Raw genomic sequence first — 72,089 nt, 5'->3', positions numbered from 1 at the left:
CCCAGCAGCGCACCATAGACTTGCTCGAACTTCAGCTACCAGAGGAGACTTGAGGTATAACTGCATGGCATCCGTATTTCTGAAGTCCCCGTCTATTTTATTTTAGCTGTGTGTTTATTTTCAGACAGCTTTATTTTATTCAGACCTTTAATTGTATTTATTCTAGAAGCTCGTGCACTTGTGACACCAATTCTGGGATGGTATTTAGACACCGTTGTATTTATGGATTATTCACTATATTTCAAACTTTGCTTTAGCATTTGTTACTTTGATTATTAATAATTTAAAAATTATTTAAAAATTGGTTAATATTATTCTAACGTTGGCTTGCCTAGCAAGTGAAATGTTAGGCGCCATCACGGTCCGAAGGTGGGAATTTCGGGTCGTGACAGTTAGCATCAGAGCACTAGGTTACATAGGTCTCACGAGTTTCGAGCAAGCTTAGTAGAGTCTGAAGGATCGGTACGGAGCCATCTGTACTTATCTCTCAGAGGCTATGAAGTTTAGGAACAATATCACTTCTTTCTTATTCTGTCGTGCGATTTTATTCTATCATCGATGATTGAACCATTCTACTCTTATTCTCTCGCAGATGGTGAGAACACGTAATACCTCTACCGATGGACAGGGACCAGAACCCCCGGTGGCAACTATAGCCAGGGGTAGATGTCGAGGCCGAGGTAGAGCTCAGTCCAGAGCTCGAGCAGCTGCACCTGTTGTAGAACCTCAGGTAGACCTTCAGGAGGGGGTCCCAGTTCAGAATGTACCAGTTGGACCAGTTCAGGTCCCGGAAGGATTCATAGCCACTCGGGTACTTCAGGACACTCTAGTCAGATTGGTGAGTCTTATGGAGGGTGTGGCCCAGAATGGTACATTTTCAGTAGCACCAGCCGTCTCACAGGCTGGGGGGAGCATAAACTCCCACTACTCCCGCTCCGGAGCAGATGGCTCCCCAGAATCAGGCTCCAGCAGCCCCGCCAGTTGGGGTAGTTCAGCCAGTTGTTGCGGCACATACCGGTGATAGGCCCGCCATGTCTTTTGAGGCCTTATTGATACTGGATAAGTTCACCAAGCTCTTTCTAGTTCACTTCAGTGGTACACCTTCGGAGGACCCACAAGATTATCTTGAACGCTGCCACGAGGTGCTGCAGAACATGGGTATAGTTGAGACCAATGGGGTTGATTTTGCTGTATTTTAGATGACGGGTTCCGCGAAGAGGTGGTGGATAGATTACACATTGACCCGACCATTCTGATCACCTGCACTTACCTGGGACCAGTTCTCTCAGCTATTTCTGGAGAAGTTCCTCCCTATCACACTGAAAGAGGAATTTTGCGAGCAATTTGAGCGTCTACAGTAGGGCAGTATGACTGTTACTCAGTATGAGTCCCGTTTTGTGGATTTTGCCCGTCATGCTCTCCTTTTACTACCTACGAAGGGAGAGCGAGTGAGGAGGTTTATTGAGGGACTCACTCACCCTATCAGACTTCAGATGGCCAAGGAGACCGGAAGTGAGATTTCTTTTCAGGTGGTTGCTAATGTCGCAAGGAGGATCGAGATGGTTCTTGCACAGGATATAGGGCAGAGGTCCGATAAGAGGCCTCGTCAGTTCGGTGGTTTCAGTGGTGCCTCGTCTGGAGGCAGAGGTAATTTTGGTAGGGGTCATCCTCCCAGACCGTTCATTCAACACTTCATGTATCTCCTGGTGCTTCAGGGAGTCACGGTCCTATTATGCATTACTCTGGGCAGCCAGCATTTAGTGCACATTCAGCTCCTATCAGTGCACCACCACTCCAGAGTTACTACAGTGGTTATCCGGCCCATCTTGGTCAGCTTCAACTTCAGCAACCACGGCATCAGGATGGGTGTTTTGAGTGTGGGAATATTGGTCACATAAGGAGGTATTGCCCTAGATTGGCGAGTAACAGATCTCGGCAAGATTCTCGTGCCATCATACCGGCATCAGTTGCTTCACCGCCTGCTCAGCCAACTAGAGGTAGGGGTCAGGCAGCTAGAGGTGGAGGTCAGGCCATTAGAGGTGGAGGTCAGATCGTTAGAGGTGGAGGCCAGCCAGTTAGAGTCCTTCCGAAAGACGCAGTTCAGAGTGGTGGGGCCCAGCTCCAATTTTATGCTTTTCCAGCTAGGCCTGAGGCTGAGTCATCTGATGCTGTTATTACATGTATTATTCCAGTTTGCCATAGATATGCTTCGGTTCTATTTGATCCAGGATCTACTTATTCCTATGTGTCCTCCTATTTTGCTTTATATTTGGTTGTGCCTTGTGATTCTGTGAGTGCTTCTGTGTGTGTATCTACACCGGTGGGAGACTCTGTTGTAGTAGATCATGTCTATCATTCGTGTGTGGTTAATATTGGTAATCTTGAGACTAGTGTGGATCTTCTACTTCTTGATATGATAGATTTTGATGTCATCTTGGGTATGGATTGGCTATCCCCTTATCATGCTATATTGGATTGTCATGCCAAGACAGTGACCCTAGTTATGCCGGGGTTACCTCGGTTAGAGTGGAAAGGAACTCCTGGTCATTCTGCCAGCAGGATTATTTCTTATATGAAAGCTCAGCGTATGGTAGAGAAAGGGTGTCTAGCCTATTTGGCTTATATTCGTGATCCTAGTGCGGATGTTCCTTCTATGGACTCAGTACCAGTTGTTCATGAATTTCCAGAAGTATTTCCTGCAGATTTGTGGGGGATGCCACCCGACAGAGATATTGACTTCTGTATTGATTTGGCTCCGGGCATTCAACTCATTTCTATTCCACCATACCGTATGGCCCCGCCAGAGTTGAAAGAATTGAATGAGCAGTTACAAGACTTGCTTGATCAGGGATTCATTAGACCAGTGTCTCGCCCTGGGGTGCACCAGTATTATTTGTAAAGAAGAAAGATGGCTCTATGCGGATGTGTATAGACTATCGGAAGTTGAACAAAGCCACTATTAAAAACAAATATCTACTGCCAAGAATTGATGACTTATTTAAACAGCTTCAGGGTGCCAAAGTATTTTCGAAGATCGATTTGAGGTCTAGTTACCATCAGTTGAAGATTAGGGCATCTGATGTCCCTAGAACAGCTTTTCGAACTCGGTATGGGCATTACGAATTTCTAGTGATGTCATTTGGGTTGACAAATGCCCTATCAGCATTTATGGATTTGATGAATCGGGTGTTCAAGCCTTATTTGGACTCTTTTGTGGTTGTATTCATTGATGATATCTTAATTTACTCCAGCAGTCGAGAGGAGCATGAGCAGCATCTTCGAAGTGTGCTTCACACTTTGAAGAATAATCAGTTATATGCCAAGTTTTCAAAATGTGAGTTTTGGCTAGACTCAGTTGCCTTTTTGGGGCATGTTGTATTGGCAGAAGGCATAAAGGTGGATCCTAAGAAAATTGAGGTTGTTCAGAATTTGCCTAGACCTACTTCGATTATAGAGATCTGGAGTTTCTTGGGTTTAGCAGGTTATTATCATCGGTTCATGGAAGGGTTTTCATCTATAGCAAGCACATTGATCAAACTGACCCAGAAAGGTGTCCCATTCAGATGGTCAGACGAGTGTAAGTTGAGCTTTTAGAAGCTCAAGAATGCTTTGACTACGGTGCCAGTGTTAGTATTACCAAAAGGTTCATGATCGTATACGGTATATTATGACGCATCTTACCTTGGGCTTGGTGCACTATTAATGCAAGATGGCAGGGTGATTGCATATGCGTCGCGGCAGTTGAAAGTTCACGAGAAGAATTATCCTGTTCATGACTTAGAACTGGCAGCCATTGTTCATGCGCTAAAGATTTGGAAGCATTACCTCTACGGTGTCTTGTGTGAGGTATTTGTTGATCATCGTAGCCTTCAGTATCTGTTCAAACAAAAAGATATTAATTTGAGGCAGAGAAGATGGTTGGAGTTGTTGAAAGACTATGATATTACCATTTTGTATCACCCTGGAAAGGCCAATGTAGTGGCCGATGCTTTGAGTAGAAAGGCTGTGAGTATGGGCAGTCTTGCGTATATTCCGGTTGGTGAGAGGCTATTAGATGCAGATGTTCAGACATTGGCTAATCAGTTCGTGAGGTTAGATGTTTCAGAACACAGTCGGGTTCTAGCTTGCACAGTCGCTCGGTCTTCTTTATATGAGCGCATGAAAGAGAGGAAGTATGATGGTCCTCATTTACTTATCCTTAAGGACACGGTGTGGCATAGTGATGCCAAACAGGTTACTGTAGGGGAAGATGGAGTTCTGCGAATGCAAGGCCGTATTTGTGTGCCTAATGTGGATGGGCTTCGTGAATTAATTCTTGAAAAGGCACATAGTTCCAGGTATTCTATTCATCTAGGTACCGCTAAAATGTATCAAGATTTGCGGTAACATTATTGGTGGAGGAGAATGAAAAAGGATATAGTTGCATATGTAGCTCGGTGTCTGAATTGTCAGCAAGTTAAGTACGAGCATCAGAGACCTGGTGGTTTGCTTCAAAAGTTAGAAATTCCTGAGTGGGAGTAGGAGTGTATCACTATGGATTTTTTTGTTGGGCTCCCACAGACTCAGAGAAAATTTGACGCAGTTTGGGTCATTGTGGATAGGTTGACTAAGTCAGCACATTTCATTCCAGTGGCAGTTACCTATTCTTCAGAGAGGTTAGCTGAAATTTACATTCGTGAGATTGTCCGCCTTCACGGGGTGCCCGTGTCTATTATTTCTGATCGAGGTACGCAGTTTACCTCACATTTCTGAAGGGCTATACACCATGAGTTAGGCACGTGGGTGGAGTTGAGTATAACATTTCATCCATAGACAGGCCGACAGTCAGAGCGCACTATACAGATATTGGAAGATATGATTCGCGCTTGTGTTATAGACTTTGGAGGTTCTTGGGATCATTTCTTGCCACTTGCGGAGTTTGTTTATAATAATAGCTACCGGTCGAGCATTCAGATGGCTCCATATGAGGCATTATACGGAAGGCGATGCCGATCACCAGTTGGTTGGTTTGAACCGGGAGAGGCTCGGTTATTGGGTACCGATTTGGTACAAGATGCCTTGGATAAGGTCAAGATTATTCAGGATCGACTTCGCACAGCTCAGTCTAGGCAAAAGAGTTATGCCGACCGTAAAGTTCGTGATATTGCATTCTTGGTTGGAGAAAGAATATTGCTCCGGGTTTCACCTATGAAAGGTGTAATGAGGTTCGGAAAGAAGGGCACGTTGAGCCCTAGGTATATCGGACCCTTTGAAATTCTTGAAAGGGTGGGTGAAGTAGCCTACATGCTTGCATTACCACCTAGTTTATCAGTGGTTCATCCGGTGTTCCATGTGTCTATGCTCCGAAAATATCATGGTGATCCGTCCCATGTGTTAGATTTCAGCTCAGTCCAATTGGACAGAGATTTGACTTACGAGGAGGAGCCGGTGGCTATTCTAGCCCGACAGGTCCGACAGTTGAGGTCTAAGAGTTATCCTTCAGTTCGGGTACAATGGAGAGGTCAGCCGGTAGAGGAATCTACCTGGGAGTCCGAGTCGAACATGCGGAGTAAATATCCATACCTTTTCTCCAACTCGGGTACTTTTTCTAATTCCGTTCGAGGACGAACGTTTGTTTTAGAGGTGGAGAATGTGATGACCCAAAATGTCATCTTTAAATTTAATAAGTAATTCTATGTTCTAAGACCTCGAAAAGCACCATTTATCATTCCTCGACTTGCGTGCGCAGTCCGTATAATTTTCCGGAAAGTTTTCATGTGAAAAATGGATTAAAATGTGAAATAAAGCTTTAAAACTCAACTGAGTTGACTTTGGTCAACATTTTTAGAAAATGGACCCGAATCAGTGTTTTTACAGTTCCGGTAGCTCCGAATCGTGATTTGGGACTTGGGCGTATGACCAGAATTTAATTTGGAGGTTCCTAGCTCAAGTTATGACCATTTAACGAAACTAGCAATTTAAAGGCTAAAGTTTTCAAGTTTGACCTAGGGGTTGACTTTTTGATATCGAAGCCGGAATCCGATTCTGGAAATTTGAACAGCTCTGTTATGTCATTTATGACTTGTGTGCCAAATTTGAAGTCATTCCGGATTCATTTAATACGTTTTGGCACGAGGTTTGCAAATTGAAAAGTTTAAAACTCAAAGTTTGAATCGGGGTGTGAATTATAATTTCAGCATTGTTTGACATAATACGAGACCCCGAGTAAGTCTGTATTATGTTACGGGACTTGTTGGGATATTTGGATAAGGTACCGAGGGGCTCGGGTGAGTTTCGGACGAAATTCGGATTGTTTAGAGCATGTTGAAAGCAGTATGTTCTTGGCAGAACCTGGTGTACTTGCACCTGCGCAATGGTGATCGCAGGTGTGCAACCGCATCTGCGAGAAGCTGGTCGCTTTTGCGACCAGGGCATTGGCCAGTTGCGTCGCTTCAACGGAGAAATGGGGCGCGAATGCGCGACCGCTTCTGCGAAGGCTGGACCGCTTCTGCGACGTCAAAGGTGCGATATAAATGTCCGCAGATGCGGAACCTCGCTTGGCTGCCCCACTTCGCAAATGCGAGATTTTTCTCGCATATGCGTGACCGCAGGTGCGAAAATATAGCCCGCAGATGCGAAAATGCTCTTAGCCATTTTTACTCATTTTTGAGTTTCAAGTCTCGGATTTGGGCGATTTCAAGGGGATTTTCACGACTTTGAATTGGGTAAGTGTTCTTTAACCAAAAGTGATTATATTTCACAAATCCATGTCTATATTCATCATTTATTTCGGATTTAGATGGAAGAAATTTGGATTTTTATAAAATCTTTCAAAAACAAAAAGTTAAGATTTGAAGGTCCATTTGATATCGGAATTGGACAATTTTTGTATGGTTGAATTCGTATCGGAACAGGTGTTCGGATTTCGCGATTTTTTTTTTTAGGGATTTGAGACATGGGTCCCACTGTCGAATATTTAAATGAATTTCGGATTTTTATCCGGAAAATTTGTAAATTCATATGGAATTAATTTCTATGATTAGTATTGAATATATCGAATTGTTTGTGAATAGATTTGAAGCTTTCAGAGACAAATTTAAAAGGAAAGGTTGTGGTTGAATAATTTATTGGAATTTGCAAAGCGAGATAAGTGTCGTGGTCAACCTTGACTTGAGGGAATAGAACCCTTAAATTATTTGTTATGTGAAATGCATGTGAACGACGTATAGGCGAGGTGACGAGTGTCTATACGTCATCAAATTAATTGTTTGTCTGCTTACTTGAAAAATCATAAATTGTTTTACATCATAAATTAATTATTATAATAATTATTTCTCTCCTATTCTTTGTCAAATATTAATTCTTGAATTCCTGCATTAATTGTTACATGCTATTTGAATTATGTGTTTTAGTTATTATTTGACATTTAGTATATTAAATATTAAACTACCTAATTTCTCTATGATTTTCATAATAAATTGTTATTTGTCATTGTTTGGTTCATAAATAAATTATAATTATTGTGTGCCTTGATGCTTAATAATTTCTCATTGGACGTGGTATTTATTGGAGTAAGTTTTATTACATTTATGAGTTGTTTAAAATTATATTGGGGGAACAGATTGCACGCCGCAACGGAAATGAAAGTGTATATATATATTGGGGGATCGGATTGTACGCCGCAATAGACTTATTTAACAATCAATATTGGGGGATCAGATTGCACGCCGCAATAGACTTATTTAAAAGACAATATTGGGGGATCGGATTGCACGCCGCAACAGACTTATTTAAAAGTCTATATATACTTGATTGAAATAAATATATGACAGACTTGATTAAAGGGAATATGTTGGTAGAGCGGGTTGCATGCGGCAACAGAATTGAATGTGAATATAGTGTGAGAGCGGGTTGCACGCTGTAATAGAATTGTGTGAAATGATAATGGATTATGACTGCTGAGTTGGCTTCAATTATTATAAATGAGTTACTTGATTTATTTCTATTATTTGTTGTTGTTATTAATATTGCGTACAGGTTAATGTAAGTGAACCGCCTTAGCCTCGTCACTACTTCGTCGAGGTTAGGCTCAACACTTACCAGTACATGGGGTCGGTTGTACTGATACTACACTCTACACTTCTTGTGCAGATTTCGAAGTTGGTCCCAGCGGCGTACCATAGACTTGCTCGGATTTCAGCTACCAGAGGAGACTTGAGGTATAACTGCATGGCGTCCGCAGTTCTGAAGTCCCCGTCTATTTTACTTTAGTTGTGTGTTTATTTTCAGACAGCTTTATTTTATTCAAACCTTTATTTGTATTTATTCTAGAAGCTCGTGCACTTGTGACACCAATTCTGGGATGGTATTTAGACACCGTTGTATTTATGGATTATTCACTATATTTCAAACTTTGCTTCCGCATTTGTTTCTTTGATTATTAATAATTTAAAAATTGGTTAATATTATTCTAACGTTGGCTTGCCTATCAAGTGAAATGTTAGGCGCCATCACGGTCCGAAGGTGAGAATTTCGGGTCGTGACAAATAGTATATACATTACACATTTATTATATGTCAATGAGTAAAATATTATAATAAAATATATTAATTTGGTTTTTATTAAGTATTTATATATAATTAATAAGAAAAATGAAGCTACTTACTGCTGAATAAAATGAGACTAATTACTATAGATTGTTGCATTATGCAAGTACGAGTTGATCATTGTGTAACGACCCGATCAGTCGTTTTGAGCTCTAGCGCATCGTTCAGAGGTTTGAGGTCGTGAGTAGATTTACTTCATGTTTTATGACTTGTACGTATGGTTGGAATTAAATTTCAGGAAGTTCAGAGTTGATTTGGATAGAAATTCTAAATTCGGAAGCTTTAAGCTGGAAGAGTTGACTAAGATTTGAATTTTGAGTAAACAAACTCGAAATCGGGATTTGAAGGTTTCAATAGGTTCGTATGATGATTTCAGACTTGGGCGTATGTTCAGGTTAAGTATCGGGTGGTCCGGGATCATTTCAGCACTCATTATGAAAACTTGGCATTTTGAAAGTTTAACAATTCCTTAAGTTTGGTTTGAAGTGGACTTTGGTATTATCGATGTCCGTTTGGGGTTCTGAGCCTTGGAATAGGTTTGTATCGTGATTTGTGACTTGTGTGTAAAGTTTTGCGTCATTCCGGGATGTTTAAGTATAATTCGGACGCGTTCAACGAAGTTTAAAGTTTGAAAGTTCAAAGAAAGGTTTTGATCGTCGATTCATAATTTTGATATTGTTTGGCGTGATTTGAGGATTCGACTAAGTTCGTATCATGTTTTAGGATGCGTTGGTATGGTTGGATGGGGTCCCAGAGGTCTCGGGTGCGAATCAGATTGTAATTGGGTTGAGTTTTGGACTTAAGAAATTGCTGAAGCTTAAGGCTTCTGGTGTGATCGCATCTGCGAGGTTTATGGCCGCAGGTGCGAGACTACAAAAATGGCCAAGGGGTCGCAAAAGTGGTTCTGCGTGAGCTGGGTAGTGGTCGCAGATGCGAGGAGGATTTCCGCATCTGCGAGCCCGCAGATACGACGAGGCTCCGCAGATGCGGAGTGAGGGGAGGCGTAGCTGGCTTCGCAGAAGCGGATGGGATCACACAGGCGCGGAAGCATGATAAGTAGAGATTTTGACCGCTTATTTGCACTCTTTTACTTTCATTTTAGCTCAAAAATGCTTAAAAGTATTCCCGAGAACTAATGAATGTGCTTTCTTGCAGGAATATTGAGAAATGAGCCAAGGAGATGAAAATCAAATCAAGAAGGAGTAAAATTGGACAAGGACCAAAACAAAGCAGAAAATAGCAAAGTGCGGACCGCACAATACTGTGTGCGGCTTCAGACTATGAAAAATCACTGACAAATTCCCTTCGCAAAGTGCGGACCGTACAATTATTGTGCAGCCGCAGAAGACGAGGTTTAGAGAGATGGTGTTTTGGGACCCTGAAGAAGTGCAGACCGCACTATTATTGTGCGGTCCGCACTCATAAATGTGTGGTTCGCAGAAATCTCCCATATCCAGCTCAAGTCCAAGAGTGCGGCCGCACTCAGAAATGTGCGGTCCGCAAAATCTAAAGAAGTGTGGCCGCACCCCAGAATTGTGCGGCCGCAGAAATCCATCCTGTCAAGCCAGTTTCAAAATGCGGACCGCACACAGAATTATTCGGCCGCACAACCTCCGTAGGGGTAATTTTGTGCGATAATTTCAGCTGGGTATAAATAGATCTTTTTGTCAAATTTAGGTCAAGTTTGAGCACCTGAAAGTAGATAGCCATTTTTTCCTTACTGTTTTGGGTAACTTTGTAATAGTTTATCATTTTAATATTAGATTTTCTTCCCTTATTCATCTATTATGAGTTTAATCTTAGTTTTTTCTTTAGTTTCTTCAATTTTGCCGATGAGTAGCTAAATTCTTAGCTAGGGTTGTGACGCAACCCTAGTGTGGGTGCCTAATGGGTGTTTAATTTGGGGCTTGTTTGTGATTGGCTGTATGATATTTAGCCTAGTTCTTTCTTGAATTTAAGAATTAATGGTTGTAAGCATTGATTCAGGCCTAATTGGCCTAGTCTCTACTTGAGAAAGAGAGACTAAGTCTAGGAAAACTTGGCTAACAAGGAATTGGGGTGAACTCAAGAAATTAATAGCCCCAATTAAAGGGTCAAATCTAGAGATAGTAAGACTCGACTTGAGCATCTATCATTAGATTTGTGAATTACCCATTTTGACTTGAGAAAGCTAAATTGGGCAAAATCACTCAAACTACCGAGAGGTGTAATTACGTGTGATTGCTATATTACACCCCGATCAATCAAACCTGCCCTAAAGCCCACAATCCATTAGGTAACCACCAAGGTGGAAGTCACGACCCTAGATCTTTTATCAACTTGAAAAACAACAATACCAAAAATATCGTTCCTTAGCTTTTCATTTACAAATAATAGTATACTTTTTAGAAGTAGGAAGAAACAACCAATTATGTGGAAGTGCAATTTGGGCACGTCATATACCTAGTTTAGATATATACCTAATCCAATATAAGCTCTCTGTAGAATCTACCCCGACTCACGTTGGATAATTATAATTGCATCGACCGCTTCACAATCCCAATTAACGGTGTGAATTTGGGCGACATCAATTTTTGGCGCCATTGTCGGGGAGTTAAAAAATGGATTTAGCTTTATATTTGGTTTTGTGTGTGACTTGTCTTCTTTTCCTTCTGAGTTACTAAACTTTTTGTGAATCGATTGTAGATACAAAAATGACTCTCAACAATGATCCTCTCGAAAACTTGCCTTTGGGGAGGAAGTGGACGATGACTAAGGTGAAGAGGTTCCTCTTGAACCTCAAGCAAATAGGCGAGGCCGACCGCCTCATGATAATATTCCCGTCCCTCCCCCACCTCCACCAAGAGCGACTCCACACCGGGTGTTGCCGAACGAAAGTTATGCAAGTGCAATAGTCCTGCCCTGCATTAGGGCGAGCAACTTCCAAATCACCAATGTGATGCTTACATTACTAGAGCAACGTGGATTCTTCACCGGGGCTTCGAGTCAAAATGCATACAAGCACCTAAAAGAGTTTGTGGATACTTGTTGGGGGAGTAAACAGACCAACGTCTCCGAGGATGCTTTAAGGTAGAGGCTATTTCCCTTCTCTCTACGGGAAAATGCCTTAGATTGGTTAGAAAGATTGCCAAACCATTCCATTCATATATGGGATGAATTGGCAAAAAAATTCATTGCCAAGTTCTTTTCTCCCGGGCATATGGCTACTATTCGGGATGAGATTCTAGCATTAAAGAAAGAACCCAATGAGCCTTTGCACGAGATTTGGGAGAGGTACCGTACCATGGTAAAAGAGTGCCTGAATAATGATGTGACTGAGGCTATGATTCAACAAACCTTCTACCGGGGGATCAACACTACCAATCAATGCGTGGTCAACCAACTTGCCGGTGGGAATTTCATGATAATGCCATATGCCGAAACTTGTGAAATCTTGGATGAAATGGCGGATACTTCATCGGCATGGCAAAGTAGAGCTAATGTTCCTCAAGATGATCCAAATGCGACTCACCTACACAAGGAATTGCATGATCATGGGCAAGCAATTGCCGAGTTGATGACCACAATGAATCAATTAGCCAAAGCTCAACTTCAACAAGTTCAAGGTCCTAAGCAAGTGAATGCAATGGAAGGTGTGAGTATGATGGTTAACTAAAGAAGGCAAAAGGGTCAACAAATACAAACCGTGTGGAACACTTTGTGCAAGATGATAATGGGTTTGACCAAGACGAACCATACAATGTGCAAGAGGAAGAAGTGCAATATGTGAACAACTATCAAAGGCAAAGAAACAATTCTCAAGGCCCGAGTCAACAACAATGGCGTTCTCAAAGAAACCAAGGAAACTGAAACAATCAAAACCACCAAGGCAATTGGAGTGGTGGTAACAACAATCAAAGTAATTGGAACAATAACAATAATCAAGGCAATTGGAATAATCAAGGCAACCAAGACAATTGGGGTAGCAATAGTCAAGGATACTTTGGAGGCAACAACCAAGGGGGTTGGAATAATAACCAAGGGAATCGGGGGTCGGGCTTTCAAAGGCCCCCGATGTATCAACAACCAAGCAACCTTCCTCTTTATCCGACCCATGGTTATAGATCTTCCAATAATGAGATGGGATGGATTGAAAATATGTTCAAACAGATGATGGAGAAAAATGCCGACTCCGATGCTCAACTAGCCTCTTACAACACTTCAATACGAAATTCGGAGGTTCAATTAGGGAATATCTTGCAAGCTTTAAACACTCGTCCTAAGGGGCACTTCCTAGTGACACGATGGTGAACCCGAATGGTGGAAACATCACGGGACATGCCATGGCCGTAACCACACAGAGTGGAAAAGGTGGGGAGGCAAGAACCTCAAACCAAAGAAGAGTTGTGGATGATGATGTAGTGATTCAAGAAGATGAAATTTCAAGAAATGTGATTCAAGCTAATGAAGAAGTGAGAATTGAGATTGATGAAAATGTGGAGGAGACCCAAGAAGAAGTAAACCCGTCTAGGGAACACGTGATTGACATACCGGAACCGGTAGTGCCAAAGGGCAAGGTACCAATGCCAAGGCCTCCTCCTCCACACCCTCAAAGGCTCGCCAAGTAAAATAGAGAGAACCAATTCAAGAAGTTTATTGACATGATGAAGATCTTGTTCATTAATGTGCCATTGGTTGAGGCGTTGAAACAAATTCCCGGCTATGCAAAGTTCATGAAGGATTTGGTGACAAAGAAAAGATCAATGAATTGTGAGACTATCAAGATGATGCCTCAAGTGAGTGCTATTGTGCACTCTATGGCTCCGAAATCGGAAGATCCCGGCGCTTTCAAAATCCCTTGCGCCGACTTTACCAAAGCTCTATGTGATCTGGGGGCGAGTATCAACTTGATGCCCTACTCGGTGTTCAAAACTTTGGGAATTGGGAAACCAAGACCCATATCTATGAGGCTACAAATGGTAGATCGTACTATGAAGAGACCATTGGGTATTATTGATGATGTATTGGTTTGTGTTGATAAGTTCATCCTTCTGGTGGACTTTGTGATTCTTGATTGTGAAGTGGACTATAAGGTGCCTATTATCTTGGGTAAACCTTTCCTTGCTACGGGGAAGGCTCTTGTTGATGTGGAAGCCAGTGAGCTCACCTTCCGGGTGGGCGATGAAAAGGTGGTTTTCCATGTGTGCAAATCTATGAGGCAACCGAATAACAATGAAGTTTGTTCGTCCGTGGACTTAGTGACCGAAGTGATTATTGATGATGCTAGTGCCGTGATGAATGTTGATGATACTTTGGAAGCCGTATTGATTAATCATGATGATGATGAGAAGGAAGGCTATGTGGAATGTGTAAATGCATTGCAAGGAATGGGGTCGTACACTTATGAACCCCAAAAATTGTCCTTAGATCTTGAGAACCGGAAGACTCCTCCAACAAAGCCCTCAATCAAGGAGCCTCCCACTTTGGAGTTAAAGCCATTGCCTCCACCTCTCAGGTATGAGTTTCTTGGCCCATGTTCTACTTTACCGGTTATTCTTTCCTCTTGCTTGATGTCACGACCCAAACCGATGGGCCGCGATGGGTGCCCGAGTCCTACCTGTCGAACACCCCTAAGGATTCGTCTAAGATATAAACATGAAGGAAACCTGCCCAAAAGTCATATGTGCATATACGTGCGGAACACATGGGGCGAGCCGACAAGGCTGCTATAGACAACTACATATCCAAAACTGGAAGCCGGTAAGGCCACATACTATCCAACTGTACATACTGTCTACAAACCTCTAATAGAATATACAACTGTACAAGGACGGGATTGGGCCACGTCATACCCATACATGTATACAAGCATATCGTACCAAAATCAAAAGTAGCTCCGGATCAAGTGGAGCACACCAACTCTCGCTGATCAAGGATCCTAAGAAGGGGGACTGTCTGCTTGCCTACCTGTACTTGCGGGCATAAAACGCAGGCCCCGGGAAATAGGGCATCAGTACGAATAATGCACTGAGTATGTAAGGCATGAAAATCAGTACATAGAAGACATAGATGAAACATGGAATAAAGAATTCTGCCTGTAAGTCTAAATAACTTGTAAATCCTGAAACATTTATAATGCCATGCACGTGCGTACAAATGTCGTGTCATGCATAGGTATAGGTATACATAACATCATCAAGCCTCTGAGGGGATCCCATCATATCATCTCGGCCACTGTGGGCAAAATCATCAACATATGCCAACTGATCAGGTGGTGGTGCGTATATAACGTCGTAACCTTTTCCCATATCCCATATACATATGTATACATATAAATACGCGTATATAACGCCATCTGGTCATGGGTCAATGTACATGTATAAATGAATAAAATGCATGAAAATATGTTAATAATCTCAATATTCCTTTCGAATAAACTTTATCAACTGCGTATCATTCTGAGACCCATAAACAGAAGATATAATAATATGTCACATGGGGAATCAAGAACATAGAGACCCCTAGTATTTCTATGAATAGAGTCGTTTATGAAAATTGTGCGTTTGCTTGTTTCTTTTTGTATCATTTGGATCATGCCAAAAAGAAAGAAGGGATGACCTTAACATACCTAGTGTAGGGAAAATCCATATGATGTTCTTGGAAAAGGTTGCATCGTACTCCTTTAGAACCGCAAAATTTTATGTTGCTAAGGTGCTAATAATTCCCGTTGGAATTGTTTGGTTGCAAGATGTTTTGTTGAAAACTTGTAGGAATTGATAACGTCTGATTGTAGTCTTTGTATTCAAAATATTAGAAATGAAATTAGCATCTGATTGTAGTGTCTTTGTATTCAAAATGTTAGGTTGCCACCTAATCAACAATGACTAAGAGTCATGTCTTTTGAAAGTGGCTTGCTACCACGTGGGGGTGGGGTGGGGATTTTAATCTTTATCCACTAATTTATTAATTAATTTGGTAATATTCCGTTACCTGATAATTAACCAATCACCCACATAATGAAGAATTATCTCAAATTTCTTAAAATACTACTCATTTTTAATATACTTTATACATCATACTATCACGGTCATATGGTACCTTGTATGGTACGAGTCCATAAATACCGGGTATTATAGCTCGCACCGTATTTTATCCCAGATTGACAATCTTCAATCGAAACTCATTTCCTTTAATTCGTGTACCCTTTACCCTTCATGGCACTTACCTATCGCTTGTTATAAATAGCATAAATATGTTAACCTCAAGATAATCTCATCCCCGAGTCTACATCGATTAACTGAAGACGAAACTTTAACGTACGAAAATGCGAGATGTAACACTTGACTAACGTGCAAGTAGATTCTACTTTGGCGGTGCTCCAAAAGATGAAGAAAGTTATAGGATGGACATTGGCGGATATTCGGGGTATAAGCCCCGCCTTTTGCATGCACAAGATTATTTTGAAGGAGGATGCCAAATCCTCCTTTGAACATCAAAGAAGATTAAATGAAGCAATGCAGGAGGTGGTGAAGAAGGAGATCATAAAATGGTTGGATGCCGGGGTTGTTTACCCTATTTCCGATAGCTCATGGATCTCTCGGGTGCAATGTGTCCCAAAGAAAGAAGGTATGACTGTGGTAACAAATGACAAGAACGAATTGATCCCTACAAGATCGGTCACCTGGAGAGTGTGTATGGACTATCAGAAGCTCAAGAAAGTCACTCGGAAAGATCATTTCCCACTTCCGTTCCTTGATCAAATGCTTGATAGGTTGGCCGGTCGAGCTTTCTATTGTTTTCTTGATGGATATTTCGGCTACAATCAAATTCTTATTGCTCCAGAGGACCAAGAGAAGACTACTTTCACTTGTCCCTATAGTACTTTCGTATTCTTGCGGATGCCATTTGGGTTATGCAATGCACCGACAACTTTTCAATGGTGTATGATGGCCATCTTCACTGACATAGTGGAAGACTTTCTTGAGGTCTTCATGGATGACTTTTCCATGGTCGAGAACTCTTTTGATGATTGCTTGAACAACTTGGATAAGGTCTTGGCAAGATGTGAGGAAACAAAATTGGTTTTGAATTGGGAGAAATGTCACTTTATGGTCGAGGAAGGCATTGTCCTCGGCCACAAAATTTCAAAGCATGGTATTGAGGTCGACAAGGCCAAAATAGAGGTGATATCTAAACTCCCACCCTCTACATCCATGAAGGGAGTGGGGAGTTTCTTGGGTCATGCGGGGTTCTATCGCCGATTCATCAAGGACTTTTTTAAGGTGGTAAATCCCTTGTGTAAACTTTTGGAGAAGGATGCCAAGTTCTATTTCAATGAGGATTGTATGAAGGCATTCGAATTGCTCAAGTTCAAATTGAATACTACTCCTATTATCACTGCACCGGATTGGAGCTTGCCTTTTGAGCTCATGTGTGATGCAAGTGATATGGCGGTTGGAGCAGTGTTGGGGAAACGTATCAACAAAATCTTCCATCCGGTCCACTATGCTAGTAAGACCATGAATGATGCCCAAGTCAACTACACAGTGACCAAAAAAGAGCTCCTTGTTATTGTCTTTGCTATGGAGAAGTTCCGCCCGTACTTGATGGGTACAAAGGTGATTGTCCACACCGATCATGCGGCGCTTCGATATTTGATGAGCAAGAAAGATTCAAAGGCAAGGTTAATGCGGTGGGTGCTTCTATTGCAAGAGTTTGATCTAGAGATTCAAGACCACAAGGGTAGTGAAAACCAAGTGGCGGACAACTTGTCTCGTTTGGAGGAGGAGGGGAGCTAAAACGGCAACAAAAGTGTTGAGTTGTGGATTCTATTGGCCTACTCTTTACAAGGACACTAGCGATCTCTTCAAGCGTTGTGATGAATGTCAAAGGGCCGGTGGGATTACAAAGAAAAATGAGATGCCCCATATCACCATCTTGGAGATTGACATTTTTGATGTATAAGGCATTGATTTCATGGGTCCGTTCGTGAGCTCTTGTGGGAACACTTACATTTTGGTAGTGCTGGATTATGTCTCAAAATGGGTTGAAGCCGTGGCTTTACCCAACAATGAAGCTCGAAGTGTGGTGGCATTTTTGAAAAAAAACATCCTCACAAGATTCGGTACTCTAAGGTCCATTATTAGTGATGGGGGATCACACTTTTGCAACAAAGCTTTTGATACTTTACTCATAAAGTATGGTGTCACTCACAAAGTGTCAACCCCCTATCATCCTCAAGTAAGCGGGCAAGTGAAAGTCTCCAACCGGGAGATCAAGAGTATTTTGTCAAAGATAGTGAATGTCAACCGGACGGATTGGTCAAAGAAACTTGATGATGCACTTTGGGCTTATAGGACTGCTTACAAAACACCGATTGGTATGTCTTCGTACTGGTTAGTGTTTGGGAAAGCTTGTCACCTTCCATTAGAACTTGAGAACAAAGCTATGTGGGCATTGAAGAAGCTTAATCTTGAATGAGATGTCGCCGCCAACTTGAGGGTGGCACAATTGAATGAGCTTGATGAATTCCGGTACCATGTATATTCAAGTTCGTCCTTATATAAGGACAAGATGAAGTACCTACATGACAAGTACATCCGGAACAAGGAGTTCAAAGAAGGTGATCTTGTGTTATTTTTCAATTCTCGGTTACGAATGTTTCCAGGAAAGTTGAAGTATAAGTAGAGTAGTCCATTTGAGGTTGTGCATGTGACACCCTTCGGTGCATTGGACTTGAAAAATAAAAATGATGAAGTGTTTAGAGTCAATGGTCACCGGGTGAAGCGTTATCTTGGCAAAGTTAATGATGGCCACGTCGTGGCGTTAATTCATTTCAAGTGATTGATGGTAATTTGCGTCATGCCGCGACGTTAAATCAGGCGCTTCTTGGGAGGCAACCCATGTTTCCTTTCATTTTTCATTTTCTTCTTTGTTAGATAGGTTTTGTTTTGAGCTAACTGGTTTTGAAGTGAATTGCATGAATGAGTGTGCATTACAGGGACTGTATTCGAAAAATTTGGCCAAGTGTTGAATAAAGTGCAGACCGCACATTTATTATGCGGACCGCACAATAATGAATGCAACTGCAGAAAGGAGTCTGCGGCCGCACAATGCTTTGTGCGGCCGTACAACTGGAGACCCAAAAATGTGAACTCTCTAAAGTTTTGAGTTGCAGAGAATAGGCCATTATGCGGACGCACACAAAAATGTGCGGACCACACAAAATTCTGCGGCCGCACTCACTTTTGTGCGGATCGCAGAATCTCAGCAAAGGTCCAGGTAAAGAGTGCGGACCGCAGAATCTCAGCAAAGGTCCAGGTAAAGAGTGCGGACCGTACTCAAAATTGTGCGGGCGCACTCAACTCAACTTTTGACCGACTTGGTCAACCTATAATTAGGTCCTCTGAGAACTATTCACAACTTTACACACTCTGAGTTCTTGAGACCTAAGCAAACACAGTGCACCACAAAATAGCTCACACTCCATACTCATTTCATGAAGTTTAGATTCTCACCTGCATCTTTCATCACTGGTATGTTCAATCCATGTTAGATTTTTCCATTTTTCTTAATTTTTGTTCTTGATTAGTATAGTTATTTGTAGGCCTAAAATGTCAAATGTTATTCATGTGTGCTTAAAATCATGTGGGTTATATCATGTGTGTTCATTGGGAACTGGGTTGATCATTAATCATGCTTATTTGCAAATACCATGTCTAAATTGTGCAAAAATTGCAAAACCTAAAGTCAGTGCCTCTTAATTTAAAATTGTGCGGCCGTACACAAAATTGTGCGGTCCACAGATCTTAAATTAGGGCAAATGTGTTGCATGAAAAGTGCGGACCGCACTCAAAATTGTGCGGTCCGCAGAAAAATTATGCGGCCGCAGAAAAATGTGTGCGACCACACTTTGGAACTTCAGAGAACCAGTGTTCTAAACTTGGGAATGTGCGGCCGCACTCAAAATTATGCGGTCCGCACTTCAGGATGTGCGACCGCCCTTTGAAATTGTGCGGTTCGCACATGGCAGTCTGCGGCTGCACTCAAAATTGTGCGGTCCGCACTGTCTCTTCTGTAGACTATTTTCCTGCAACTGTAATGCAACTATTTACACTATTTTGAACTCTAACTGACTTTTGTGCCTTGTATTGCAGACAATGGTTCGGTCACGAGGCAGAGGTGATACATCTAAAGGGAGAGGTGAACCCTCCCGAGGCCGAGGAAAGGGCACTCACCCACTGGGAGTGCAATCAAAAGCCATCACCAAAAGGCCAACTACTGGGAGAGTTAGGGCCACAGAGCCCTCAGAATCTAGTTTATATGCCCCGTCTAGGGAAGCCTCCGAGGGTCATTCAGTGGAGGTACAGCCTGAAGCCCAGTCCCAACCACCACAAACCACTGGGAGATATCCATTGCGCAACGAACCCTCCACTGCAGCAAGTTTTTCTGAGGGTTCCGATGTCGGTAGCCAGGGTTCAGATCCCTCTTCTAAACCTACTCCTCCTCCACCAGTTGCAGTAGATGATGATGACGATGTCCCGGATGATGGTATAGGAGGTGATACTCGAGTGGGTGGCCTAGAGAGGTCGAATAAAAAGGAAGCGAGGGAGGATAGATTTGTGAGTTTGACGGCCTTCACACAGTTCAAAGAGTGGTGGCCCCATAGGTCGCTCACACTTGAGCGACAGTTCTTAATGAAGGATTGAATAAATACAATCCAAATGTCCTTAGATAGTTCCGGGAGCGAAAGGGGTGGAAGTGGTTCACCAAAAGTGTCATAGATGCAAATGAGCACTTGGTAATGGAGTTCTATGCCAATGTGGCTCACATAAAGAAGGGTACCAAAATAACCAAAGTGAGAAATTTGAAAGTCAGATTCGACCCCAACACTCTGAACACTTACCTGGGCTTTGAGGAAGTAGAGTCAATCCAGTACCTGGAAACTCTTGCTATGGGTGATGCAGCTCGCCCCTGGTTAGCAAAGATTTTGGCTGCTCCAGGACCACCACCATCGTGGATCACAGCAGGGACTCCTATCACACGGGCCACCCTAAATTTTGAAGTAAAAGGGTGGCAAACCTTTGTATGCAGCTGTATTGACCCAAGCTTGAATGAAAACAATCTTCCAATTCCCCAAGCAGTTCTGGTGGCATCTATTATGGCCGAGTACCCAATCAATGTGGGTGCCATCATGTCGGCCAACATGACAATGGTTGTCCGAAAAGGTGAAAGCTCCTACCCATATCCCAACACCCTCACAAAATATTTCAACAATTCAAAGGTGGAGCCAAGGACTTTTGATACAAAAGTGAGGGCCAAAATGCCCTTCTCATGGTACTCCCTGCAAGGTGCGGACAACCCAAAGTTCAAGGTTAAGGCTACTACCACCGTTGGTCAGTATGATGAGCCATCGGTGGTGGTTACAAAGTCTGCTGCTGAGCCATCTACAACTCACATACCTTCCACAGCAACCGGCCCTTCATATGGGACAACTGACATGCTACCACCTTCATCTTCTAGACCATCAGCATCAGTACCAGTGCCGGCCTCATCCACTTATCCACTCACTGCGTTGCGAGTCTCCCAGACATTGGCGAGTCTCAATAACTGGATGCAGGCAGCCACTTCTAAGTTGTCTGACATATCCAGTACTGTTGCAGCACAGTCTTCTACCCCATCAGTACCACAGGTTCCTCCGTCAGTGAAGGAAATATTGAAGAAGATTCTGGAGAACCAAAAGACCATTATGGATACAATGGTGGCTCATAGGGGAGCTATTGAGGAGTTGGGCAAGCAGGTAAAAAAGATGAGGAAATCCCATGCTTCAAAGAAATCAGTGGATAGATTGAGAAAGGAGGTGACAAAGATTGCAGCAGTGGGTGATTTGCCATTTGACCTACTGATGGAGATAGAGCCATCGGTACTAGTAGAACTAGTAGCACCATCAGCAGAGGCACCGGGTGGTCAGTCTGACAAGCCAGACCTTGTTGCCCACACTGCCGAGGAGATGCTTCAGATGTTCGCCCACCCCATTGTTCCCCAGCCAGATGATGATGAGATACAGTTGGAGGAGCCCGAGGGTGGTGATGCTGCCAGTCACCTTAAGACTACATAGGGAGTTTTCTTTACTCTCTACCCTCCCTTATTCTGATTTTGCTAAGCATTGAGGACAATGCTTATTTTTATTCGGGGGGGTGGTCTATTTTGGTTTGATTTGATGACATTTGATAACATTGGCCTGTAATAACTTTAATAATATTTTTCTTTTATCTTTATCTTCTCTTTCATTATGTATATATTCATCCCTCTCTTTTGATGTATATATTCTATTCCCCTCGGTTTGTATATTCATTTGCCTTACTTTCAGTAGTTTATTTCATAGCTTCTTCATTTTGTTTTCTTAATAATATAGCTTCTTATTTACTTTAATAGCTACTTTTTGATTTGTTAGCTTATTTTTATGTTTAAGTGAACAATAAGCCTTTGGTTTTCTTAATGCCACGGTTCTTTCCAAAGGTGGGTTTTGTGTGAACCGGGTGGCTCTTCCCAACGATGGATGGCGTGACAACTTTCTTACAGGATCGAGTCCGTTTTTGATGTTTAGGTAGAAACACTAGTATTAATGAATAAATAAGGGTCAAGCATGCTTCGCTTGGTACCAACACACTTAACTACACGCTTATAGTTAAAAATAAGTTTTTGGAAAGAAATGGCTCTATTTAGTGACCTTGTGACTCTTGTGTTGACTTAAGCAATCATCGGGTGGTTTAGTTGAACCATTAGCGATTTTTAATCTTGAATGTGGTTGTTGTGGGCCCTCGACTCTATTTTCTTTAACAAACCGGTTGTGTGAGAGGTGAGGTATTTCGTTAAAAGTCCAAGTACCCGTGCGAATGGTCTAGAACTTGCCCCGAATGTGTTTCTAGGGAAAATTCTAAGTTAGCTTGGCTTGAAAAGTGATTGTAGGCTCTCCTTGACCCGTTTTAAAACCTTTCATGGCCCACCAATGATATTATTCCTAGTCAACCCTTTTGAGCCTAAAGCCTTTTTCATTCGATAACCATGTTACAAGCCTTTACCCGTTTTATAGTGACCCTCTCTTGGCACCCGAGCTTTCTTTAGCACTCATGAGAAACAAATGGCGAAAACATAAGTTTGGGGGGAGAGACGAGGAGTTTGAAGATGGTATCAAGGCACAATAAGAGAAAAGAAATGAAGAAGAGGAAAGGCAACGAAAAAGAAAGAAAAAACAAAAGAAAAACACAACAAGAAAGTGAATAATGTGAAAGGGTTGAAAAGATTCAAAAGAAAGCAAAAGTGCAAAGCATGGAGAAAACACGAAGGAGAATATGAATAGCATGACCAAGAAAGAGTGATGTCAAGTCTCTCTAGTTCCCTTAAGGAAAAAGAAAATGACTCAAAGAGTCGGCAAAGTATGAGCCAAAAAGATAAAATGAAGTGCTAAAGGAAAAATGAACCAGTTCCATTCCAATATTTTCCTCCTTAGTCCAAAAGCCTTCATAACATGCCGAAAAAGCCCTACGTGATTTCAGGCCGAGTAAGCTTACATTAGTGGTGATCTACATGAGGGGCAAGCATATGGTACTTAGAGCCGGACTTGTGACATTCTTTTGAGAGTGATGAGCGAACCTTTCTCGAATCATTGCATTGAGTGCTTCATTCTTGAGTGAGATGAGTTTAAGTAGAGTATAGGAGAAGGAGTTTGGGATCCACAGTGACCTACATGAAAGTGCAAACTTCCTTGATGAATAAAGTCAACTCTTGATGCTCAAGCATCACATTAGAGCTATTTGTGCATTAACATTCAAAATATAGGCTTGTTGATGATTCATGAGTGTGTGGGTAATCGTTGGTCCTAGTTGATATGTGTTTGATTCAACCTAGGCCAGCTGAAATAGCTCTTTCCTTGTGGATGTGGGAATTACCTTAATTGCTTGAGGACAAGCAAAAGCTTAAGTTTAGGGGAGTTGATAAGTAGAGATTTTGACCACTTATTTGCACTCTTTTACTTTCGTTTTAGCTCAAAAATGCTTAAAGGTATTCCCGAGAACTAATAAAATATGCTTTCTTGCAGGAATATTGGAAAATGAGCCAAAGAGATGAAAATCAATTCAAGAAGGAGTAAAATTGGACAAGGACCAAAATAAAGCAGAAAAGAGCAAAGTGCGGACCGCACAATACTGTGTGCGGCCGCAGACTATGAAGAATCACTGACAAATTCCCTTCGCAAATTGCGGACCGCATAATTATTATGCGGCCGCAGAAGACGAGGTTCAGAGAGATGGTGTTTTGGGACCCTGAAGAAGTGCGGACCGCACTATTATTGTGCGGCCACAAATGCAAAAGTGCGGCCGCACTCAGAAATGTGCGATCCGCAAAATCTGAAGAAATGTGGCCGCACAATTCTAATCTATCCTGTCAAGCTAGCTTCAAAGTGCGGACCGCACATAGAATTGTGCGGTCGCACAACCTCCGCAGGGGCAATTTTGTTCGATAATTTCAGATGGGTATGAATAGATCTTTTTGTCAAATTTAGGTCAAGTTTGAACACCTGAAAGTAGATAGTCATTTTTTCCTTACTATTTTGGGTAACTTTGTAATAGTTTATCATTTTAACATTAGATTTTCTTCCCTTAATCATCTATTATGAGTTTAATCTTAGTTTCTTCTTTAGTTTCTTCAATTTTGCCTATGAGTAGCTAAATTCTTAGCTAGGGTTGTGACATAACCCTAGTATGGGTGCCTAATGGGTGTTTAATTTGGGGCTTGTTTGTGATTGGCTGTATGATATTTAGCCTAGTTCTTTCTTGAATTTAAGAATTAATGGTTGTAAATATTGATTCAGGCCTAATTGACCTAGTCTCTACTTGAGAAAGAGAGACTAAGTCAAGGAAAACTTGGCTAACAAGGAATTGGGGTGAACTCAAGAAATTGATAGCCCCAATTAAAGGGTCAAATCTAAAGATAGTAAGACCCGACTTAAGCATCTATCATTAGTTGTGTGAATTACCCATTTGGACTTGAGAAAGCCAAATTGGGCAAAACCACTCAAACTACCGAGAGGTATAGAGTGGGTAATTATGTGTGATTGCTATATTACACCCCGATTAATCAAACCTGCCCTAAAGCCCACAATCCGTTAGGTAACCACCTAGGTGGAAGTCACGACCCTAGATCTTTTATCAACTTGAAAAACAACAATACAAAAAATATCGTTCCTTAGCTTTTCATTTACAAATAATAGTATACTTTTTAGAGGTAGGAAGAAACAACCAATTATGTGGAAGTGCAATTTGGGCATGTCATACACCTAGTTTAGATATATACCTAATCCAATATAAGCTCTCTGTGAAATCGACCCCGACTCGCGTTGGGTAATTATAATTGCATCGACTGCTTCACAATCCCAATCAGTGGTGTGAATTTGGACGACATCAAAGTACTGAAGCGAGGGGAGGGCCGCGGAAGCGCCCTCACAGGTGCGAGCCTTGGGATGCAGGTGCGGCTGGTCGGGGCCTAAGTGACTTCCGCAGGAGCAGACATTTTTTCGCAGAAGCGTAGCCGCAGGTGCGGCTGGGGTGCCCGCAGGTGCAAAGACACCTGGGCAGAATATATGTTGCTCAATCGGGATTTTTGCTAATTTCACTCATTCATCTCTTGCTTGGGCGATATTTGGGGCGATTTGGAGGAGCTAACCTCATCATCTACCTTGAGCTAAGGAACTTCTACACATTGCGAGCTAAGTACACGAGTTATATATGGATTTAAACATGGATATGGGTAGAAATTATGAATTTTTTGGTAGAAAACCTAGAATTTGGTATTTTAAATTTTGACCACCAAATTGGACATGGAATTAGGAATAAATTATATATTTGAGTTCGTAGCGTTATGGGTAATGATTATCTTCAAGAATTTTGCCTGAGGGTTGACTTTGTTGATTTTTCGAGCGAAATTGAAATTATTATAAATTGTTAAATTATATGCATTGGAGTATATTTTGATTGATTTACACATTATTTGACTAGTTTCGGATCGTTTGGCTTTGAATTGAAGAGTTAGAGAGGCAGTGAAGCCAGTTATGGAACTTTAGAGCGAGGTAAGTCTATTGTCTAACCTTGTGAGGGGGAAACTACCCCCTAATTGATGTAATTGTTATGAGCTACTAGTTGTGGGTGCTACGTATGCACGAGGTGACGAGAGTCCGTACGTAACTAAAGCATATTTATGTACGGGTAGACTTAGGACCTTATCATGTAATATTTGAATTGTTTGGACTCATTTTGCTAGCTTAATTAATTGAAATTACAATTGAAATTAATTTAGAAACATATATATATTAGGCCACAAGCTTTATCACCTTGAGTTGTTGCCAAGATATTTGATAAACGTAAAGGGGTATATTCACTATTATACATGTGTATCTGTGTTGTAAGCACATGCCTCGTGATTTGATAAGTTTATTCCTTTCTTGTGGAGTGGGCCGAACGCCTCGGTAGTATAATAGATGCATCTATGGTTCGTGTCGCTCGACCCTCAGCAATGTACACATTATTCTGGATCGGGTCGTACGACCTCGGCATAATCGTGCGTTATATCGCTAGCAGTCCAAATATTTACGAGATTATCCTTCCACTGATGCCTGGCATTTCATATGGTATTCTTTATTAATTTGATATTGGCACTTGATATTTTTCGAGCTGTTAAGATAGAATACGAGATTGAGAAATTTATATCGTTAAAAACTTTTTTGAAAGATTATGTTGGTTACCGTTTTATCCCACTATTATTGTTGTGCTTCATATCTGTTTAGGATTTAGTATACTACTTTATTGGACCTCTAGTAAGTGTCGATGTCGGCCCCTCGTCACTACTTCTACGGGGTTAGGCTAGATACTTATTGGGTACGCGTTGATTTATATACTCATGCTACACTTTTGCATTAAATGTGCAGGATCTGATAGATTCATTTGGTGGACATCCGGGCACGTAGGAACAACTTCTTAGGAGACTTTATGGTGAGCTATATTTCAGGTTACGTATCGCAGCCCACGGAGTCTCTGTCATACTATTTACTTTATCATATCTTATTTACATTCCAGACAGATGTTGTATTATTGTTGTACTCCTCAGTAAATGTTCATGCACTTGTGGCACCGGATTTTGGGGATATTCTAGTCGATGCTTACGGATTTGCATATTATTACCACCTTTTATTTTATTCAATACGAATTATGTATGTAGCCGTGAATTTCAAAGGTGTAAATTTTCTTACTTAATAAAAGTTTATGATTTCGAAAGTAACAAAATGAACAATTTACGTGATAGTTCACCGTTGGCTTGCCTAACGGCAATGTTGGACGTCATCACGGCCTATAGTGGGTTTTGGGTCATCATATCATGAATATAATATACAGATCACTTAGATCCACTTTGTCTACATAGATATTTCTGTAGTAATCCCATTATTGAATTTTGAAGGATAAAGAAAGGAAATAGTAAAGTTTGGATGCTAGCAGTCTTTGTATATATTTTGGATGTTTATAAGAGAGGTAAAGAATGTTCAAAAGAGTAGAAACACCTAAATGAAAGATCAAGAACTCTATTTTTATTTTATTTTAATTAGAATCTGATTTAGACTCTAATAATATTGTGCATAGAACCAATCACTTGGAATACAATATTAGTCAAGAAACCCAAGAAAAAGAATTTAGATTGACTTACAAATTTAATAAATTTTATTACAAGATAATTTCAAATTTTTAAATACTAGGTAAAGTTCTAAATATTACAACTTTATTCAACTTGATGTTTTTGAAGAATTAATATAGTTTTGGAATGTATATTGATGAAGAACCGTTAGTTTTGTCTTTAAATCTTTTTTTTTTTAATGTCAATTTGAGAAGTGAAAGTAGCATGGCTTTGCCCTTTAGAATAAAGTTAATATATATATATATATATATATATATATATATATATATATCAAATAAGTATTAATTTATATAATAACTTTACACGATAAGAAAGGATTTATACAAGTAAAAATATATTTGATTTTAAATTCCTCAGTATTAGGAGTTATACATAGTTCACATAAGGAAAAATTTAATAACTGAAATTTTAGGTGATTTCTAAGTCATAAATATTAGAAAATAATGATTTTATTATGAAATTTATTTTTAAAGGGCAAAAAGGGTGAATGACATTTCGCTAAGGGCTTTTCGTGCTTTTAATTTAATATGGATATAGATAGATATATTAAAAGGAGGATAGTAAAGCATAATATTAAAGAAGTGGCATATTGAGAATAAACCACTTGACATTTTTAGGAGAAAATCTAATCATATTTAGACAATATATATATAAATTTTTATTTTTAATTTTTATATATGAGAGAGAGAGAGAGAGAGAGAGAGAGAGAGAGAGAGAGAGAGAGAGAGAGAGAGAGAGAGAGAGAGAGAGAGAGAGAGAGAGAGAGAGAGAGAGCTTGGATTATGAGGATTTGTGCATACATCCAGACGTCGATATGTCGGTAGGGTACAAGTCCCCAAAATTTGAGATAGAAAAAAATTCCTATTTTTTAAAATTAAAATAGGAAGATAAATATTTTGTTCAAGAAACATGCAACTAATGTACATGTTTTTTTAATTAAAAAAAGGTACATGAATTTTTATGATCTGAATTGATGCTCTATTCGTTTTAATGAATCGATGTGAGAAGTATTATAAGCTTAGGAGGTTATGTAATCAGTTGCCTACTCCTAAGATTGAGGCAATTAACCCTCTTTTTAATGATTGAAGGTACCGTATACTAAAAAAATACAGTAAAAATCTATATTTATATATGTATTATATTAAAATGAGAGTACTCAGACTTAATATTAAGCCAAGTGACGTAATGAGAAAAAGTCACTTGGCACTTTTAGGATAAAATCTAAGAAAAATTAAGAAAATAAGATTTGATCAAATTTAATTTATGGTGAAAATCAATTATGATTGACTCGTATTTTTATAGTAAATAGTTTTAATAAGCTTCAAAAAATAAGATTCTTATTTTAATAGTTATTCACTAACCGCGTGATTCGTTTTCTTCCATTTCACATTTTTATAGTAAATTATTTTTTTAAGCTTTCAAAAAATAAGATTCTTATTTTAATAGTTATTCACTAACCACGCGATTCGTTTTGTTCCATTTCACTTTTTAAAAAAAAATTGAAATGCCATATAGAGAAACGAAATAATAGAAGGAACATTGTTACAATATTGTATATAATGTGATCAAAAAAATAAAAAAATAGTTTTTTATGATTAATATCTTAATTGAGAGCGATTAATTTAAGTTCGAAAGCATAAAATGATTTTTAAAAAATGGGGCCCAATTTAAAAAATAAAAGGATAAGACTTATTTGAATTTGAGATGAGATTTTTATTTTTTAAAATATAATAAGAAAAATCATATTGGATATGAGAAATAGAGTAAAAGTTTCTATTAAAATAATTTTTAATCTTTATTTGTATTATATTAAAATGAGTATGGTGCAATAAATATTAAATTCAAACAAACTAATGTTTCTTGGTTTGAATTCATATTTAGCTTAAGGAGAAAAAAATAAAAGGTTTATTTTGCTGTTGATGTGATCGACTATTGATGTGTAGATCATATATTTTTTAATAAGTAAAGCATATAATTGCTTTTTAATTAAATAAACCGTATAATTTGCTTTACATATAAAATACACAAGGTATGTAGAGACTTTTCATCTTCATATGTATGAAAACATGTATCAATTTTAGTTGCTAAATGTATTTTGGGAATAGAGATAAATTACTGTATTTATTAGTGTGTTTTGGAGGGAAAATTATCTGGGAGAGACATTGCAAAACTGAATAAGGTTATGGTAAGTCTTTTTACGAGTGTGACTACATTTGGGGCAAATTAATGTGGCCGTTTAGCAGCTCTCTTACTAATATTTATAAGACAGGAATTTAAAATAAAGAAACTCCGTTTCCAACAAGGAAATTTTACGTGTTGGAAAAAGGAAAAAGAGTAGAAACCTTTCTTTCCTCGAGAACTGAGACGTTCTATTGGTTAAGTTAACAAGCAAAAAGCAGTTAATGTTATGAGCTTCCTCTATTAACCACAGAATTTGACAATATATTCATGCAATTAGGATTAGCTTCACGGAATCTTTACTAATACCAAAATGTCAACTTGGAAATCACATAGTAAGTCATGACGTCTAAACTAAATTAAGGGGCTCAACTAATATTGTCTTTAGTAGCACCTTTTAGCGATTGGTCAAACCCATGTAGTCATTAAGAGATTGGCATGGTGATTATATAATACCTAACAAGTCTGAGTTTTAAAGCGCACTCGACTTTTGCATCAAGTTAAACAATTTAAGCTTAGCAGTTAAAAGCTAATACATGTTATTCAGTTGATAATTGAACATATGAAAGATACGTGTCTTGCATTCATTTATTTGGCGTAAACACAAATAAGTTTTTACCAATAATTTCAGTTGAGAAATGTGTTTTTTCTTGCTACAAAGGTCCCTTTTCCCCTTCTTCCACGGAGTTATTACGCCCCAAAAGTTTAAAGATGATTTTAATTTAGTTTTTAAAAGATCAAATGGGACAAAAGTTAATATCAATTTGTATCTTTCTTTGGTCCACCCCTGCCCCTAGCGCAAAGTTGAAGTCAACTTCTTGATTGAGGAGAAGGTTTAGCACATAAAATTCAACACATGACGTTGCCTGGCCGAATTTATTTATTTCCCTATAGTGGATTGATATTTTTCATAATATTTTTAGATATTCTCTCCAATGTCAATGAATCATAAATACAATTGTCATTCTCTTCATGAAGAAAAGTCTGCCATTTTCAACAAAAAGAATAATTAAATTGTTATTATCTCCATAATATAGTGACTAGTTGCTATTAAAATAATCAATGGAATGCACCTTCTCTGTTGGATTTATATCCCTTAGCTTTATTTGTGACCCATGGTCTTAAGAAGTCAATGTCAATTATCCATTCATTCATTCTTAATTCTAGAGTTGGTGTGCTGTTATGGTTTCATTCTATTTGTTTTTCTTCAGGTGGAACCTTAGACAAAATGCTCAAATTGGGTAAAGACAAGTAACTAAAAGCATATTTCCCTAATGTCCAAAGGTGGTTGGATCACTCCCTTTATCGACTAATAAAATGCTACTTTTATTTTATGAGGGTAGGGAACTTAGGTTGTTGTAATGCTGTGAAGTGTACCGCAAACTTTGGATACAAGATTATATGATCATTATAACTGACGCCGTTGAGTCTACCGTCATATAACTCAACAGTTATACCTATTTGTTCGACACTATATTTCGATTCTGTCCTTCTAAAATGGACATTGACTCTAACAATTCCATTGCCGTCTAAAAAAATCCAAAACGATTGAAAATGTGTCAAATAAAGTAGGCATATGATGTATAAAAAGTTCACGACCTTTTTTATTTCTAAAGATAGGGTGTCCTAACGTTAACCATCCAACGGCTAAGTGGGATACAATATGGATGTGTCTTTTCTTGAAAATGTGCTTTTTTTTCCTGAATACTTGCATTGCCTGTGGAGGAAATGAAAGTTGATTATACACTTGGGTGACATAATCTACAAAGTGAATATTTTGTTTGTTTAGTAGTTTTAATGGGACAATGTACGGTAAATTTCTTGATGAAAGCTAGTAATGTTCTCTCTAGGGTTCCTCAAGAAATAAGCAAACCTGAAAACTTAGTAGATATTCATGTTATTGTCAAAGTAGATCCCTTGTTTAAAGTTAACGAATTTGTCTTCGTGTGTTTGGGTTGTTCTTTGGCAGGAATAAATCCTCATAAAATTATGTTTTCTTCACATTTAAGCCTTAAAATATGCACAGGTGGACAAAAAACTGAACATTTCTTGATCTTAATACAACCAAAAATAGTTCACATGGTCATTTTGGTTGTTCTGAATTTTAAAGCATTAAATTCTAACTGCTCCCTCTTTGAGATAATTCAAATGTTGTTGCTCTGCTCTTCTGTTTTCTAGTTATTTTAAATGTGGTATTAGGTGAGATTTGGTTAAAGGGATGAGAATAATTGCATGCAAATCTCCAATCACAAGTTGACACAGAATTATACCAAATTATGAAAATATTGATAGGCTCGAGTTTAATACAACAACTTGAGAGCGCTGCTACCTTAATTTTTGGCTAGGTACCATATGTCATGAATGGTTCAGAAACTTTAGAATTGTTAAATTTTAAAATTCTTTATCTAGAATTACCTCGTAAAATTGCAGTCAATTTTTTGGTAGGTAATTAAGATTCACCTTAGATTTAATCTCATGTGAGGTGGGCTCTCAACATCTCCAGGTTATATCAAATTAAACATGTCTTTGTTCTACACTTCAGAATTTATTGTCTTACTTTTGTTATATACACACACTACTAAAAATCTGCTAAAAACCGATCAAATATTTCCGACCAACGTTGGTCGGTCAAAAAAAGCGACCAAAAACCGTCCAGCTTGGACGGAAACTGGGGAAAAAAAATTTATATTTTTTTAAAACTAAATACCGACCAACGTTGGTCGGTAAATTGGTCAACGAATTGACCCAGCTGGTCAGACAAAAAAATTTTGGATTACCGACCAACGTTGGTTGGTAATCTGGATCCAATTTTTTAAATTTTAATAATTATTTTATTATTTAAAATATTTTATAATATTTAAGAATTTATATTTAAAATTACCGACTAACGTTGGTCGGTTAATGTAGGGGAAGCATTTACCGACCAACTTTGGTCGGTAATTGTTATTTTCTGCAAAATAACCGACCAAAGTTGGTCGGTTATTACTTCAACATTGGTCAAACTTTCGAATTACTTTTATATTTACTATCTAAATAATATAAATGTAATTCGTTAACACTTTTGTATTACAAATAATGAATACACTAACATATACTATATATAACATGCTATTTGTAAATTGATTCATCGACTTATAACTTACTTAGATGCATCGATGAATATTAAAAACAAAACGTTTGACTTATATCGACTAATAGTAAAAACAAAACGTCTCGACCTATATCGATTAATCTAGCTATGCCATGCATTATTAGTGATGAATGAATGAAAAAGAAAAGAATTAATACTAAATATCTTTGACATATATATATATATATATATATGGATCACAAATTAAATAAACGAAAGAAGCTATTAGTATTAAGTAAACGAGTTAAATTAATAGGTCAAACATGGTCAAACTTTAACAAGCTATATATATACACACTAACATATACTATAACAAGCTATATATATAGTTAAAGTATTACAGTGAAGTGTGTTTGTGTGTGTGTATATATATATATAATACATATATATATATATATATAAGAACACGAAGCGCTAGGACCACATGGTCGGGTTCTTTTAGGGATAGACTTGGGAAGATACTAATTAGTATATATACTTTATCATCAAATATATCTATTTGTAAATTGATTCATCGACTTATAACTTACTTAGATGTATCGATGAATATTAATCGATGATTCATCAAAACGTCTCGACCTATATATCGATTAATCTATGTCATGCATTATTAGTGATGAACGAATGAAAAAAGAAGTTATTAGTATCAATTACAATAGTGTATGTGTGTGTGTGAGAAATTACTCACATACTTAATTATAACTTAGAAAATTTACTTAGATAGATGCTATTATAATTTATTAAAATTAAATAGATTATATAATTATTTATAAAGATTATGCTTATAGTTTATAATTATTTATAATAATTGCATAGTTAAATAAAATAAATGCTTGTAGTTTATAATATTTTTTTTATAGTTTATAATATTTTAAGGAAAAAAACATAAAAAAAGGATTTTTTTTTTTTAAAATACCGACCAAAGTTGGTTGGTTTTTAGTCAAACGGTCAACACTTAATGTACCGACCGAAATTACCGACCAACTTTGGTCGGTAATTCTGAAATCAGAATTGAAAAACAGGGGAACCCCCATTTCTCTCTTATTTTTCCCTCTCCTTCTCTATTTCCCTCACTCAAAACCTTCTCCTCTCCTTCTCTATTTCCCTCACATAAATCCCATTCCCCACCCCGCGTCACCACCGCCCAGCCCTCGCCGTCACCGTTGCTGCTGCCGCCCCTCTCCTTCTCCATCTCCTAAAAATTCTAGGTTTGAATTACAACCCATTTATTTATTATTTCTAGGTTTTGTTAATTAGTTATGAATTAGTTTCAATTGATTAGTGTTTCAATTATTTGAACATTGCATTTTATTGAGGATTAGGGTTTAGGTCTTGTTTTAATTAGTTTTGTTAATTAGTCAATTAGTTATGAATTAGTTTTAATTGATGAGTGTTTCAATTTTGAGTTTGTATTGTCTTGAATAGTTTAGTTAGAATTGAATTATTAACTTTGTATTGTCTTGAATAGTTTAGTTAGAATCTATGGTTTACAATTTGTTCTTGTGAATCGAACTTTTAGGATATGAATTGAACTTTTAAGATATGATTTGGACCTTTTGGATATGAATTGAACTTTTAGGATATAAATTGGTGTAATTAGGAAAAAATAATTATCTTGAATTAACTAAAAAAGATATAATTAATTTATAATTGTAGAATAAATTAATTTATTCTTGTGAATCGAACTTTTAGGGTATGGGTTGAATTTCTTTAGTTTAGTTAGTTTATGTTTAAACTCGTAGGATATGAATTGAAATTTTAGTTTTTAGGATTTGTTCTTGTGAATTGAACTTTTAGGATATGAATTGAACTTTTAAGATATGAATTGGACCTTTTGGATATGAATTAAACTTTTAGGATATAAATTGGTGTAATTAGGAGCCAATTATTATCTTGAATTAACTAAAAAAGATATAATTAATTTATAATTGTAGAATAAATTAATTTGTTCTTATTTTATTTGTATAGATGGAACATCGTACTTGGATGTACAATAGGAATTATCCTAATCGGCGGGGATTGCGGGAAGATTTTGTAGAAGGGGTTGATGACTTTATTAGACATGCAATGTCACTTCCACCATACCAAAGTGAAGGAGTAATTAGGTGCCCTTGTGTCAGGTGCGATTGTATGAAGTTTAAAAAATTGGAGGAAGTTAAGCTTCATCTTTATAGGAAGGGGTTTATAGAGAATTACTTTGTGTGGACTAATCATGGAGAGATCGATGGTAGCCGTGGGATATTTCATAACATGGTTGTTGGTGAAAGTAGTAGGTCGGTGGAGAATACAAATCTTGCTTCTAGAATTCAGGATATGGTTGCGGATGCTTTTGGGATGCACTTCGGGGGTGAGCCCAATGAAAATGTTGAACAAACTACTAATGATGACGCAAAACGTTTTTATGAACAGTTAGAGGAAGCTAGTCGTCCACTACGTGAAGGAAGTTCGCACTCTGAGCTGTCTGTTGCAGTTAGATTACTAAGTATCAAATCTGATTGGAATATTTCTCAAGCAGCCATGGACTCTTTCATTGACCTTATGAGTAAACTAGTTGACCCTAATATCAACTTACCTGGTGATTTCTATAAGGCAAAAAGATTGGTTTCTAAGTTAGGTCTTTTGTCTATGAGAATTGATTGTTGTGTTATATTATAAAGATGATGCAACTTTAGACAATTGTAAATTTTACGAAAAGCCTCGTTTCAAGAGGCTTTCCAGCGGGAATATGGTCGCTGTCAAGGTGATGCATTATTTACCTCTTATAGTTTGATTGATGTATATTTGCAACCTTTGATTGATGAGCTAAAACAATTGTGGTATGATGGTGTTGAAACATATGACATATCAACCAAGCAGAATTTTAATATACGTGCTAATTTAATGTGGACTATTAATGATTTTCCTGCGTATGGAATGTTGTCTGGGTGGATGACTGCTGGGAAGCTAGCTTGTCCTTACTGCATGGAAAATAGTAAAGCGTTCACTTTGAAATATGGCCGAAAGCAATCATGGTTTGATTGTCACCGTCAATTCTTGCCTGATGATCATGAGTTTAGAAGGATGAAAAATGCATTCAAAAAGAATAAAGTGGAATATGATTCTCCACCTCCGATACTTTCAGGTGAGAAAATTTGGGAGAGGGTCCAGAACTTCAGTAAAGTTACTGAGGCTCCACCTTATAGATTCTCCGGATATAAGATTGGCGGATGCTTTCTCGGATGCTAGAAAGAAGAACAAGAGCCATGGCTGGTTACTTGAGAATTTGTGAAATGATTTGCAAAGGCAATGGCTTACCGCAGAGTTCTTAGAGAGGAGCGAAAAAGGAAAGAAAGCTCGCGCATCCGAGAAAGGAGGCTCTTTGCACACTGGAGGTGCGATCAGCCTAGGGACAATAAAAAGAAGATTGGTACGTAATTGCTTAAATTATTTTACTTTTCTAAGTATATCTATTCTGTTTATTAACTAAATTTATTTATTTTCAGGAAAAGAAGTATGGGCGTCCAATGAGTCATGATGAGATATTCAAGGAGACGCATATTGTGAAGAAAAAGAAAGAGGGGGATCAAGATAGGTGGGTCGAGGACTGGGCCTCGACTGCATATGTAAGCTTTCAATTTTCTTTAAATATTATAACTTACTTTTATAAAAATTTTGAAATACTGATTTAATTTAAAATAATATAGGGTCACTACCAAAGTAACGTGGAAGGAATTCATCCGTAGTCATCCAGCTAGTGAATCGGGTGAGCCAACCCAACCTTCGGACGAGGATGCTGAAAGAATATGGTTGGAGTCTGTTGGCGGTCCAAAATGGGGGAAGGTATACAGGCTTCCTACTAAAAACTTTCATCGCTATAAGTGTGGAATGCGAAGAATAGGGACTTCCTCGCAAGGCGAGCAACTTAATAGGGAGAGCCTCTCTGCTATGCGGGAGACAGTGATAAAGCTCACATCCGAGCTAGAAGCGGCCAAATAAAGAGAAAGGCTTAGAGATGTTCAATTCCTTGGCATGCAAGCTCAGATCAGAACTCTCCTATCTAGTGGAGTTTTTTCGTTGCCCCGATCTCGTAAGTCATCTTTAGAGGGTCGACCTCCACGTGATCGTTCCTCCCGTCCTGCTCGCGATCGTTCCTCCCGTCCTCCTCGTGATCGTGCTTCCCGTCCTCCACAAGACCGTTCTCTATATAGTCTTGTAAATGAAAGTTCATCAGACGGTGATGATGATGTTGTAGAAAATACCCCTTGACTTTTATATACTTTGAACTAGACAAATAGAACCAGTTTTGAACTAGTTGTAATTAGTTTTAACTTGGTTTTGGATTTTTATGTTTAATTGAACTTTAATTTGTTAGTTTTAAAGTATTTATTGAATGTTTTGGTTGTTGTTGTGTTGTTGTTGTTGTGTTGTTGTTGTTGTTGTTGTTGTGTTCTTGTTGTTATTAGGTGTATTGGTATGCTGGCAGGTGGTGTAGCTGCCAAAACAGGCATTTTATGCCAAAATTAAACCCAGAAAAACCGACCAAAGTTGGTCGATTTTTAATTAAAAAAATAAATTATTCCAAAATACCGACCAAAGTTGGTCGGTTAATGAACATTGAATTCCCAGAATTCAACATTACCGACCAACTTTGGTCGGTATTTTGCCTGCACTGTTGAGATTACCGACCATAGTTGGTCGGTAATGTTTAATTTTAATTTTTTTTTAAAAAATATATATTTTCAATTACTGACCAAAATTGGTCGGTTATTTTAAATTTTAATAATTAATAAAAAAAATATAATTTAGTTAAACCGACTAACTTTGGTCAGTAAAATTAAATTAATAAAATATGTTTCCGACCAAAGTTGGTCGGTAAGTACTTAAACTTGTTAGATGGTCGTTTTAAGCTACCGACCAAAGTTGGTCGGTAATTTCCGATCAACTTTGGTCGGTAAGCCATTCCGACCATCAAAACACCGTCCATACCCTAATGGTCGCATTTTGGTCGGTAATTGGCCATAACCAACCAACTTTGGTCGGTTTTTAGCGAATTTCTAGTAGTGACATGTCATTATTCCTAGAAATTCATGAATTTTATTATATTTTTTACTTTTAAATCTATACAATCAGACTTCTCTATAAAAATCATTCTTTATAACACTTCACTATAAAGACCAAGTTTTCTTCGGAACCAATCTTTATGCTATGTTAAAATATATGTTCTCTATAACAGCACTTCACTATAGCAGTCAATTTTTTTTAGAGCAAACAAGGTTGTTATAAAGAGGTTTGATCGTACAATAAATGAAATCTAAGACCGAGAAAACAATAGAACCAAAAAATTGTTGTTTTGATGGAGAAATTCCAAGATTCTTGTTAAATATTCTAGGGTGATAAAGAAGAGCAAGCTAGATGGTTTATCACAAATTATATACTAATGGAGTTGCACCAATTTAAGTTGACAAAAGGGTGAAGCTTATTTAAGCACATTTCTTCAAAAGTCAAAACTGATCTAAACTTTTGCAATAGATTCCAAAGGATTTTCATAACATTCTCTCTGTATCTTGATCAAGAAATACATCAACTTGATTTAGAGACCTCAAAGTTAGAGCTCTAGAGAAAGCCCCACTTTTCTAGAGAAAGGCCCACTTTTTCTTGATTGTTTTAAAGGGGCAAGTGGGACTCTTCCCATATCTTTTTTTGTTCTTTTTTGAAGTATTTTTCAACGTAGCCATCACACTATCTTATCTTCATACATTTCATCATCTAAAAGGCTACTAACATATGCCCCATAATTCTATGATTACCCTCAGACCAAAAAGAAAGAAAAGGTTACAATATCACACCTTTTACCTAGAACTTGGAAAGTGAAAAGAGGGAATAGTCTTATAATAATACTAAACAACTATTATTAAACTAAGAAAACTTTTCATGCTGATTGTCATCAACTTTATTGGAAAGATGATTAGGCAGGACTACTTCAATCAAACTATTTAAACTCCAAGTTCCTTTTGCCTTGCCAACTTAGAACACTTGCTAATTTTCCTCATATCCTCTTATCAAATATTATGAGTTTCATGCTGAAAACAACTCCACAAATTCTTTCATAAATCATGCATTTGTCAGTTTAAGTTCCAAGATTGTTTTCCATTCTCAAATATTGACATGGGAAACTTCCATCTTTCTCCTCTACTGCTTTTCTTGACAACACTTGGTGTTGCTTTAGCTATTTCTTCTCCAGATGGTCCATCTGATGCTTATTGGCTTTTGAGAATAAAGTCGAAATTTGTTGATCCATATGGAGTTCTTGAAAACTGGTCTGAAGGAACAAGCATATGTACCTGGAATGGAGTGGCATGTTCAAATGATCAATCTCATATTGTGAGCCTGAATCTTTCTTCTTCAGGACTAGAAGGTTCAATATCTCCAGAATTCGCGCATCTCACTTCTCTACGAGTGATTGATCTATCAGACAATTTTCTTAATGGAACAATCCCTCTTGAATTAGGAGAGCTTCAGAACTTGGAGGAGTTGCTTCTTTTCTCCAATTTTCTCACTGGTGATATTCCTGCAGAGATTGGTAATTTGAGAAAGCTGCAAGTTCTTAGAATTGGAGCCAATATGTTGACAGGCCAAGTGATACCAGAAATTGGTAAACTTTCTGAGCTGAGAATCTTGGCACTTGCTTATTGCCAGTTCAGTGGAATGATACCAAATGAGATTGGTAATCTAAAACATTTGAAAAATCTTGACTTGCAGCAAAACAGTCTTACTGGCCCCATTCCAGAATCAATTGGCGGCTGCAAAAATCTTCAAAATTTTGCAGCATCAAACAACAGGATAAGGGGACAGATTCCTGCCTCAATCGGCCAGCTTGAATCACTCGAAATCCTGAACCTGGCCAACAACAGCATTTCTGGTTCAGTTCCTGTTGAGCTGAGACATCTTTCCAATTTGAAGTACTTAAACTTGTTTGGCAATGATTTGGAGGGCGAAATCCCATTTGGGCTTAACCAGTTGGTTCAGCTTGAGACATTAGATTTATCAAACAACAATCTTTCAGGAATCATATCCCTTCTCAACACTCAGCTGAAGAATCTTCAGACTTTAGCTCTATCTGGAAACTTCTTAACAGGAAGCATCCCGAGTAACTTCTGTCTCCGCGGTTCAAGCTTAAGCCTACTTATTCTAGCTGAGAATAAGTTATCCGGAAACTTCCCCTTGGAGCTACTAAATTGCACGTCCCTTCGACAACTGGATCTCTCCAGTAACAACTTTGGAGGAATGCTGCCACGAGACATCGACAGGCTACAAAGTCTCACTGATCTCCTGCTCAACAATAACAGCTTTACTGGAACTATACCGCCTGAAATAGGAAACTTGACTAACCTGGAAGATTTGTACCTGTTTCATAACATGATCAAAGGAGGAATTCCAGTTGAAATAGGAAATCTTCAGAAGCTGAGTGAACTATACCTCTATGAAAACCAGTTGTCAGGAAGTATACCAATAGAGTTGACAAACTGCTCCAGCTTAACGAGCGTTGATTTCTTTGGTAATCAGTTTTCTGGCTCTATTCCTACTACCATTGGTAGGCTTAAGAATCTTGTTATTCTTCAGCTGAGGCAGAATGAATTGTCCGGTCCAATCCCACCAAGCTTAGGCTACTGCAGGAAGCTTCAAAAACTGGCTTTGGCTGATAACAAACTTTCAGGATCAATTCCACCAACTTTCAGATTTCTCTCAGAACTGGACCTGATTACTCTTTACAACAATTCCTTTGAAGGTCCATTACCTGAATCTTTTTCCCTTTTAAAAAATTTCAGCGTTATTAACTTTTCTCATAATAAGTTTAGTGGAAGCATTTCTCCCCTAGCTGGTTCACATTCTTTGACTGTTCTTGACTTAACAAACAACAGCTTCTCTGGTCCTATCCCATCTGAGCTAGCCTTGTCGAAAAATCTAACCCGTCTTCGCCTTGCTAATAATTTTTTCACTGGAGAACTCCCTTCTGAATTTGGACAACTTGAGGATCTCAGGTTCCTTGATTTGTCGTTCAACAATTTGACAGGAGATCTAGTACCTGCCTTTTCTGGCCTAAAAAACCTTGGTCATTTTCTCCTTGGCTCTAATCAATTTTCGGGGAAAATCCCCACATGGTTAGGAGGCATAGAAGGTCTAGGTGAGCTTGATCTTTCATTTAACAATTTCACTGGAACAGTTCCAGCAGAACTAGGCAACTGTCCGAGATTGCTCAAACTTTCTCTCAGTAGCAATAAATTATCAGGTACCATACCACCAGAATTGGGAAATCTCACAAGTTTAAATGTCCTGGATCTTCAAAGTAACAATCTTTCTGGTTCCATTCCTTCAACTCTTCAACAATGCAAGAAGCTCTATGAGCTAAGGCTTTCTGAGAATAATCTGAGTGGCTCAATACCTTTTGAAATCGGCACCCTATCTGAATTACAAGTGATATTAGACCTGAGCAAAAATCACCTCTCTGGTGAAATTCCTTCATCACTTGGAAATCTTGTGAAGTTAGAAAGACTAAATCTTTCATTCAATCAACTTCAAGGAAAAATCCCACTATCACTTGAAAAGTTATCAAGTTTGCATAGGCTCAATTTATCATATAATCATTTCCAGGGCCAAATTCCTTCCACATTTTCAGGATTTCCACTGAGTTCTTTCATTGGTAATAATAAGCTATGTGGCCCACCGTTATTATCCTGTTCTGAATTAAAGGGACAGGAGACAAAGCGGCTGTCAAATGCTGGTGTTGTAGGGATTACTGTTGCCATTGTGTTAACTGCCACAGTCATATGCATGGTTTTGCTTTATATGATGTTAAGAATCTGGTGCAACTGGAGAAAGGTTACAATTTCATGTTCAGAGACTGGTGGATTTGAGAAAAAAGAAAAGGAAAATTGGGTTTATGGAGAAGAGATTAAAAGTGGTAGTAAATATTGGAATGTGAACAACATGTCACCAGTTAAAACTCCATGTAAAGAGAAGCAAATATCAACAGGGACATGCATGTTTAACCTTAGCAAGAGTTCATCAGATAGATCAGAAAGACCATTAGTTTGAGAGTTTCTATTTGCTTTGCTCAGTCACGATTCATATCATATTTTCTTCTTTTTTCTTCTTCTTTACTTTGTAAATCTTTTTGATGTGTTCAGATAATTTGTTTTAGTGGGGTTTACATGTAAAGAGCAATTAACCTGTTATAACTCTACATCAGGGAGAGACTCAATTGTATGCAATGTCATGATTATGCATGAGAGCTGTATGTCTACCACATGGTGAAGAAAATGAGCAAATCAACCGAACCATTGCTGTCATTTTTTCCAAAAAAGTATTTTTGGGATATGGTGTGACCAATTACTTGTCCAAAATTTTACGGAAAAGATACTTTATAGATAACTTTTAGATAATTGATTAGATATGGAGGTCGACAGCATATGATGAAGTTGTAGAAGGTGGGAAGTGGGACATTGATGCAGTGTTTTTCTAATATAAATGAGTAGTATAGATTGATAACAATATTAGCATTTGGAAGAAGCAATAATATAAAGTAAGAGTGAAAATCGTAGCTTCATAAACATAAATTTGTTCGCCTATTTGATGTATTTTTTTTTTTGGACGATTTTTTTCAAATATTAACAACAACAACAACTTAGAAATTCCACTAGTGGGGTCTGGGGAGGGTAGTGTGTACGCAGACCTTATCCCTACCCGAAGAGGTAGAGAGACTGTTTCCGAAAAGACTTTTTTTCAAATATTAACATAACCAAATATTGAAAATCATTTATAATCACAAAACTATTTTAAAGTAAAAACAATTGACGCCATGCAAAAGTAAATGACTGCTTAGCTCCCTACATACTTTTCCATTACAAAAGGATCAACAAAATAAATAATAATCATACTGAATGAGTTATAACTCTAAAGAAAGTAAACTCTAAGAAATTAAGCAAGAAAGTCCAATTTAATTTTCATTAACACCTTCTAAAGACAAACATAAACAACTTCAAGGAAAAATAAACATTATTGATTCCAGAGGATCTGATATACTTTTGCCACAAGGATGGAAATGTGAGATTGTTACAGAAATAGCCGGCCAGATTCGGTATCTAGCCGGTATACGTAGATTATACATTGATTATACATAGTTATACATATATTATACATGAATTATATATATATTATATATATCAGGTATTTTTAGTTTAAGAGATTAGATGAGCGGCTAATTGGGTTAATTCTTCTGGAAAATGTTCGGTAGAAATGACACCAACTACCCACTCTAAAGGGTTGTTATTTAGGAATTCGTCAGTGCATCCTGAAATTTAGTTTTTCGGTTCAATTTTTCAGGACAAAAAGGTCCTGAATTGTCCTGAAGTTAAGATTTTTGGTATAAAATTTTAGGACAAAATAAATACTGGTTAATCTCTAAATAGCGCCCCTGAGAATGGCTATCTGTGCACTTTCCCCGTCGAATGATGACCCAATGGGCCTATTTTGTCTGATGAAGGTGCTAGGCCCAGTACAAGCCCATAAACTGTGCCCGTTTCCAGGGACCCACCTAAACATTAAAAGACGATTGACGAGAAGGAAACCTATAAATAGGAGAAAATCCTTGTACAACTAGGAATAGAACATGCTGTTCCTTAAACTCTTCCTTTATGATTATGCCCGTGGCGTTTATTTTCCATCTAGGTCTTTTTTTTTCCGGCAAAATTCTCTCTGCAAACTATAGAAACAGTCGAAGATTAATTTACAGTCGCTCTGTTTATGTCAATAATTTCCAGCAAATTGCGATCGAGTTCTTGTGATTCAGGGTTAAGGGAGAATAAGTCGCCACATGCAATCCGATGTGCATGAAAAAGAGAAGAGAGATGACTGTGAAACGGAAAACTAACCATAAAGAGATCAAAGAAGAAATTGATAGGGAAAATTGGTTTATTACATCCAAGAAACAGAAAACCCTTGATGTTTTCGGTAGAGGATTCAGAGATTTTAGCTTTCAATTGAATGTCAAAGAAAGCAAATTGCCAAATTTCCTGCCCCCGGTTCAAGATTACCCTTTTTCAGCAGAAAGTAAAGACCGTACACCAAGTCCAAGATCCCATCTTTTTCCTGAGTACTCGTTTAAATTGAGGAAGATCAATATATGCTGCTCGGCATGTAAGAAAATCTCCAGTAACCTTAACGAAAATTCGTTATGCCCCGACTGCAAAGCAAAATCTGATCCACCACAAATCAGTAATTCGTTATCTCTTCCGCAAGAGAATATAGCTGTAATTTGCAATGGAATGGAAGGGATTTATTTCCCAGCACTTCATATGGTTCAGTGCAAGTGTGGTACATGCAGCATAAAGAAGCAGAAAGTTGGTGAATGGGAAAAACATGCTGGTTCCAGAGCCAAAAAAGTGGAAGGCCAGCATTAAGGTAAAAATATCTATGCAACCACTCGGTGAATGGGTTGAAAATAAAAATACTCATGGTTTTAATCCTTTGAAATTAGATAAGCAGCAACTGATTTCACTCTTGCAAGAAAAGTACAAACCTGTTAATGCAAAGTGGACTTCGGAGCGTTGTGCTATTTGTAGATGGATTGAAGATTGGGATTTCAACAAGATTATTATATGCAATAGGTGCCAGATAGCTGTACATCAAGAATGTTATGGCGCTAAAGGGGTTCGAGATTTTGCTTCTTGGGTTTGCCGGGCTTGTGAAACTCCACAAGTTGACAGAGAATGTTGCCTCTGCCCTGTTAAAGGGGGTGCATTGAAACCAACTGATGTTGATCCTTTTTGGGTTCATGTCACTTGTGCTTGGTTTAGACCAGAAATCGCTTTTGTTAATGTTGAGAAAATGGAACCTGCTATAGGCCTTCTTGCGATTCCGCCAAAGTCCTTTCATCAAACATGCAGTATATGTAAGCAGACTCATGGTTCTTGCATACAATGTTGCAAATGCGCACTATCTTATCATACAATGTGTGCTTTTCGAGCTGGATACTACATGGAAATGCATTGTTCAGAGAAGAATGGAACGCAAACTACTAAATGGTTATCCTATTGTGCTTCTCATAAAGCCCCAAGTGTGGATAACGTTTTGGTCATGCGAACTCCTAATGGAGTTTACTCGAACCAGAATATGCTTCATGGAATAAATGGAGGTCGGGTCTTGAAAGGTTTGAGAGTACTCATGCCTTCTGAGGCATCATCAACTGAAACTAATGAACCAGATCCTTTCTCTGCAGCTAGATGTCGTGTTTTTAGACAATCAACCAACAAGAAAGTTAAACCGGAGCCAATACTTCACAGGCTAACGAGGCCACACCATCATTCGTTAAAGTTGATACATAGTTTAAGCTCAAAACAATTTCAAGAAGAAAGGAATTTTCCAACATTGAGAGAAAGATTACACCATTTGAATAGAACTATAAACCATCGGATTTGTTTTGGAAAATCCGGTATACATGGATGGGGTCTTTTTGCAAAGAGAGAGATTCAAGAAGGAGAAATGGTTGCTGAGTATGTTGGTGAGAGGATTAGGGGAAGCGTTGCTGACCTTAGAGAGCGTCGTTATAGGTCACAAGGGAAGGACTGTTACTTCTTTAGGATAAACGAAGAAGTAGTGATTGATGCCACAATGAAAGGAACCATAGCAAGATTAATCAACCACTCGTGCATGCCAAATTGCTTCGCGAGAATCATGAGTCTTGGAGAAGAAGAGGATCGGATTGTTCTTATAGCGAAAACAGACGTTTCAGCTGGGGATGAATTAACCTTTGATTACAGGTTTGAGGCTGATCAAAGTGATGAGCTTAAAGTCCCCTGCCTATGTGGTGCTCCTAACTGTAGGAAATTCATGAATTAGAGTAGCAAAAAGCTGAGAAGAATTGTTACTTCTCATAACCGATGATGAGGATTATGCGAGTCCATGGGATATTTTGATCTCAACTCCACACACCAATTTATTGTTAATTCGATTCTTTTATTTATATTTAACATGCAAATGTCAATATGATTTCGTGGTTCATGTTTTTTCATTGTTTATATTCATCGTAACTGTTTCACTCAATTTTTGAAAGATTTTCTATCCTTTCTCGTTTGTTGTAAATGGTAGGGAGAAGTGAAGAAATGAGTATAATTTTTTCATCTTTCTTTCGTTAGATTTAACTGTTAAGTGCTTGTTTGTTTGAGAGTTTTGAGTTTCCTCGTACTACTGACCGAATGTCACATTTTTGGACTTCTTTTCTAAAAAAAAAATCTGTTGACACACGTGTGGAATTTAGTATGAAGTCGTGGGAATAGAAGCAAGTAGAGTACTAGAATTAATGTAAGATCATGTACCTCTTCTTAATATAATAGGGAGCAACATATATATTTTAGGCCCGTTTATCTCAAATTTTATTCCAATCCACATGATTGATGAATGTGAATGTTTCTTGCAATTACTATAAGATTTTGCCAGTGATGGCAGCGTGGAAGTCAGAAATGGGAGTATCCTTTTGTTATCATATTGAATTAGTGAAGCACACATGCGGGTAATTTGTCTTTTTGTGAGGGAAAAATCTTGTACCCGGCGGAAACATTCACATTCATCAATCATGTGGATTGTTGGATAAATAGAAATAGAATAAACTGACAACATTCTCATAAATTTACTAACCCGATTAATATATGCTTCTTACCAAGAAGTTCTCCACTCTAAAAATTTGAATTCAAACTCAAAATATATCTAATTAAGGAATCATCCCACCATAAAACAAATAAGTATTTAACCTTAGAAAACCTCATGAGATTTAGAATCACGTGTTTTATATGTTAGTTTGTGAGCATATACTTTGCATTTAATACCAATGTACTTTGCATATAAAGTGTATAAATATTCTTAATAATGTAAGTTATTCACATCCAAAGTTTAATACCAAATACGTTACACATAAAGTGTACGAATATTTTTAATGCCATAAGATATTGTTTTTTAAAAGGTGCTTTTTATTCACTAATAAAAAATTATTTTGGGAACACTTGGATAATCTTTAGAGAATTACTTTGAGATAAAGTTTGTGCAACATATTGTATTATTGCTTTTTTTTTTTTTTTGGAAGGTTATATAAGTATGCATCTAAAATACACGTATCTTTCGTTTACTATTTTTTTTTGTGTAAAACCCTTTGGTTTTACTAATTTTTCGTTTACAATTTTAAGAGTGCATAAAACCCTTTGGCTTCCCAGAGAAATAATACCCTTTGGTTTCCCAGAGAAATAATCTCAAGTTTTAGTTTTCCTAGAACTAGAAAGAATTATTATTGATTTCTAAAGTTGCAACAGAAGGAAACATGGTTGGCGGAATTGCGCGTGGTCGTCTGGCTGAGGAGAGGAAAGCATGGCGCAAGAATCACCCATATGTGCGTTTCTTAACATCTCTGCTTATATAAATTCTTCCTTTTTAAACACCGAAGGTTTGTGGCGTGGTAAGCACTGGAATGGAATCACCTTTGGTAGGGTATGTTTGGGACTTTCTTGGGCGAATCCAAATTATTCGGGCTATAAAAGTGTACATTAATGGGGTTTAATTGTTGCTTATGTCAATTTTATTGTTAGGGTTTTATGGCAAAGCCGGAGACTGGTCCTGATGGCTCTGTCAATTTGATGGTTTGGCATTGTACTATCCCTGGTAAACGTGGGGTAAGTTCTTCCATTGTTTCTTCACTGCCCCTGCTGTTAAATTTTAAGATATGATCAAAAGCCAATGCTACTGGGATTTCTTTTCTTGTCTTATGTTTGTTGTGGACCCAAAATGTATTTATCAATTATGCTGGGGTAAGTACCCAGGTCTCAAGTTCGAGCTTGGGATCCGGTCCCAAGTTCAAGACTGAGAACCCTTGGCAGGAGCGGCTCGGAAAGGCTAGTAAAGCATTTGCTTTAGGGCCCCAAAAGATTTTAATAGTTAATTTTCTAATTTGTTTTCTCTTACACAATATTGAAGTTTGTAGAAAAAAAAGTACAAAATCTTTATACAAAAGAAAAAGAAAGACTACCTACTTTTAGCATAGAAATATTTTATAAATTTATAGTTTAAACTTTCATATTAGTAAATAAGTTTTTTATAATATCCAAAGTAATATATTGCAAGCACGTGACTCAAATCTTTTGTATAACTTAAATTAATCTTTACTAATACAAATAATTATATTATTATGTGAATTTAAAAAGCTTTATGAATACTACACTATAAACAACAAATACGAGAAAAGGCAAAACTAACTTTTGTATATGTGTGGTACACATGTATATATATTCTATTAAAAAGGCATAAATTTTTTGTTAAATTTTAGTTTTAGACCACTAATTTTATTGAGTTGCCCTTGTCCTTTTGTAAGGAGTGCAAATTATGATAGAACTCATGGGGTTGAGTCTACTAACAGTTTCAACTAGGCTTGGGCTTTAAGCTTTCACCTTGAAGCTTGGGTCTACAAACAGTTTCAGCTAGGGACAACCACCGATACCACGTTTGTTAGCCCTTTATAGGTGACCAGTCTAGTCCACCATCCAGCATCCACTTATTGCTTAAGGGATGAACATGCCAACTGGAAACTGAACGTGGGATCTGGTTATTTTGTGTCAAGAGTAACAATTTTGAACCTGGAGAACTTTTAGGACATTTGGACGAAAGAGAAAATTGGCTTCATGGTGCTTGAAATATGTCCTTTTTTTCTCATTAGTTCCAGGTGAAACACTTGAATGCCTGAAATATATGAGAAAGAGCACGAAGTCTGCTAATTATTCATCTGTTGATCAATCTTAGAGGTGCAAATAGTGATGATATGAATGATTGTGTTAGCTGTAGACCTGAATCAATTTGCTATTGTTGCGTGATCAACATTCAAGTCCTTGGAATACATTTAGAATTTTGGGAATACAGAGAAATCCCTTGGCAATAATATTTGGATCGAATCAGAGTTCATGTTGTTTGCCCCAAAAAGTAGGAGGACTGAGCAACAGGCCTCACAATCTATCCCACATTGCTTGTGAAAATGCGCTTTCTCTTTCTTTGACTCTTGAGTTACTGAATCATTTGCTTTTCCTTTCAAGTCTTTTAGTTTCTTTTTTTGGAAATTTAGGGATTGGGTTAAGGCTAGATATTGTAGGCTTTTCCTGGTACGCCATTTTGCTTGTGTTTACTGTAATTCAAATCCCTTTCTTTCCCCTCTCTTCAACCTATTCATTCAATTGATTGTCAAGAACAATGCTACAAATTTTACAACTGGTACAGACTGACTGGGAGAGGGGTCACTATCCACTGACGATGCATTTCAGTGAAGACTATCCTAGCCAACCCCCGAAGTGCAAGTTTCCTCAAGGTTTCTTTCATATTAATGTCTATGGTTCAGGAGATGTATGTTTGTCTATCCTCAATCCAAACTATGTAAGTACTTGTTGCTGCCATTGTGTAATTTTGTGTGTTGCTGATTGGTATTTACAGATTTCAATTGAATCTATGGATTCTTACAGTCGCATTTACCTTTTTTAGGGGTGGAGTCCAGCGATTACAGTTAAACAAATTTTGGTGGGTATCCAAGAATTACTCGACGAGCCAAATCCCAGTTCTGCAGCTCAATCCTACTGTCATAAGCTATATACGCAGGTATTGTACTTGAGATTGACGTGTATTTGGTCAAGTTCCCACAAATCAGCATTTTTTGACATTGAACACTTCCCCGGATTATTTTTAATATCTAATCCTTACAACTTTGTCAGTTGCCGTACTTGAATCATCTATGCATATTGCCTAGTAACAACCAATTTGCAGGGTACTTGAAATCCATGATACTTGTAATTCTAGTCAAAATGATTCTTAATTTGCCTCTTGCAGTTATGAGAAAAATATGCATTTGGAGATACGATTTTGTATGGAAATAACCTCATAGATTCCTGATAAAAGTGTTCCCAGATTTAGCTGAATTGACCGAATAGATGTGATTGTCATTAAAAATGATGTGGCTATTGCTTTTGCAGGATAAAGCTGAGTACAAGAGATTAGTGAAGAAACAGGCCAAGAAATATCCAGCTCCAGTCTAATATTAGCTCTGCTTTAAAACTATATATTTAAACTTAACTATGGTTAAACTCTTGATTCTTAGCAACGTCAGTAGTCCTCGTTGACACAGTGGTCCTGTGGTTAACTCGTGATTCAAATATGTATGTGGTTGGAGTATACTGTGTGGCTAAGGATTTGACTGTTGAGAATTTTCTAAGGAATTGAAGCTTTTATTATTACGCCCCTACCTAATTACCTATTAAAACAGTGACAAAGCATTTGACTGTTTGTGTCCATATATGTGTTGCCACATACAGAAAATTACAGTAAAATGGATTGCTTGGACCAATAGATGATGTGAGGTATTTTCCTATAATTGATTTAAAGTTTTATACGTGTCCGTCGCCTATACACGTCTGTCGCCTCGAATCTTACCAATATGTAGACTCAAAACGTTTGCGCACTAGGGTAGAAAATTGGGTGGCCTAGATTTTGGCCCTCTTTTTGTCTAATTCATACAGAGTAATTGATTTAGATTTGATTTATTCTATGCTACTAATTCTATCTAAAGAAAGGAACAGAACAATTTCTGTTGTTTTGAATAAAAAACAATATCTGCTCTTTGAATCTAAGAAGGTCAAACTTATAGGTAATGTTAAACCTTTTAGATCCCGCAAAAGCACACCATATAGGGTGCTTAATTAGTTAAAGCATCATTTCCCTTTGCGCAAAAGATGGCCACTTTGCTCATTATTGTTTAGCAAGCGGATGGAAGATTTTGCACATATAATATTTTTTTTCCAGCTTTTCAATGAGTAAATCAATTGATACACAAAATTGATACAGTTTGAAGGAAGACGTAAAAGTCAAGATTCTAAAACGGTTGATTTTTAAAGTTTAAAACACAAAGCTATGGCTTCGCAACGAAAAAGCATGCACAAAATATACCTACACATACGTTGCAAGAGAGATATTGACTTGTTATGAAAATCCTGAAGTGAAACACAAAATCTGGCTATAAATGGAAAAATTCCAGAAAAGAAGAAAGAACAAAAGGAGGCGAACTCAATGAGGCTTTTCACTAGGGTTTTATCTGCCTTATATAGAGTATTCTATGCTACATGCTTAAGAATAAGGGCAACGGGCAAAACACTCAAATACAAAATATCATAATTTTGGGCAGGCAAGTTGGTCTGCCACTCTATTAAACAAATATCATAATTTTGGCAGGCAAGTTGGACGCTTATTTGTTTTAACCATAAAATAGTACAGGACCATGCATGGTTGGCAGCTGTAATTAATTTACTATACTTTCAAAAATAGATACTCTGCTATTAAATCTTCGGAAGAATTTGCTTCTATCGATTTTTATGGAAAATTTCGTTAGTTAGGCAATTTAATTAGGGTGCTTCCTTTATAAGGTTTGTTGTATTACCAATTTAGCATTCATATATTCCAAAAAATAAGAGATCAAGATAAACTCCATTAAGTAGGAACTAACGAACAATAAAAATTATTTATCGAGTAAAATTTTTCTTTTATTTACACTAGGCACAACTTTTCTTTTGTATTCAAAATTTTCCTTTTACTTGAGAAAAATGAGTTCTTGAAATAAAAAAAAAAATTAAAAGTTAAATTGAAATAAATCGATAGCTTTATCAAACAGTTTTTATCTTTCTTCAGCTACCAATCGTTCGTTGCTGGTTCTCACAAGTAGAAATGACGTGGTATAGCCACTTTTTTAAGTGGTATTTATTTTTTAGCCAGAATTTTTAATATTGATCAAAAATAGCTATTGATTTATTAAAATTGATACGAAAAGTCTTTTTTACCCTTTCTTCATGAGTGATGTGTAAATATTAAGGACATGGTATCCTTAACTTTATGAGTGTTATATCCTTAATATTTTACACATCACTCATGAAGTTAAGGACACCATGTCCTTAACATTTACAATGCACATATGAAGTTAAGGACATGGTGTCCTAAAGTTTAACAACAAAAGTTACAAATACAAGTTAATGATATTATGTCCTTAACATTTACATTGCACATATGAAGTTAAGGACACCATGTCCTTAACATTTACACTGCACATATGAAGTTAAGGACACCATGTCCTTAATATTTACATTGCACATATGAAGTTAAGGACATGATGTCCTAAAGTTTAACAACAGAAGTTGCAAATACAAGTTAATGATATTATGTCCTTGATATTTACATTTCACACATGAAGTTAAGGACACCATGTCCTTAACATTTATACTACACATATGAAGTTAAGGACATCATGTCCTTAATATTTCAACATCACTCATGAAGTTAAGGACATGATGTCCTAAAGTTTAACAACAGAAATTGTAAATACAAGTTAATGATATTATGTCCTTAACATTTACATTGCACACATGAAGTTAAGGACATGATGTCCTAAAGTTTAACAACAGAAATTGCAAATACAAGTTAATGATATTATGTGCTTAACATTTACATTACACACATAAAGTTAATGACACCATGTCCTTAAAATTTACACTGCACATATGAAGTTAAGGACACAATGTCCTTAATATTTACACATTACTCATGAAGTTAAGGACACTATGTCCTTAACATTTACATTGCACACAAGAAGTTAAGGACACTATGTCCTTAATATTTATACTGTATATATGAAGCTAAGGACACCATATCCTTAATATTTACACATCACTCATGAAGTTAAGGACAATATATCTTTAATATTTATATTGCACACATGATGTTAAGGATACCATGTCCTTAACATTTACACTATATATATGAAGTTAAGGACATGATGTCCTAAAGTTTAACAATAGAAGTTGCAAATACAAGTTAATGATATTATGTCCTTAACATTTATATTACACACATGAAATTAAGGACACCATGTCCTTAAAATTTATACTGTACATATGAAGTTAAGGACATGATGTCCTAAAGTTTATCAGCAGAAGGTGTAAATATAGGACACTTTGTCCTTAATATTTACACATCACTCATGAAGTTAAGGACATTATGTCCTTAACATTTACAATGAACACATGGAGTTAAGGACACCACGTCCTTAACATTTACACTACACATATGAAGTTAAGGACATGATGTCCTAAAATTTAATAATAGGAGGTGCAAATACAAGTTAAGGACATTATGTCTTTAACATTTACATTGTATATATGAAGTTAAGGACACCATGTCCTTAACATTTACACTATACATATGAAGTTAAGGACATGATGTCCTAAAGTTTAACAACAGAAGTTGCAAATACAAGTTAATGATATTATGTCCTTAACATTTCTATTGCACATATGAAGTTAAGATGCAAATACATGACACTTTGTCCTAAATATTTACACAACATTCATGAAGTTAAGGACACCATGTCCTTAATATTTACACAGTCTAGCACGGGGGTATTTTTGTCCGGTGGATAAAAATTTATTAAGCACTGGCTAAAGAGTAAATATATTTAAAATAGTGGCTAAAAAGTAAAGAAATCTCTAATCAGTGGCTATCTGTGCACCTCCCCCTTCTCACAAAGGTCCATCTTATCAGATTTGGGCTTGAGTTTTCTTCACCATCGAATCCAGCTTAAAAAGGTTCTACTACTTTACAAAAAATCTCTTGTATGCATTCTCTTTGAATGATGGCTTGTCTTCTGGTCCGTATTTGTTTGCATACTCCAATTAAGGAAAATAATACTGTATATTCGTAATAGCCAAAAAAATATATATTTTTTTGTATATATGTGATAGGTTATAAGTACCTTTGTTTTAAGTTTTGATGATCTAACAAACTTAATATCAAGAACCAGATGAGGAACTTGATCCACATTGGTCCACATTCCCAAGCGCATGAAAACAACTAGACTTAAGCTGGAGATGTTCGTCACTACCTCAGAAGTTAAAGAATCAACAAGGGGAACAGATGGTCTTCAGTTCCCCTGGTGATTGTACCAAATCAACTCTCCAACATCTGAAAAGTGACTAACTACATACGCAACAGTACAGCACAGTGCAGCAGTCACCTCCATTGGGAAGGACCTTGTACCCAAGTTGCTTACATCATTCGAGTGATGTCATCAATATTATATGTAACGACCCGGCCGGTCGTTTCGGGAGTTATAGTCCCGTTTTCCCCATTTTTATTTCCTTTATGCTCTAGCTATATTATGTTATATCGGGTTAGTTGGTTCGGGACCGGAGTGGTTTCAGAGTGAATTGAGACACTTCGTCTCTTAAGTAGAAACTTAAGTTGAAAAAGTCAACTGGATATTGACCTATATGTAAACGATCTCGGATTTGAATTCTGATGGTTCCGTTAGCTCCGTAGGTGATTTTGGACTTAGGAGTGCCTCCGAAATATGATTTGGAGGTCCGTGATAGAATTAGGCTTGAATTGGCAAAATTGGAAATTTGGCGATTTCGGTAGGCAGTGAAAAATTTGATATCGGGGTCGGAATGGAATTCCGAAAGTTGGAGTAGGTTCGTAGTATCATTTGTGACGTGTGTACAAAATTTGAGGTCATTCGGACGTGGTTTGGTTGTTTTCGGCATCGGTTGCCGAATTCGAAAATTTAGAAGTTCTTAGGCTTAAATCCGAGGGTAATTTGGTGTTTGGATGTTGTTTTGAGTGATTCGAATGTTTGACTAAGTTTGTTTGTTTATATATGACTTGTTGGTATTTTTGATTGAGGTCCCGAGGGTCTCGGAATGATTTCGGGTGGTTAACAGATTTGTCGAAGTTGGAATTTGCAGCTGGAGCTGCTGCTTCTGCTATTTTCGCACCTGCGGAAGAAAGCCTCGTAGGTGCGAGGCCGCTGGTATGCATGGAGAGTGCGTAGGTGCGGGTGACGCTGGGCCAAGGCTGGGAACGCAGGTGTGAAGAATTGGCCGCATCTGCGAGCCCGCAGGTACGAGGCCTTGAGCGCAGATGCAGAGATGAGAATTTTGGGTTGGTTTCGCAGATGCACACTAGGGACCGCAGATGCGAGTCCGCAGATGCGAGAAAGGTGTCCGCAGGTGCGGAAGCTGGGGGATTAAGTGAGTTGCGTAGGTGCGGCTCCTTGGACCACAGGTACGGTCGCGCGGGTGCGAGAAAATGGCCGCAGGTGCGAAAACCTGGGCATAAACCATAAATAGAACCCTTCGCGATTTCGGTGCATTCTTCACCATTTCTATTCGGTTTTTGGAGCTTTTGGGAAAGATTTGAAGAGGGAATCAAGGGAATTTCGTTGAGGTAAGTTACTTGAGCCCTAATACTTGTATATATGATGATTTTCCGTTGTTTAATCATGGTAATTAGTGAAAATGAGGGGTTAGGACTTGGAATATTTGGAGAGTAATTTAAGGATTTGAAGGACCAAATGATGTCAGATTTTGATGAATTTGTTATGGTTAGCTCGTGAGTGAATGAGCTTTCTAGTTTTATACATTTTTTCGGATTTCAAAATGTGGGCCCGGGGCCGGGTTTGGGCTAATTTTGGATTTTGGTCTAATTTTGTAGCTTTTCTTGTGGAATTGATTCCATTAGTGCGTATTGATGGTATTGTACTAATTGTGAATAGATTCGGAGCATTTCGAGGTCGATTTCAGAGGCAAGAGCATTGCGGGGTAGAAATTTGTCCGGTTTGAGGTAAGTAACGATTGTAAATCTAGTCCCGAGGGTATGAAACCCCAGATTTTGTATCATTCTACTATTTTTAGTGACGCACATGCTAGGTGACGGGCGTGTGGGCGTGCACTGTTTGGGATTATGACTTGGTCCGTCTCGTAGCAACTGTAAAGTTGCATACTTTGTTGAAACTATATGATACTTATATGTTTTAGAAAGATTTGATGTAAATTGGGCTGAATGCCATGTTTGGGCCTTGCGCCAATGCTGTTTGGACCCTTAGGGGCTGTTTCTTACCATCCTCTCATTGTTTTCGATTGAAAATCTATACTTAGTCATGTTTATACTTGTTTACCGCATAACTCAGTTTTATGACTCTATTTTGATGCATATAAATATTTTGGGTCGAATGCCCTGTTTTACTGAAATGCCCGAGGGGCTTGAGAGGTTTATGATTGAGTGAGGCCGAGGGCCTGATTTGTGAGGATGAGTGTGGATCGGGGCTGCCCGCCTGCAGCATACTTTATTATTATAGCACGTGAGTTGTCCGTGCAGCACGTGAGTTATCCGTGCGAATTATAGTGCTTGGGCTGAAGGAGCCCCTCCGGAGTCTGTACACACCCCCAGTGAGCGCAGGTACCTACTGAGTGTGAGTGTCGAGTGCTGAGTGCCGAGTGTGCTGAGTGACTGGGAGGCATGAGTGATTGTGAGGTATGTCCGAGTGGCAAGAGTGATTGTGAGGTATGCCCGAGTGGCAAGAGTGATTGTGAGGTATGCCCGAGTGGCACGTGTGACTGTAAGGTTTGCCCGAGGGGCTGTATATGAGTGATGTTTTGCCCGAGGGGCTGTTTATGATTTCATCATTTTTGCTCGCCTTTGCATTGAGCCTTTGAAAAACTGTTGGAATAATATCTTTAAATGATTTTTTTACTGGAGCTGGGTTTAAACGAGATGATTTGATTCAAACACTGATTTTTAAAGCATGTTGGTATTTTACTGAGATTTTCTGATATGAACATTATATGTTTTATTGCTCGTCACTACTGCTCAGTCTTTATTTATTGTTGTTACTTACTGAGTTGGCGTACTCACGTTACTCCCTGCACCTTGTGTGCAGATTCAGGTGTAGCTGGACATGGTAGCGGTTATTGAGTGTTCTGGTTGCAGATTTTCTTGGAGATAGCAAGGTAGCTGTTTGGCGATCGCAGCCCCTGCTCTTCTCCCTCTTATCTTCCTCTAGTTGTATTTAGCTATTTTCCAGGCTGATTTAGCCTTGATATTGTTAGATAGATTGTAGTAGATGCTCATGACTAGTGACACCCCGATGTCGGGCTTTTCTTTTTCGCACTTCTGTTTTTCTTTGATTTGAACTCCTTAAATGAAGGTTTTATGTTAAATAGTATTGAAAATATCTTTGAAATGAAAATATCGGTTTGTTTGGAAATGAATCGGCTTGCCTAGTTCCACGATAGGCGCCATCATGACAGATTAGGTTTTTGGGTCGTTACAAATTGGTATCAGAGCCTAGGTTACATAGGTCTCACGAGTCATGAGCGGGTTTAGTAGAGTCTTGCGGATCGGTACGGAGATATTTGTACTTATCTTCGAGAGGCTGTAGAACCCTTAGGAAAAATTTCACTTTCTTGTATTCTATCGTGCGAAATTGATTCAGCTTGAAACATAACTCTTTGAATTCCTTCCACGCATTCGTATGCGCACATTAGTGCTCGGTATCAGTTGTGCATCGCCAGCTTATGATTCTATGAACGAGGTTCGAGGTGTGTATTATGTGTTTTGGTGATGGGCTAGTCTGGAGGACTTGAGGCCAGGTTTAAACCGTAGTTTTGGCTCGGTAGCTTCAGTTGTAACCTGTACATTTGGACTCATATGTCCGGTAATGCCCCTACGAGTGGAATTCGTGGCTCGATGGGCGGTGGAATGGCTTTATGATGAGTATGATGTAACTGCGGGATGTGTTAAGACGATTTGAATGTGACGAAAAGTGTTTCCTTGAAATGTAAAGGAAGGCTATTGGGCGCTTGATTTTTTTTTCTTTGTTTTGATGTGACGTACGGTCTCGAGTGTGAATGTTTTGAAGGATCTTTCACGTTGTTAAATTTTGGGGCAAATTAAATTCTCATGTGTTGTCAATGAGTTTGGACTCAAGAAGAGTAAGTGATTGTATAGTAATTGTGGTTGTGAATGGGTATTTTTGATATTGATGGCTCGAGAAAAATGATCTTCGAAGATACTTAGAGTCGGTAACATTTTATTGGTTCAGGTGCGATAGAGATACATTTCGATTTGATGCAGCAGTTGGGTAGCAAAATATGAGGGAAGACATGACGAAAAGTGTTTCGCGGTGGTTGAAGTACTAGCAGGTCAAGTAGGAGAAGTAGAGGTTGAGAAGTTTCATAAATGAGATGATTTAACCAAAGTAAGAGTGGCAGATTAGCATATGAATTCACTAGTAGGGTAGTCGTGCGCCTTGAGAAAGTGTAGAATGATTTGAAATCGTGTTAGTATGTGAATCGTCCTGCAAACTCTATTTGGAGTAATGGTTAGTGTACAAAAGAAAATTGAATATGGCAGAAAGGAGTGTGTTTGAAATGAATAGAGGCGTGAAGATCTGATTATCATGTCAGGCGCAATATGACTTGAGTTTGGAAGGTGTTGTGGACGTACAGTTGATGTCAATAGGGAAAGTGCAGACTTATACAAATGGTGGGCGAGCATGAACTCAGGAGAATTTACGGATTTAGTGGTCATTGCACTCAGTGCAGTGTCATTGGAAGATGTCGGTAAGGAATTCCACATGTGGGTTATCTCCTGTGTGCAGCTAGCGGTGGCGTGATGTTGATGAAGCTTTTGCAAGGAATATTACTTGCTACCCGGTAGGAGGTCGCATGTATGATTTTGGCTGGAGATTCAGAATGTTCATGAAAGGCTTAATAAAAGACTTCGAGAAGTCTGGCAGGTTAACGGTGCGAGACCATTGACCTTACGGGTTCTAATTTTATATAATTGCAGTTTAAGGCTAAGTGGGGAGTCTGCTATTGACGAGTTGATTGCACGATTATTGGTCGTATTAGTTTCGGTTCGGGGTATACCGGTGAATCAATTATGACTTGCAGAGGTCGAGATCGAGGATGACTCGGGTAAAGGAATTTCTGAACACAAGTTGTATTATACTCTATGGTTATAGGAGGACCATAAAATAATTGAGTGGTTATTCACAGAGAATGTAGTGTACATGGAGCGGGAATTTGCTCGGTTGCGTAGGAGTGTGGGTTACTCTTTATTCCCTTGGGTGTTGGTGTGCTAATGGGGCACAAGTCGTTTCGGTCCATTTGGTCGGTTAATTCGAGATTTGAGTAGAGTGGATGACTTTCAAGAATGGTTCCAATGGATTCAAGATTTATAAATATGGCTAGAAAACTGGGAGTTGCATTGAATAGTGTTGAGACTCGTGGCATCTAATATCATTATGAATTATGTATTTCAGTATCAAGGAGGTGAAGGAAACAGTTTTGGGTTCACATAAAGTCTCTTTAGAGTAAGTATTTTTTTGGTTGTGGAACCTTTAGGATACATAAAAAGGGAATTCGGCGACTTATAAGCCTTAGGGCGGCGTGATTCTATGCTAGAGTTCGTGGGGTAAGTTTTAGTTAAGGATAATAGTGTTCTAACAAGGAAAAAGTAGCAATTTGAAGGCAATTTAGAAAGAACTTGGAGAAATAGGACAGTTTGGTAGTAGGTTGGGTTAGCACAGTAATGGGTATGATCGATTCTTTGGGTACTTATGATGTGGCTAGTATCTACAGGTGTTTCGTGGCAACACTCTCAAATTTGGCAACCTATGTGGCTTGGTGGAGTTAGAGGAATTCAGTTCAAATAGCTTGGTTATGTGCAAATGGATTTCAAAGTGTTCATGATGGGTTCTACCATGGTTTGAACCGGATATTTTCTACCGATGTACGGAACGTGCTATGTGTTATGATTTCCTCCTAGAAAGAAGCAAGAAAAAGTTTTTTGACTAATAAGGTATGTAATTTGCTAGTGACTCAGAGTTGATAATGGAATTCTTATGCTTGTCATATGATGGCATAATAGATATGGTGTGTTGTGCGGGAATAAGATTTACATGCACAAGGTCACAATTCAGTTTTGAAGGGAAGGACATAAATTCTTAGGCAGCATGGACGGTTTCAGATGACTAGGTAAATGATATTACTATTTGGTATGGCTTGATGAGAGTGTACATTTCAGAAGGGGCAGTGTGTTTTGATTTATTGGTACTTCACTGGTATTGCAGCACTCTCCTGGTTGATCGACTGTTGATATTCAAATTGTTTTGCCAGGTGGCACGGAAGAATTTTTAAAGTATTTCTCGTGGGATGATTGTGTATGAGAGAGGTGTTAGGCATTCGAGCGGTGGAGGTGGAATCAAATATGGTGATTCATGTGTTATATGAAATTAGAGATTGGGAGTTCTCAAGAGCAGATTATTTCATGGTTGTGGACTGTGAAGTTGTGGCTGGAGCTAGCCAGATGATAGAAGGTGTTATGATTCCGTCATTGTGGACTTTCAGAGATTGTTTATCTATTGGTGGCTGACCATAGTTGATTTGGGGCCCATTGGTAGGCCCAATTAGGATGTGTATTCTACACCGAGCCGGATTGATTGGCTCCATACTGCTATTGTTGAAGGATGTGCCATTCGGTTGATGTGAAGATTATTCGTATTCTGAAATGATCTGTGAGTTTCTCTTCTATGCTACGAGGAGTTGTGATTCGTTGGTTACATGCACCTATGGTGCGGTTCTTTTGTGGCATTATAGCCGAATTTGAGCGAGAATAGTATTGGATATTGCTTGGTTGATGGCGTATTGGTTATGTTCTTTCGGGTTTTATGTGGCATGGTGTCGTTTGCTTCTTCGTGGTTATGGTAATGCACTTTGGGTACTTGATGTCGAATTGCGCATGGTTATTGATTTTAGCAGGGTTGCTTGAGGTGTTTCATATGGACCAGGATTTGGATAGGGTCGCGTATTGCAACAGAGTTATGTGGAAATAGATCCCTCGTATAAGATTCGTGTGTTATGGTTCTGCGGTGTGTGATGGGTTCTTAGCATTGCGTCGGGGTGGTACTCGTCGAGCTTGCGGGACGGCTCTCCTGTTTGGGTCATTTTTATGATTGGGTACATTTGGAATGTTGCTATCTGGTGCATGGATTGCACGGGTTGTGTCTTTAGATTGTATTGATGTGTCATGTCACTAGAGTGGCCGTGTTGGATGAGACGAGGTCATTGGGCCTAGAATGGATGCTATCAGATTTGATTGTGGTATAATTGGGAGGATAATATCGGAAGTCGGCTTTGAAATTGGCTATAGTTCTTGTAGAAGGAACGGGAGCTCTATGACCTATTGGTCTAATGAATGGTTATGAGTTCGGTATGTTTCTTTCATCATCGGTAGTGTACAAAGGTTTTAGAACGAGGTTTTGTCTGATATGAGATTTATTACCAGCACTGGGTTGATTTGAGTCGATATTTGTGATTTGAAATCATTGCTACAAGCATTCGAGCTATGCGGTATTTGAATTTTAGTATTTGAGTTATGGTTACGGCTTTTGGGGCATCTTGTTCAGACTTATACGGTATGTAGATGCGAACTTCTAATCTTATAAGAAATTTCGGATGTTGAAAATTTGATTCGAAGGCTTGTGGGCTAGGTTGAATTGAGGAATTTTAGTTATGCTGTGCTATCAGACCTGTATAGGATAGGGTGACATGGGATCACCCCCGGGTATGTGCATGGGAAGATTACACAGCCATTTCTTGGCTTTTGGAACAACTCTCGGCACGTTTGAGGACGAACGTATGTTTAAGTGGGGGAGGATGGAACGACCCGGCTGGTCATTTTGGGAGTTATAGCCCTGTTTCCCCCATTTCTATTTACTTTATGCTCTTAAGCTATATTATGTTATATAGGGTTAGTTGGTTCGGGAACATAGTGGTTTCAGAGTGAATTGAGACACTTAGTCTTTTAAGTAGAAACTTAAGTTGGAAAAGTCAACCAGATGTTGACCTATGTGTAAACGAATACGGATTTGAATTCTGATGGTTTCGTTAGCTCTGTAGGTGATTTTGGACTTAGGAGTGCGTTCGAAATGTGATTTGGAGGTCCGTGGTAGAATTAAGTTTGAATTGGCGAAATTGGAAATTTGGCGATTTCGGTCGGCAGTGAAAAATTTGATATCGGGGTTGGAATGGAATTTCGGAAGTTGGAGTAGGTTCGTAGTGTCATTTGTGACGTGTGTGCAAAATTTGAGGTCTTTCGGACGTGTTTTGGTTGGTTTCGGCATCGGTTGCCGAATTCAGAAATTTAGAAGTTCTTAGACTTGAATCCGAGGGTAATTTGGTGTTTGGATTTTGTTTTGAGTGATTCGAAGGTTCGACTAAGTTTGTATGTTGATATATGACTTGTTGGTATTTTTGATTGAGGTCCCGAGGGCGTCGGGGTGATTCTGGGTGGTTAACGTATTTGTCGAAGTTGGAATTTGCAGCTGGAGCTGCTGCTTCTTCTATTTTCGCACCTGCGGAATAAAGCCTCGCAGGTGCGAGGCTGCTGGTGCGCGTGGGGAGTGCACAGGTGCGGGCGACTCTGGGCCAAGGCTGGGAACGCAGGTGTGAAGAATTGGCCGCATCTGCGAGCCCGCAGGTGCGAGGCCTTGAGCGCAGATGCGGAGATGAGAATTTTAGGCTGGTTTCGCAGATGCGCACCAGGGACCGCAGATGCGAGTCCGCAGATGCGAGAAAGGTGTCCGCAGGTACAGAAGCTGGGGGATTAAGTGAGTTGCGCATGTGCAGCTCCTTGGACCACAGATGCGGTCGCGCGGGTGCGAGAAAATCGCCGCAGTTGCGAAAACCTGGGGAGAAACCATAAATAGAACCATTTGCGATTTTGGTGCATTCTTCACCATTTCTATTCGGTGTTTGGAGCTTCTGGGAGTGATTTGAAGAGGGAATCAAGGGGATTTCGTTTAGGTAAGTTACTTGAGCCATAATACTTGTATATATGGTGATTTTTCGTTGTTTAATCATGGTAATTAGTGAAAATGAGGGGTTAGGGCTTGGAATATTTGGAGAGTAATTTAACGATTTGAAGGACCAAACGATGTCGGATTTTGATGAATTTGGTATGTTTAGACTCGTGAGTGAATGAGCTTTCTAGTTTTGTAAATTTTGTCGGATTTAGAGATGTGGGCCCGGGGGCCGGGTTTGAGCCAATTTCGGATTTTGGTCTAATTTTGTAGCCTTTCTTGTGGAATTGATTCCATTAGCGCATATTGATGGTATTGTAATGATTGTGAATAGATTCGGAGCATTTGGAGGCCGAGTTCAGAGGCAAGAGCATTGCGGGGTAGCAATTTGACCGGTTTGAGGTAAGTAACGATTGTAAATCTAGTCCTGAGGGTATGAAACCCCGGATTTTGTATCATTCTACTATTTTTAGTGACGCACATGCTAGGTGACGGGCGTGTGGGCGTGCACTGTTGGGGATTTGAACTTGGTCCGTCCCGTAGAAACTGTAAAGTTACATACTTTGTTGAAACTATATGAAACTTATATGTTTTAGAAAGAGTTTCTGTAAAATTGGGTTGAATGCCATGTTTGGGCCTTGCACGAGTGCTGTTTGGACCCTTATGGGCTTTTCTTACTATCCTCTCATTGTCTTCGATTGAAAAATCTATACTCAGTCATGTTTATACTTGTTTACCGCATAACTCAGTTTTATGACTCTATTTTGATGCATATAAATATTTTGGGCTGAATGCCCTATTTTACTGAAATTCCCGAGGGGCTTGAGAGGTTTATGATTGAGTGAGGCTGAGGGCCTGATTTGTGAGGATGAGTGTGGATCGGGGCGGCCCGCCTGCAGCATACTTTATTATTATAGCACGTGAGTTGTCCGTGCAGATTATAGTGCTTGGGCTGAAGGAGCCCCTCCGGAGTCTGTACACACCCCCAGTGAGCGTAGGTACCTACTGAGTGCGAGTTCCGAGTACCGAGTGCCAAGTGTTGCGTGACTGAGAGGCATGAGTGATTGTGAGGCATGCCCGAGTGGCAAGAGTGATTACGAGGTATGCACGAGTGGCAAGAGTGATTGTGAGGTATGCCCGAGTGGCACGAGTGACTGTGAGGTTTGCCCGATGGGCTGTATATGAGTGATGTTTTGCCCGAGGGGCTGTTTATGATTACATCATTTTTTTTCACCTTTGCATTGAGTGTTTGTTTGAAAAACTGTTGGAAAAATATCTTTAAATGATTTTTTTACTGGAGCCGGGTTTAAACGAGATGATTTGATTCAAACACTGATTTTTAAAACATGTTGTACTTTACTGAGATTTCATGATATGAACGTTATATACTTTATTGCTCATCACCAATGCTCAGTCTTTATTTATTGTTGTTACTTACTGATTTGGCATACTCACGTTACTCCATGCACCTTGTGTGCAGATTCAGGTGTAGCTGGACACGGCAGCGGTTATTGAGTGTTCTGGTTGCAGATTTTCTCGGGGATAGCAGGGTAGCTGCTTGGCGACTGCAACCCCTGCTCTTCTCCCTCTTATCTTCCTCTAGTTGTATTTAGCTATTTTCCAAGCTGAGTTAGCCTTGATATTGTTAGACAGATTGTAGTAGATGCTCATGACTAGTGACACCCCGATGTCGGGCTTTTCCTTCTGCACTTTTATTTTGATTTGAACTCCTTAAATAAAGGTTTTATGTTAAATAGTATTGAAATTATCTTTGAAATGAAAATATCGGTTTGTTTGGAAATGAGTCGGCTTGCCTAGTTCCACGATAGGCGTCATCACGATAGATTAGGTTTTTGGGTCGTGACATTATATTAACATTAAGCCAATGACAAAACATCACTTGAACTCTCAGAGAATTTACTCAAGCACTCCAACAATGATTAAGCCTCCAGTCAACAATTCTCAAGTGCATCAAGAACAAAGAACAACACGGCTACGGACCAGTTCCCATATCAAGTGATTGTATGTCCTTAGTTGAGTTGTAACTTTGTTAAAGTTCTCAATTGTAATTCCTACTTAGCTTGTTTAGGAGCATTGCGTAGGAAACCCTTTCTAAATCATAAACCCTTGTGTTTGTGTCTTGGCTAGAGTTAGTTGAGTTGTAAAGATTTTGTAATAGAGTTATTACAAAGTGGCTTGTAATAGAGTGTTACAAGTTAGTGAAAGATTAAGAGGTTAATTCCTAGGTTACATAGGTTGGAATCTGAAAGTTTCTCAGTAGTGAAGTTGAAATCCTACAAGGGTAGGTTGTGGTTTTTAATCTCGTTGAGCTGGGAATTTTCCACGTAAAATTCCTCCTGTTATTTACTTACTGCAATGTGCGTGGTTTCTGTGGGAACTTATAGAGAACCTGGTTCTCTATATAGTTTGGTACACCCTTATATTCTATCAATTGGTATCAGAGCAGGTTCTTTCTATCAGGCTAATACCTAGAAAGGATCCTCATGGCTGATCCACTAAACTTTGAAGAAGGTCAGTCTACCTACAGGCCACCAAGGTTCAATGGCCAATACTATGGATGGTGAAAGACTAGGATGCATGACTTCATCATGGCTAAAACTTCAAAGCTATGGGATGTTATCTGTGACGGACCCTTTGTTCCCACCAAGAATCTTGGCAACCCAGCTGTAGCCATTCCCAAGACGAGGAAGGAATTCAATGAAGCTGATCGAAAGGTCATAGAAAAGAACTTTCGTGCAAAGAAAATTCTTGTTTGTGGCATTGGTCTTGATGAATATTACAGGATATCGGCATGCCAATCAGCAAAAGAAATTTGGGAGGCTCTTCAGACAGATCACGAAGGAACAACACAGGTTAAGCAATCCAAGATCGACATGCTCACAACTGAATACGAGCTCTTCAGGATGAAAGATGATGAATCCATCCAAGATATGCGTACTCGCTTTACCTCCATCATTAATGAGCTCCACTCTCTTGGTGAAACTATTCCAAGAAACAAGCTTGTTAGGAAAATCCTTAGTGTACTACCCAGTTCTTGGGAAAGCAAAGTGAACGCCATTACAGAGGCGAAAGACTTGCAGACACTGACCATAGATGAACTTGTTGGCAATCTGAAAACATATGAAATGAAGAAGAAGAAGAAGAAGAAGAAGAAGGACAATGAAAGAAGAGAACCCAAAAGGGAGAAGAACCTGGTCCTCAATACAGACAACAATGATTCAAGTGGTGGGGATGGCGATATGGCTTACTTGACAAGAAGAATTCAGAAGATGGTTCGCAGGAATTGAGGCATTCAAAAAAGGGGAAGTTCTAGCAAGCCAAAAAATTATGACCTCTGTCATAAATATGGCAAGCCAGGACACTTCATCAAGGAGTGCCCTCTCCTAAAGCAAGATCAGTACAAAAACAACTTTGACAAAGCAGCCAAGAGGAACCCGATTCCTGATAAACGCTTCAAGAAAAAGAATGTCATTGACAATGTTGTAAAGCAAGCTCTTGCTGCATGGGAAGACTCCTCCAGCGAATCTGAAGAAGAAAATAATCATGGTGATAGTTCAATGATGGAAGTGGAAAGTGAAGCAACTGAGTATAACTCAATCTGAGCCTTTATGGCTCAGTCTGATGATGATGAAGATGGCGACGATGATGAGGTAAATTTTTTGGTTGTTCAGAGAAATCTGAAATCTTATTCTCCTAAAAAACTCAGGTCTTTGGAAATGTGTTAATTGATGCTTATCACAGTCTTATAAATGATAAAGATGCTTTAACTGTGGAGTTAGGAGAAGCAGAACAAACCAGAGATGACTTAGTAATCGTTGTTGTTGATTTAAAGGAAATAATTGAGAACTTGAAGAAAGAGAAGGATGCCTTAGATGAAAAAATTGCAAATATAGAACATGAAATAGATGATCTAACGGTCGTTGTGGTAGACCTAAAAGAGACCATTGAGTGTGTGAGAAAAGAAAAAGAAGTCTTAACTGAGAGGGTTGCTAACATTGAGCATGAGAGAGATGACCTATTAGTGGTGGTAGTGGACTTGAAGGAAACAATTGGGGAACTTAAAATGGAGAGTAGGCCTGAAAATTATCAAAAGGGAAAGGAAGTTGCAAGTGAAGCATACATTGAGCTTGAAAGTGAGTTAAATTCCGTGAAGTCCAGTTTGTGTGCTGAGCTTGAGAAAAACAAACAACTTCATGAAGAACTAGGGAGTGAAGAGTGACCTTGAAAAATCACTCAAGTGGACCTAGCCCTCTCATGCTATCACTGCCATGTACACCAACAATGGGGGAAACATGCAGGGTATTGGGTTCCAAAGGGAAAATATTCCCTACAATCCTCATAGCAAGTACGTTACTGTACCTGATAATTGGCTTTGCACTCACTGTGGCAACACTGGCACTTTAAAGAAAACTGCAAGGCCAGATGTCAGTCACAACAGAAAATTAAAGTTTTTGCTGAAAAAGTAACTACTGGTAGAGAACCCGGTCCCTCATATAAAAAATGCATGATGCCTGCTTGGACCAGAAGATCCCTCATTCACCCTTTTCCTTATTACAAGGGACCCAAACTCGTTTGGGTTTCTAAGTCTAACTCCTGATTTTCTTGTGCAGGGAACAGTGAAAGGAAGCAGCCTACAATGGTACATAGATAGAGGCTGCTCAAAGCATATGACTGGAAGTACAAATGATTTCCTTTCACTTAAAGCCCTGCAAGGAGGGAGTGTATCCTTTGAAAATGGCAAGAAATGATACATTCTGGGATTTGGAAGGATTGGGAAGTCTCTCTCACACTCAATCGAAAATGTGTACTACGTGAACGGGTTGAAGTACAACTTGCTAAGTGTTTACCAAATATGTGACAAGGGAAACAAGGTGGAATTTGTGTCAAAAATATGTACAGTCACAAACCTAGTGACCGGTGAGGTGGTGCTAGTAGCAAAAAGATACAAAAATATCTATGTTGTTGATTTTGAGTCTCTGCATAATGGTGATCTTAGCTGTGTAAGTGTTGTTGATGATGATGCTGAATTATGGCATAGGGGGTTGGGTCATGCAAGCTTCACGTTGCTGAACAAATTGGTCAGGAAGGACCTGGTTTGTGGTCTGCCCAAGTCAAGTTTCAAGTATATCAAAGTGTGTGATGCATGTGTAATAGGCAAGCAAGTCAGATCCTCATTCAAGACCAAAAAGGAAGTCAGTACCTCAAGGTCACTTGATCTTCTTCACATTGATATATGTGGACCCACGAGGGTGGCAAGCAGGGGAGGAAAGAAATATATCTTTGTTATAGTTGACGATTACTCCAGATTCACCTGGACTCTGTTTCTCAGAACCAAGGATGAAACCTTTGAAGTGTTTGTTGCATTCGTCAAAAGGATTCAAGTGAAGATGGGTAATAATGTAACTTGCATCAGGTCTAATCATGAGACAGAGTTCGACAATGCCAAATTTGATGAGTTCTGTACTGAAAATGGTATCACTCACAATTTTTCAGCTCCAAGAACACCTCAACAAAATGGTGTTGTGGAGAGGAAGAATAGAACTCTTGAAGACATGGCAAGGACAATGTTGATTGACAGTGGGATCACAAAGAATTTCTAGGCTGAAGCTGTCAATACTGCTTGCTACTTGGTGAACAAGTGCATGATCAGGTCCCTTCTGAACAAGACTCCATATGAACTGCTGAATGGAAGGAAGCCCAAGCTGACACATCTAAGGACTTTTGGGTGTAAATTTTTTATCCTCAATAATAGAAAGGAAGCTCTTGGAAAATTCGATGCCAAAAGTGATGAAGGAATCTTTCTGGGATACTCATCCCAAAGCAAATCTTACAAAGTATACAAAAAAAGGACTCAATGTGTTGAAGAGAGTATACATGTAATCTTTGATGAATCTCACATCTCCTGTGAGAAGGACATATGTGTTGACCAAGATGGAGAACCTTTATATGTTCCAGGTGAAGTTATTGACATGGCAAATAGAAAGGCAGACATGATAAGTCATGTCAAGGAATATAGTGAAGATGATGCAAATACATCTCCATGGAGATGAACCTGGTCCCACGATCACAACAACTGAAGCTGAAAATAGAGTTATTGATGCAGTCCAAGGTACTCCACTTGCTGAAGTAAGAAGCGGCCAAGAACCTCAGTCATATATACTTGGGTCCTCTACAAATGAGATTCAGGTACCAAATTGAAAGCATAAAAGCTCACATCCTCTTGACAACATAATCACCCCTCTTGACTCAGGTGTTCAAACCAGATTAAAAGCCAGAAATTCATTTGCCTTTTCAGCCTTTCTTTCCCAAATAGAGCCCAAAAACATCAAGGAAGCATTGAAGGATGCAGACTAGATCACGACCGTGCAAGAGGAGCTTCATCAATTTGAAAGAAACAAGGTATGACACCTGGTTCCTCGACCCGCAGATCGAACTATCATAGAGACCAGGTAGGTATTCAGGAACAAACTTGACGAGTTTGGAAATACAACAAGAAGCAAGGCAAGGCTTGAAGTTCAAGGCTATAATGAGAAAGAATGGATTGATTATGATGAAACATTTGCTCCAGTTGCTCGAATGAAAGCTATTAGAATTCTCATTGCCTTTGCATCTCATATGGAGTTCACAATGTTTCAAATGGATGTCAAAAGTGCATTTCTAAATGGCTACCTGAAAGAAGAAGTTTATGTCAAGTAGCCTCCTGGATTTGAGTGTCACGAGCATCCTATGTGTGTTCAAGCTGGACAGGGCATTGTATGGGCTAAAGCAGGCTCCCGGGCTTGGTACGAAAGGTTATCAAAATTTCTTCTAGAAAATGGCTTTACAAGAGAGAAAATTGACAACACTCTTTTTCTAAAGAAACGAGGGAGGAACCTACTCATTGTTCAGGTATATGTTGATGATATCATTTTTGGAGCCACAACTGACTCTCTTTGTGAAGAGTTTGCAAAAATCATGGGGAGTGAGTTTGAGATAAGTATGATAGGAGAATTAAATTTCTTCCTGGGACTTCAAGTGAAGCAATCTCAAAAGGGAACAATGATAAGTCAGCAGAAGTACATCAAGGAGCTGCTAAAAAGGTTTGACATGGAAACATCAAAACTTATTGACACTCCTATTCCCACAGCTACTCGTCTAGACATGGATGAACCTGGTTCTCCTGTAAATCAGACCATATATAGAGGGATCATAGGGTCACTCTTGTATCTCACTACAAGCAGACCAGATATTATGTTCAACATGGGCCTTTGTGCAAGGTTTCAATCCAATCCAAATGAATCTCATCTGAAGGCTGCCAAGAGAATATTGAGTTATCTCAAAGGACTGCAAGACCTGATTCTCTTCTACCCCTCAGGTGACAACTATGATCTTATTGGGTATGCTGACGCTGATTATACAGGATATCTGGTGGACTGGCAAAGCACGTCTGGAATGGCACATTTCCTGGGTTTATGTAACGACTAGGCCGGTCGTTTTGAATATTATAACCACGTTTCCCCATTTATTGCTCAATTTATGTCTTGCAATTAATTTATGACTTATCGGGTTAGTTGGTTCGGGTCCGGAAGGAACTCGGAGTGAAATGAGACACTTAATCTCATAATTGAAATTTTAAGTTAGAAAAGTGGACCGGATATGGACTTATGTGTAAACGACCTCGAATTTGAATTTTAATGATTCCAATCTCCGTATAGTAATTTTGGGCTTAGGAGCATGTTTGGAATATTATTTGGAAGTCCGTAGGGTAATAAGGCTTGAAATACCGAAAGTTTAATTTTTGAGAAGTTTGACCGGGGGGTTGACTTTTTGATATCGGAGTCGGAATCCGATTCTAAAAATTAGAATACCACTGTTATGTTATTTATGACTTGTGTGCAAAATATAGGTCAATCGGACATGATTTGATAGGTTCCGGAGTCATTTGTAGAAATTAGAAATTTCAAAGTTCATTAGGCTTGAATTGGGATGTAATTCATGGTTTAGCGTTGTTTGAGGTGATTTGAGGGTTCGACTAAGTCCGTATGATGTTTTAGGACTTATTGGTATATTTGGTCGAGGTCTAGAGGGGCTCGGGTGAGTTTTGGATGGTTAACGGGTTGGATTTTGGACTTGGAACTCTGCTGGAATTTTTCTGATGCACCATCTGGTTTCCTTCATCGCGTTCGCGAATGGAGCCTCGCGTTTGCGAAGAGGAACTGAGAGGCTGGATGCGAAGAGAAGAACGCGTTCGCGAAGAGTGGATTGGGTGTGCATAGTGAACGCGAGACGTGTTACGCGTTCGCGAAGAGGAGAGGAAGCAGCTGAGGACCCCAGGCAATTGGTCTACGCGTTCGCGTATGGGGGTGTCGTGTTCGCTTAGTGAGGGGGGATGAAGCATCGCGTTCGCGATGGGTTGAACGCGTTCGCGTAGAAGGCATTGAGGCAGAGGCATTTTGTGCTTCGTGAACGCGAGGGTGATGTCGCGTTTGCGGAGGAGGAATTTAGACGGGAGCTATTTTGTGCTTCGCGAACGCGAGGCACTGACCGCGTTCGCGAATAAGAAAAACCTGGGCAATGAGTTTAAGTTCTGATCCCATTTTTAGTTTTTGATGATTTGGAGCTCGGATTGAGGCGATATTTGGGTGATTTTGAGAGGAAACAACGGGATAAGTGTTCTTAACTCAATATTGGTTAAATTACCCGAATCCATGGTTGTTTTTATCATTTAATTGGTGAATTGAGCTGGGAAAATTTGAAAACTCTCTTGGTTTATATTGAAGATTTGAGGGTCGAGTTGGGGTCGAATTTTGGTAAAATTGGTATGGTTAGACTCGTGGTTGAATGGGATTCCGGATTTTGTAACTTTTGTCAACGTTTCGAGATGTGGGACCCACGGGGCAATTTTTGAGCTAATTTTTGGATTTTTATAGAAAATCATTATTTCCTTATGGAATTAATTCCAATGAATTTTATTGACTAAAACGAATTATTTATGACCAGATTCGAGGCGTTTGGAGACCAATTCACGAGGAAAGGACATTGCAGAATAAGAATTTCACGGATTGAAGTAAGAAACAGTTTTAAATCTGGCCCTGAGGGTATTAAACCCCGGATTTTGGTATCATGTGATTATTTTGGAGGTGACGCACATGCTAGGTGACGGGCGTGTTGGCGTGCACCGAGGCGATTGTGACTTGGTCCATCCCGGGAAACTGTAAAGTTAAATAATTTGTTGTTAGCTATATGCTCTCTATGTGTTGATAAAATTTGTCTGTAAATCATGTTAGAAATTATGCTTAGGCTATGTGATAGTACTGTTGGGACCCACAAAGGTCACGTACTTGTTGAATTGCCTGCTAAATGCTATATGTACTCAGTCTCAGTTTTTACTTGCACATTTTATCTCAGTCTCTGTTATTATTATTGATACATTATATCATTGTTGTTTGGGCTGATTTCATGATTATTGAGAGCCCGAGAGACTGGAGAGATTTATGACTGAGTGAGGCCGAGGGCTTGATTGTGAGATATTGATACTATAGCACGTGAGTTGTCCGTGCAGCACGTGAGTTGGCCGTGCAGATCCTTATATTATACTATAGCACGTGAGTTGGCCGTGCAGATCCTTATATTATACTATAGCACATGAGTTGGCCGTGCGGATCCAGATATTTATATTATGGCACGTGAGTTGTCCATACAACATGTGAGTTGTCCGTGCAGATTATAGCGCTTGGGCTGTAGGAGCCCC

General features: G+C 38.7%; 3 protein-coding genes across 4 annotated transcripts; all 3 read left to right on the top strand.

Annotated features, from left to right (window-relative positions):
* The first annotated feature begins 38,289 nt into the window (after positions 1-38,289).
* LOC107765540 (uncharacterized) lies at positions 38,290-41,827 on the top strand. Its single transcript, XM_016584206.2, has one exon. It carries the CDS (start codon positions 38,752-38,754, stop codon positions 41,677-41,679), a length of 2,928 nt encoding a protein of 975 aa, XP_016439692.1. The 5' UTR covers positions 38,290-38,751; the 3' UTR covers positions 41,680-41,827.
* A 1,663-nt stretch (positions 41,828-43,490) lies between these two features.
* On the top strand, positions 43,491-45,567 carry LOC107765517 (histone-lysine N-methyltransferase ATX4-like). The gene is given in 2 exon segments (XM_016584179.2): positions 43,491-44,018; positions 44,020-45,567. Coding segments are annotated over 2 exon segments (1,989 nt in total). The 3' UTR covers positions 45,481-45,567.
* Positions 45,568-46,799: 1,232 nt separating this feature from the next.
* On the top strand, positions 46,800-49,886 carry LOC107765526 (SUMO-conjugating enzyme SCE1). 2 transcript variants are annotated; one of them, XM_016584197.2, is made up of 5 exons: positions 46,800-47,017; positions 47,214-47,297; positions 48,886-49,038; positions 49,144-49,257; positions 49,629-49,886. In XM_016584197.2, exons 1-5 carry the CDS (start codon positions 46,949-46,951, stop codon positions 49,689-49,691), a joined length of 483 nt encoding a protein of 160 aa, XP_016439683.1. In that variant the 5' UTR covers positions 46,800-46,948; the 3' UTR covers positions 49,692-49,886. The 2 variants fall into 2 exon arrangements, with proteins under 2 accessions (XP_016439683.1, XP_016439674.1); XM_016584188.2 differs by having other exon boundaries at positions 46,843-47,115.
* Positions 49,887-72,089: the final 22,203 nt, after the last annotated feature.

Source organism: Nicotiana tabacum, chromosome 4 (genome assembly GCF_000715075.1).
Source record: "Nicotiana tabacum cultivar K326 chromosome 4, ASM71507v2, whole genome shotgun sequence".
In the NCBI taxonomy this organism is placed as follows: Eukaryota; Viridiplantae; Streptophyta; class Magnoliopsida; order Solanales; family Solanaceae; genus Nicotiana; species Nicotiana tabacum.
Note: the sequence above shows the minus strand (reverse complement) of the source record. Positions and strands in the feature narration are given on the sequence as shown.

Excerpts from the sequence above, each read along its gene's own strand:
- LOC107765540 (XM_016584206.2), top strand. The coding sequence starts at position 38,752 with ATGGGAAACTTCCATCTTTCTCCTCTACTGCTTTTCTTGACAACACTT.
- LOC107765526 (XM_016584188.2), top strand. The coding sequence starts at position 46,996 with ATGGCGCAAGAATCACCCATATGTGCGTTTCTTAACATCTCTGCTTAT. Across the intron at positions 47,298-48,885 it reads CTATCCCTGGTAAACGTGGG|ACTGACTGGGAGAGGGGTCA; the intron begins GTAAGTTCTTCC and ends CAACTGGTACAG. Across the intron at positions 49,258-49,628 it reads GTCATAAGCTATATACGCAG|GATAAAGCTGAGTACAAGAG; the intron begins GTATTGTACTTG and ends TTGCTTTTGCAG.